The sequence below is a fragment of the Diabrotica undecimpunctata genome, chromosome 1 (assembly GCF_040954645.1).
Source record: "Diabrotica undecimpunctata isolate CICGRU chromosome 1, icDiaUnde3, whole genome shotgun sequence".
NCBI lineage: Eukaryota > Metazoa > Arthropoda > Insecta > Coleoptera > Chrysomelidae > Diabrotica > Diabrotica undecimpunctata.
In genome coordinates this window covers 49,432,609-49,504,697 of record NC_092803.1, presented here as the reverse complement: position 1 = coordinate 49,504,697, position 72,089 = coordinate 49,432,609, and the positions used below count along the sequence as shown (strand labels likewise).

The 72,089-nt window shown below is 32.9% G+C and overlaps 1 long non-coding RNA gene across 1 annotated transcript; it reads right to left on the bottom strand.

Annotated features, from left to right (window-relative positions):
- Positions 1-35,431: 35,431 nt before the first annotated feature.
- LOC140449002 (uncharacterized) lies at positions 35,432-64,022 on the bottom strand. The gene is made up of 3 exons (XR_011951749.1): positions 63,971-64,022; positions 56,348-56,556; positions 35,432-38,586 (listed from the first exon to the last, which is right to left on the bottom strand). It is a non-coding gene; the product is annotated as an uncharacterized lncRNA (long non-coding RNA).
- Between the last annotated feature and the right edge of the window lie 8,067 nt (positions 64,023-72,089).

Genomic DNA, 72,089 nt, shown 5'->3' with positions numbered 1-72,089 from the left:
CGAAACTATGTGAGGTTTTTGTTTTTTGAAAAATGAATTTCCCATAGCGAATACTTCGGAATTTAACATTTTCAGTTAACCTTTTCCTTTTTACGTTTTACTATTAATTTACGACAATTTTTCCGTTCATTCTTCTTTGATGTAGTTTCTTTATCATTAATTGTTCATATAATTAGACTAAATATAATACTAACTTTTAAAGTAATTATACCAATTGAGTTTCTTTATTGTTTAAAACTTTCCTTCATAAAACTTCCAGTAAACGTCCTCTAAAACTTCCAGCAATTATTCCTTCTAACCATTAACCTTTGACCCTATGTCTGCAAACAACTAACAATATTTTGCCACCCTCTCCCGTACATTCGTAGAACACGGGTTCATCGTCCCCAGGTATATCACCGCTATCGGTTCATAGGAAACCCTATCAAATATGATTGTAGTCGTTACAAGGGGCAAGGGAATAGAGAGTTATTTTTGCCACTCGAGCACGTGCGATATGATCTACTATGCAGCGCGTGCCGGGAGCGGGGGAGGAGGTGCAGCCCTCACGCGGCACGCTTTATGCTCGCCTGATCCAAAGCGTCGACGAAAACGGCGCAAATCGCGTGTTAGCACGTGCTCACACAAACAGCGTCCGCAACTGAACGAGGGGCTACCTGTTGAATCTGACGCCTCGGCGTCTATTAACACGTTGCCTGCCATTGAATTGATTAAAAATGTCGCTATCAACAAAATTCAGCTTCGGCTCGTTTCATAGATTACCGGAAAGTATTTAACTAATATAGTAGGAACCCAATAACTTAATATTACCCAATAACAATAGTTCACTCTACTGTACAGCATAAGCAGTACGAAAGTAAATTGCTCTAGTAATGAAAATATGAAACAAGTAATTTCTAAATTGAATTAAACAAAATCCAAAAAAGGAAAAGACAGTTAAGATTTGATTTCACGTACAGGGCGCTTGCGCATCCGCTTATACGTATTTAGGCCCAATAGGCCTCATCAGAACGGCTTTCGCAATCGCTCTGAACGTGAAATAAATCTTTTCTGTCTTAGGAAGCAACTCTAACATGGCTTCGTATAGACGCAATGTAGCAACATCTGATAATAAAATCGTAGACTAATTATCGAAACCAAATTCAAGAATTTCGCTTTAATATGTGCCTTCTAAGAATTGCAAGGCAAAACAGACGTTGATAAAGATGTTAAGAGAGACATGGGGAATCTAAAAATTGCATTCCACAACATATCTTCTCAACTAAGCAAAATTCTTAGCGAATTGGTTTCTAGTACTCGTACAGAGTATATCGAAATAAAAAGGAAAAGACAGTTAAGATTTGATTTCACGTACAGGGCGCTTGCGCATCCGCTTATACGTATTTCGGCCCAATAGGCCTCATCAGAACGGCTTTCAGAGTATTTTAATTGCAGTATTTCTAATATCCAGTAATCCTGCCGGTTACATTGAGACCTCCATTTATGTTCAAGCTCATATTTCTACTACTTTATGTGAATAGATCTTCATTCTCTTATTTTAACATTTGATTTTTTTTGGTGTTCTTCAAGACTTCGATTCTGAATTTTACATTCACGCATATCTTCTTTTTCTGTCATAAAATGGTCTATTCGATGACGCCTTTGTCTAATTTTGTGTGCGATAAGTTGACTTACTCCCTTTTTAGAAAGAATGTGTTAATAGTCATCATAGTATCGGGTGTGCCAAAAAAAGTGGGGCAATCGAATATTTCGCGAAATTCACGTCAAATCGAAAAACTGAAAAACACTTTTATAACATTTTTCAAGAGTCTATCGAATGATACCAAACTCAACCTCCCACTTCTACTTTAATTAATTATTATAAAGTTAGGTATTGTAAAGCTAGTTTTATTAGAAAAATATCTGAATATATCTAGTATAGCAAACGAACGAAAAAAAGAGAGGTGATAGATGAATCTTTTTTTTTCTTTAAGAGGAAAGTAACGTTATTAAACAAAATATTGATGTATTCACTGGATTAGGTAAATGTCCTCACAAATGTAAACTAAAACTCAAAGAGAATTGTGTTCCTGTGGCTAAGCCCCCACGAAGGGCCCCTTTAGCCTTTAAAAACAGATTAAAAAATCAACTGTTAGATTTAGAAAAACGTGGTATTATATCTAAATGTGAGGGTCCTACACAGTAGTTGAGCAATTGGGTTACAGTTGAAAAACCTGATAAAACATTAAGAATTTGTTTGGATCCTAGAGATTTAAACAAAGCACTTAAAAAGGAATATTGTTTAATACCTACTATTGAAGAGATATGCAGTAAGTTAAAAAACAAATGTTATTTTTCTGTTTTAGACTTCTGTTTTAGAAGAGGGATTCTATCAAGTTCAGCTTGATGAGATTTCCAGTAGAGTTTGTGCATTTGGAACTTCTTTTGGAATTTGGAAATTTGATAGACTTCCTCGGACTAAATATTGCTCCTGAATTTTTTCAAAGAATTAACTTAGAAAACTTTGGTGATATTGATGGATGTCTCATCTATTTTGATGATCTTTTAATATTTGCAGATAGTCTTAAAGAACATGATAGGATCCTTAATAAAGCATTAGAACGTTCTAGAAATATTGGAGTAAAATTTAATCCTAATAAGATACAGTATATAATGTCCGAAGTAAAATATTTGGGAAATACATTCAATAAAGATGATGTGATACGTGATTTTGATAAAGTTAAAGCTATTATAAATTTGAAACAACCCAATAATAAAAAAGAGTTGCAAAGAATACTGGACATGATCAATTACCATCGTAATTTTATAGCAAATTTATCGGATGTATCAACCCCATTAAAAAAGAATACAGTTTGGATGTATACTAGAAGTCACACACACTCATTTAATTTAATAAAAAAGTTAATTTGCTCACCACCAGTTCTTGCAAATGTTGATGAAATTATTCCAATAATAATTCAAACAGATTCAAGTCAAAATGGTGTTGGATGTGTATTATTACAAAATCTTAAACCTGTATCTTTTGCTTCTAGATCTTTAACCGATTGTGAAACCAGATTTAGCCAGATTGAATAGAAACTAAATGTAATCCTATTTTCTTGTACTAAATTTCATAATCATATTTATGGTAGAGAAGTTAAGGTTTTCACAGATCATAAACCATTGATTTCGATAATGAAGAAAGGCATAGCAGAAGTAGACTCTCCTAGACTACAGCATATGAAGGTGAAATTATTAAAATATTACTTAACTGTAGAATAAAGTCAGGCAAGGAAATGATGATAGCTGATTTGTTGTCTCGAAATTTTTTGAAGGAAAAGGTAGAGGATTATGCTTTTGTAACAGAAATAGTGCATACATTAAATATAACAGAAGAAATGAGAGAGGAATTTATAGCTGAAACTAAACAGGATAAGAAGCTTTAAATAATTAGAGATTTTTGTGAAAAAGGGTGGCCGTCATGTGCATCGAGGGTACCTTACATATTAAAAGATTATTTTAATATTACGCATGACGTTTACATAGTCATAGTTCCGGATTCTTTGCAGCATAGGATGTTAAAGTTGCTTCATGAAACACACTTTGGGGTTACAAAAACACAGCAGAGAGCGAGGCAGGTATTGTTCTGGCCAAATATGAATAAGGACATAGTGGATTTGCTTAGAAATTGTGTTGATTGTGAGAAATATCAGAGAAATAAAAAGAGCCGTTAATACTAAGAGAAATTACAGAACTGCCATTTAAAATGCTAGCGGCTGATATTTGTGAATTTGGAGGAGCATCTTATTGAATTGTAATGGATTATCTCACAAAGTGGATTGAAAATATTCCGTTGCAGTCCAAAACATCCCAGTCAATAATAAATTCGTTTAAGACTATGTTTGCCACTCATGGGATTCCTTTGGAAGTCGTATCTGATAATATGCCTTTTGGCTCGACGGAATGTAGAGATATCTCTAAGGAATGAAACTTTAAATTTGTGACACCTAGCCCTAGATATCCTAGAGCAGAGAGCTAAAAATATTTTGAGGAAGTGTGAAGATTTTCAGTTAGCCTTATTAGAATATAGGAATATACCACTATTAGGATCAGACAAATCCCCAGCACAACTCTTGAATAGTCGTAGACATAGAGACAAACTTCCAGTTTTACATGAAAAATATTTACCAGAACAGATAGACCTAAAAAATGAAAAGAATAAATTGGATAATAAAAGAAAATTGTACTATGATAGAAATAAAGCTACAAAAGAAGAGTTAAGTGTAGGGGATAATGTGCTTATAAGAGAAGATGGGCAATGGAAACCTGTTGTGGTTAGACAAAGTTTACAGGAGCCAGGATCGTATGTTGTTGAGAAAGAAAATGGGACACTTGTAAGAAGAAATAACTATCACTTGAGACCATCTAATCATATGCTCAAACATCGTATTAACCTAGCAGATGATTTTGATCACAATCAGAATGACAGACCTTCAGATCAACGGCCTGTGAGAGTGAAATACCGAATCAGTTTCCTACCAGAAGTAAAAGATTAATTAAACCCTCATCTAGATATAATGATTTTGAGATGTACTAGCTTTGCAATCAGTATTGTTTAGTTTTTATTTTAGAATATTTTTATTCTTAGTACATTGTTGTAATTTCTATGTTTTATTGGAAGAAAAAGATGGCATGAGACTGAATAGCTCATGAATGTAAAGTCCTTACAGGACTATGACATGGGACAGACGGTACAAGATCTCATGGCATGGCATAAATAGAGGTGAAGCACTTTAGATTAAGTTATGATTACACTGTATTACTGAAAGTAATAATAATAAAGATGTACAACAGTCCGTATTAAACATTATTACAGTTCTATTTAGGATTTCCAAGTTCTCCCCATCTTGCCACTAGTGGATGGGGCTACAGGGTCGTGTTTAATGCCATTCGTTAGATTTTTGATAAATATTAAAAATGTGTTTTTCAAGTTTTCGATCCGATGTAAATTTTGAGAAATATTCGATCGTCCCGCTTCTTCTGGCACACCCGGTTTATAGTTTATTGCTAGTGGACAAACTGGACAGTACAATAGCTCATCTTCATACGCAATTACTTTCGACATTATCATGAAACAAATGAGTTTTTGTCATGTAGTAGTAGTACTCTTTCTGACCTGTATATATATGTATGGTAATTTTTATTCAAATATTGAATAATGTTTCGACGCTTACAACCAGGACACCATAAAAGATATGGAATTTGTAAAATTGGGGGTGCTTTATTCAAATAGATAGGGTGATAAAGTTCAACCCCCTTCTAACATTCATGAGTAGTATATGAATGGGGGAGGCGATAGTGAAACCACGGTTTTTATTGATTTTTGTATATGACATTTATACCTACACACACATATATATATATATATATATATATATATATATATATATATATATATATATATATATATATATATATATATACGACGATTATATTTAGACGAAATATTAAGCAATATAATTGAAACTGTTTTCTACTTTTAAGGACAAAAAAGCAAGTTCATTAGTGGAACGTAATTCAAAATTATTCTGCACATTATATTTGAAGCATTATTTGGTTAAAACATCTCATTTTTGGTGGTAAAAAATATATTTAATGAATATATTAATTTGTCTGGACTAAAGGTGGTAACAGATGGTCTGGAAGTTATATTTTCTTTTCTTTTGAATTTGCTGACGTGTGGTTTGACCCTTGAAAGAGCTTTAACTAAACATCCAAATAAAGCCATCGGCCAAAATAAAAAAATCAACAAAAATTAAATAAATGAATAATAGTGTTCGCATACAGTTTTTCTTGTGTTTTTTGTTTTTTTTTCTCTTGTTTAGTTAGTTAAGTTTTAATGTTAAGTTATCGTAGAGTTTTCAAAGCATCATAAAAACCTACAAATTGTTTTTGTAATTTTAAACCCTGTTTATTTTTTACTTACATTCTACGACGATTCCTATTTGTAGAGAACTGAGGATGCTATAAAAAAATAATAAAAGCAAAACGTATTCTATTAAATCAATGAATAATTTCAATAATCAAAATATTAAATTTAATTAACGGTCGTACTTTTTGCAATATATATATATATATATATATATATATATATATATATATATATATATATATATATATATATATATATATATATATATATATATATATATATATATATATATTATTGTGATATTTAAAGTCTTGGTGCGCCAAGCAATAATTAGCTAATTAATTTTTTTGATTAATTAAAATTATTTAAATGATATGATTATGACTCTATCACAATTTTTAATTCTTTTATCTCAGGGTTAAATTCGTGCTTCAATATCTATGCTATTACATGTGAAAGGTAAGGTCCAGAGAATACCGGAATAATAAAAAACACATATGATCTAACACTATATATTGAAATAAAAATAATGAAATAGTTCACACTCAAATGTTTTCAATAAACAAACCTCATATAAGGATTCTCAAAATTTTGTTCTCCGTACGTGAACAATCAAAATTTATGGTACAAACAATATTAATTGAAATCTCAAAATCCCAAACTATTCTAACTCTCCTAATCAAAATATTTATATCCTTTCTAAATTACGTGTAAAAATTGTGTTATCAATAAAAGAAAAACTGCAGAAAACAAAAATATCTCTCTCTGATGATGAGTGGTCCAAATCCTTGTTCCTTGTAGACTGTATTATCTCCTCTCAACCGCTCCCTATGTAATCAGCAATCTTACACAGATTGTTGCAAGTATATCGTCCTTAATGATCTCCTTCAAAAACACAAATCATTCAAATTATGATAGCCTTTCTCCTCTCGATAAACTGAATCTCTCGTTGGCCCGAGTGAAAAATGACTCTTGGAATATCTTCTCTTTACGATAAACTGAATCTCTCGTTGGCCTGAACAGTGACTCTTGGAATATAAGTAGAGAAATATGACTTACAATATTTTGCTGCTTCAGCTTCTGTCAGATACACTAACTCCACAAAAACTCACTAACATTCAACACTACTGCTTGCTACATTTCAGGAACCGCCAGAGAACAATCACTGTTCCTCTTACAGACTTGGAAACCAACTGATTATATCTTTTCTCTCTCCTCAATCTCGCTAAACTTTTTCCTACATACTTATCCCACCTTTTTCAATCTCCGCCAATCAAAACTCGTCACAATTCCCCCATTTTTTCATTTCGATAACAAACAAATTTTTACCTATCATTATAAATTTCCTAAAACTTATTTACAAATAATATTTTTCTATAATTCTTAAAAACTAACAAAAACCTCTTTCTATAATCCCTTCTATTGTCTTTAATCACTGCATTAATGTATTTTGAAAAACCCCGTTCAATTCTTTGGCTTTCACTTAAACTTATGCGGGTCACTCAAGTATAACAAAGAAATGATTTATGTATAGCTTACATTTTGTTTAGTACAGGTAATTCAAGAAATTAATAACTCTCCTTCTTCGAAATGTTTGTTGGATATTATCCTACTTATCTGAATTATTTTAATGTTTTTGAACTTTGAAATATTTTTAAACAAACCAATATTTTTCTCGATTTTACATATCATAACAATATATATATATATATATATATATATATATATATATATATATATATATATATATATATATATATATATATATATATATATAAACCTCAAAGCTCCGTTTTCTAACGTTGTCTGCGAAGACTCCTTTATATATATATATATATATATATATATATATATATATATATATATATGTTATGATATGTAAAATCAAGAAAATATTGGTTTGTTTAAAATATTTCAAAGTTCAAAAACATTAAAATAATTCAGATAAGTAGGATAATATCCAACAAACATTTCGGAGAAGGAAAGTTATTAAATCTTTGAATTACCTGTACCAAACAAAATGTAAGCTTTACATCAATCATTTCTTTGTAATACTTCAGTTGACCCGCATAAGTTTAAGTGAAACAAAAGACAAATTGAAACGGGTTTTTACAAATACATTAGTGCAGTAATTAAAGACAATAGAAGATATTTTAGAAAGAGGTTTTTGTTAGTTTTAAGAATTATAGAAAATAATATTTGTAAATAAGTTTTAGGAAATTTTATAATTATAGGTAAAAATTTGTTTGTTATCGAAATGAAAAAATGGGGAATTGTGACGAGTTTTGATTGGCGGAGATTGAAAAAGGTGGGATAAGGAAAGTTTAGCTAGATTGAGGAGGGAGAAAATATAGGCAGTTGGTTTTCCAAGTCTGTAAGAGGAACAGGGATTGTTCTCTGGCGGTTCTTGAAATGTAGCAAGCAGTAGTGTGGAATGTTAGTGAGTTTTTGTGGAGTTAGTGTATCTGACAGGAGCTGAAGCAGCAAAATATTGTAAGTCATATTTCTCTACTTATATTCCAAGAGTCACTGTTCAGGCCAACGAGAGATTCAGTTTATCGTAAAGAGAAGATATTCCAAGAGTCATTTTTCACTCGGGCCAACGAGAGATTCAGTTTATCGAGAGGAGAAAAGGCTATCATAATTTGAATGATTTGTGCTTTTGAAGGAGATCATTAAGGACGATATACTTGCAACAATCTGTGTAAGATTGCTGATTACATAGGGAGCGGTTGAGAGGAGATAATACAGTCTATAAGGAACAAGGATTTGGACCACTCATCATCAGAGAGAGATATTTTGTTTTCTGCAGTTTTTTTTCTTTTAATGATAACACAATTTTACACTTAATTTAGAAAGGATATAAATATTTTGATTAGGAGAGTTAGAATAGTTCGGAATTTTGAGATTTCAATTAATATTGTTTGTACCATTAATTTTGATTGTTCACGTACGTAGAACAAAATTTTTGAGAATCATTATATGAGATTTGTTTATTGAAAACTTTTGAGTGTGAATTATTTCATTAATTTTATTTCAATATATAGTGTTAGATCATATGTGTTTTTTATTATTCCGGTATTCTCTGGACCTTACCTTTCACATGTAATAGCATAGATATTGAAGCACGAATTTAACCCTGAGATAAAAGAATTAAAAATTGTGATAGAGTCATAATCATATCATTTAAATAATTTTAATTAATCAAAAAAATTAATTAGCTAATTATTGCTTGGCGCACCTAGACTTTAAATATCACAATAACTGGCTTCCAAAACGTGGGGCTTGAAAATATCGCAGCTTTACATTTGAAGGAAGGGAAAGAGATCTGGAATAAGTACAGGTGATCCAGAGATAAAAACATATAACATTGAGGGAATGTGAATTTGAAAATATTTTGACAATTTTTCCAGGGAATATAAATTTGATTTATTGATTGATCGTAGTTAGTGGATATTTACTGCTATTGAATTATTTGATTTTATTTTCTTTACCAATCGTACATTTGATATTTATTTTGAATTATTTGAATTTTACTGATTGCATATTTGATATTTGTCGTGAAAATTTAATACATTTGGGGAGAAATATTGTCGTGTTCTGAAACATATAGAGTGTTGTAAAATTTCACATTTGGCGGGGACAAAAACAATAACAAAAAGTAACAACATGTCTGTCACAAGGAGACAAAGTAAAATGCAGGAAAGGAAGGAGGATAACAGAGAAGATGAAACAATTTTGGAAGAAGTATCGGATAATGAAGGAAATGTGACAATAGTTGAGGAGAGAAAAGAACTATCAGGAATAGATAAAATATTACAACTAATGCAACTCCAGTCACAAACAATGGCAGAAACAAAACAAACAATAGAGAAAAACCAAAATGAAACATCAAAGAAAATGGATGAAACATCACTAAAAATGGATAGAAATCAACAAGAAACAAAACAAACAATAGAACTAAATAACAGAAATATAGAGCAGCGTTTGGAAAACTATGAACAGGAAATTAAAGGATGTGTTGAGGGGATAAAGAAAGAACTGATACAACAAATAGAAGAGATTAATGAAATAAAAATTAATATGAAAGAACAAGAAATGAGAATTAAAGATAATTTGGAGGGATTAGAAATAAAATTTGAAAATGCGCTACAAGAAGACAGGAAGGAAGTAGAAAGAAGATTAAAGCAAAATGAAAAACAAATGGCAGAAATTGAACTAAGAGGGGTAGAGAGAAAAGAAGTTATCATCCATGGAACAAGCGAGGCGAAAATACAATTTGGCGGGGATATTCGGAAAACACACCCAGTACCGTTTGTCAAAAATTTGAAAACCAAATTACAACATATTAGATATTTTGACGATTGCAAAGAAACAATTAGAAACCATTTGAAAGAAGGAGCAGCGTTATGGTATGAAAGCAAGGAAGATGAGTTTGAAAATTGGACAGATTTTGAAAATAAATTTCTCAACTATTTCTGGGGGAAAAATAAACAGAGAGAAATCAACCAAGAGCTACAGAATGGAAAATATCACGAAAAAATGGGAATATCTGAAGAAAGATATGCTTTGCAGATATATAACAATTCAAAATATCTAGAATACAAATATTCTACTGAACAGCTGGTAGAAATGATCAGCAGACATTTTGAGGAAACGTTGGAAGATCACGTGATTTTGAGAAACTATCAAGATATTGATAGTTTGTGCCAATTCCTTCAATTAAAAGAAGCGAAAAGAAAAGAAATGAGAAATAGAAGACAACATGACCAATATAATGGACCGGAAAGAAGGTATTCATCAAATTATGACCAGAGAAACCGACATCCCAGATCAACAAACGAATATAGGCCGAGAAATTACAATAATTACAATAGACAACAAAATTACGATAACAGGAATGACACACAACAGAGAACATATGAAAATCACAACAGGAATAGAGGTGCACAAAATCCTCCGAATAGGAATACTAACGAACAAAGGGACGATAGAAATAACCAGAGCTTCCAACAACAAAATAGAAGGGAGATGAATCATGTAGCAATAGGAAACGACAGACAAATTTCTAATTCTAATCTAATATTTTTAGATGCATTTATAAAACATAAAGCGATTAAAATTGTGATTGATTCTGGATCGGAGATATCGCTAATCAATAAAAAACTAGTAAAAGAATTAAATTTGGACAGATTTGTGTATAAGATTCCTAGGGTTGATTTAGTGGGTGCAAACAATAAAAATTTGACGACAGTAAACGAAGGCTTGGGAGTACAGATAAGAGTGGGAAACAAATTCCATATTATGAAATGTGTGGTGATTGAAGATTTAAATCATGATATGATAGCGGGAATTGATGAATTAAGGAAAAAAGATATCACCATAAATTTTTCGGAAAATAAACTGGAAATCAGAGCAGACCCAGACAACACAGGAGAAGAAAAGCAAACAGATAGGAAAACAAATTCTGGAAGGATCAATGCACAGGAAAAACGCAAAGAAATCGATATGACTGTAGAGGATAAACCGAAAGTACAAGAACAAGATCTAACAGAAAAGAAAAAGAGAAGGAAGAAAAAGAAGAAGAGTTCGAAAAGAAAGCAGGAAAATAAGATGGAGACCAGAGAAAAACAGGAAATAGAAGGTACAGAAGGATTGTTGGCAACCGACGATAAAACAGAATGGAAGCAGGAAGAAAAAGAAGGTAGCATCAGAGAAGTGAAAGGAATAGAAACATGGTGCTCGGAATACCAAAGGGAAGTAGAGGATAAAAAGAAAACAGAAGAAAAAATGGCACTGATGGACGAGAATCCAGAATTTTGTGAAGAAGTATTATGGACAGTGAACACATGTGAACAAAAGGTGGATGAAAGAAAAATAAATTGTGGAAAAAACATGGAGAAGGAAATAGAGAAGATTTTAGGAAACCATGGAGATTTTGTTAATAAAGTAAATCAAGTGGTTAAAAATTATGAACTTTCTTTTAAGGGAAAATACTTGGAAAAATTTAAAACGAAAATATATCCAATCCCGTATAAAGACAGGCAATATACGGGGTATTTTAACATTCACGACATTTGTCAGTATCATAAGTAGATTTTAATAACATAGTGAAATAATTTGATCCTAGAAAACTTTTGTCATTTTAAAATTTAACAAAGAGTTTTCGGCAGATCAAATGGCGGGGATTTGTTATGATATGTAAAATCAAGAAAATATTGGTTTGTTTAAAATATTTCAAAGTTCAAAAACATTAAAATAATTCAGATAAGTAGGATAATATCCAACAAACATTTCGGAGAAGGAAAGTTATTAAATCTTTGAATTACCTGTACCAAACAAAATGTAAGCTTTACATCAATCATTTCTTTGTAATACTTCAGTTGACCCGCATAAGTTTAAGTGAAACAAAAGACAAATTGAAACGGGTTTTTACAAATACATAAGTGCAGTAATTAAAGACAATAGAAGATATTTTAGAAAGAGGTTTTTGTTAGTTTTAAGAATTATAGAAAATAATATTTGTAAATAAGTTTTAGGAAATTTTATAATTATAGGTAAAAATTTGTTTGTTATCGAAATGAAAAAATGGGGAATTGTGACGAGTTTTGATTGGCGGAGATTGAAAAAGGTGGGATAAGGAAAGTTTAGCTAGATTGAGGAGAGAGAAAATATAGGCAGTTGGTTTTCCAAGTCTGTAAGAGGAACAGGGATTGTTCTCTGGCGGTTCTTGAAATGTAGCAAGCAGTAGTGTGGAATGTTAGTGAGTTTTTGTGGAGTTAGTGTATCTGACAGGAGCTGAAGCAGCAAAATATTGTAAGTCATATTTCTCTACTTATATTCCAAGAGTCACTGTTCAGGCCAACGAGAGATTCAGTTTATCGTAAAGAGAAGATATTCCAAGAGTCATTTTTCACTCGGGCCAACGAGAGATTCAGTTTATCGAGAGGAGAAAAGGCTATCATAATTTGAATGATTTGTGCTTTTGAAGGAGATCATTAAGGACGATATACTTGCAACAATCTGTGTAAGATTGCTGATTACATAGGGAGCGGTTGAGAGGAGATAATACAGTCTATAAGGAACAAGGATTTGGACCACTCATCATCAGAGAGAGATATTTTGTTTTCTGCAGTTTTTTTTCTTTTAATGATAACACAATTTTACACTTAATTTAGAAAGGATATAAATATTTTGATTAGGAGAGTTAGAATAGTTCGGAATTTTGAGATTTCAATTAATATTGTTTGTACCATTAATTTTGATTGTTCACGTACGTAGAACAAAATTTTTGAGAATCATTATATGAGATTTGTTTATTGAAAACTTTTGAGTGTGAATTATTTCATTAATTTTATTTCAATATATAGTGTTAGATCATATGTGTTTTTTATTATTCCGGTATTCTCTGGACCTTACCTTTCACATGTAATAGCATAGATATTGAAGCACGAATTTAACCCTGAGATAAAAGAATTAAAAATTGTGATAGAGTCATAATCATATCATTTAAATAATTTTAATTAATCAAAAAAATTAATTAGCTAATTATTGCTTGGCGCACCTAGACTTTAAATATCACAATAATATATATATATATATATATATATATATATATATATATATATATATATATATATATATATATATATATATATATATATATATAATATATTTATTTATTTATGTATACATTTATGGCACCCCAAAATCATCTATTTCCTCCATACTTGGTTTTGGTTGTTTCCTAGGTCGTTGGTTATTTAGTTAATCTTTTTAATTAAAACTTTCATAATAGTTTTGCTGAATGTGAAGTTGTTTTAAAACAATCATCCTCATCAACTTTTGATGTTACACTGCAGCTATTAACAGATCAATCGCAAAAAACAAGAAACCGCCCAAACAATAATTCACTGATAAGCAAAGGGTTTCAAAGGATAATGAGATCTCCGATTTTTGCTGCTCTCCTGATTGAACTTTCCAACGTTTTCAGGACAAAGCGAAGTGGAGAACTTCTTTTTTATTACTGGAAAATCTCTTATTAATTAGAAAATCTCTTAGTAATTTCCAAAGATATTGTTACGATAAATATACTGGCCTAACTTTTATGACTAATTATTCTGTTTTATTGTAGAAATTTCGGTGGAAGTCTAGATTCAAATTATGGTGAATTCTCCAACTTGATGTTCTCGACTATTCCAGTATATCAGGATTTCGTATATAAATACAACATTTTTATATGGAGGGACAGTTAATACTCAAGACCCGCGCTCGCGAATTTGTACGTACGGATATAATAAATTATTGTCAGATAAGTTAATATAAATAAAGAAATAAATTAAATCCGTAAGTGTTATAAATATTGAACCTTTTAATAAATCCACAACAAATGGTGTCAGAGTGAGATCGAACATAAATTAGACTTATAATAATAATACAAGTGAATATAAAATAAATTGTGAAAATGACGACGATTTATGAGCTGACAGTGACTACTTTAAGAAGACATCTAGAAGACAGAGAATTAGCTTCTACCGGAAAAAAGGCTGAGTTAGTCCAACGACTAAAGAACGCTTTGCTAGAAGAAGGACTAGATCCAGAGACTTATATATTTGAAGACAAACATGATGCTGTCATCTCGTCGATTTCGAAATTAGAGAACAAAGTCTCTGGCGATATTTCGAAAGTTTCCGGCGACATCGCTTCTTTAGAAAGCAAAGTCACTTCTGAGATGTCTGCCCTGGACGATAGAATATCTTCGTTAAAAAACCAAGTTGCTGCCGATATGTTAGCCTTCGAAGAAAAGATTAAAGAGATGGAAAGGAAGATGGAAGAAACAGGGACAGCAGAGAGAGGTAACAATCCGATTACAGTGGAGATAAAAGAAGACGAGACGAAATTTAAGTTGGAGACACGGCCGAAATTTGAAGGAAGTGGAGGTTCTATTCATGTTAAAGTCCCAACTTTCGACGGAAAATCATCATGGAACAACTACATGAAACAGTTCGAATCAGCCGCAAGAGCAAATGGATGGTCTGAAAAAGAAAAGGCTGTAAACCTGACTATCGCCCTTCGAGGAGATGCCTTAGATGTGCTTCAGACCATAGCCGTAGAGGAGACCGATGATTTCGAACAACTGAAGAAGAGGTTAAATATGCGATATGGCCACGAACATTTGGAGCATGCATATCAGTCACAGCTTAAAAATCGTAGACAGAAGAAAGACGAGGCTCTTCAAGAATATGAGGTAGATATTGCCAGATTAGCACGATATGCTTATCCAACAGCTCCCGAAGACATGATGGAAAAATTGGCCGTTCAAACGTTTATTGACGGTCTTCGTGATCATGAAATGCAGAGAACACTGCGATTAGCTCGTCACAAGACGCTGGTTGATGTCTTATCCGCCGCCCTCGAATACGAGTCAGCTACGCAGGCCTCTGGAGGATACAGTAAAGTTAGGACTGTAAAAGAGGAAGGAGATGAAGATAAACTTGACCAGCTCGTTAATATGATGAAAATTATTACATGCAAGAAAACGAAGACCATAAAATCAAGAAACTCACCATCAGGAAAACCAGAACGAGTTGGCTTTAGGGGAGCAGCTTCGACCCGGAACTTTTCCAAAGACCCTCTTATACTAATAGCTTCTTTGAAATGTCGTGAAGATAGTGTATATGTAGATGGAGAAATAAATGGTAAAAAGCATACGTTGTTGGTGGTTACCGGAGCGACCAGAACCATTATACGCCCGACAGTTATAAACAGCCGAAAGAAACTGTTACCAACGAGGTTACGACTTCGGACCGCTACAGGTGAAAATGCCAACATTCATGGAGAAATCCAGGTACAATTGGGAATTGGGGCAGAAAAGTTTGTCCATACTGTTATAGTTGCTGACATCGAAGAGGATGTTATATTAGGAATGGACGTAATGAATATGCATGGATTCCAATTGGATTTTAAGAATAAGGTAATCAAAGTTGGCAACGAGGAGGTATTTCTCCATCCACATAATGACAACACTGTGCAAGCAGCCATTACAGAAGATACAGTCGTGCCTGCGAGAAGCGAAACGATCATAGTAGCGCGACTACAGGGAATTGTAGACGAAGGGAGACCTGTTATGATGGAGCCTTGGAACCACGACGATGAGGTTGGTCGTGGAATCATAATTGGAAAGGAATTGGTGACTTCGGCTAAAGAAATTCCTGTGAGACTTATCAATGTCAACGACTACCCAGTGACCATAAAGAAAGAGACAAAAGTAGGAACTTGTGTACCTGTGACATCCATAATCCGTCAGGCGACAACATCTGATAATTCCAACGACAAATTCGACCAAATGGTTGCAGTTGCAGGACAGTCTCTAAATCAGATGGAGAAAAGAAAATTAAGGGAATTTCTGCGGCAGTATCGTGATATTTTCGTACCGAAAGGAGGAAAGACGGGAAGAACTACCGTTGTTAAGCATAAAATTGATACTGGTAATGCTAAGCCAATTCGTCAAACAGCTCGACGATTACCACAGGCGAAGAGAGAGGAAGCTGAAACGATTGTTCAGGAAATGAAGAAAGACGGGGTGATAGAACCTTCTACGAGTCCATGGGTCTCTCCGGTGGTCCTGGTTAAGAAGAAAGACGGAACGACGAGGTTCTGTGTGGATTACCGTTTGCTGAACAACGTTACCAAGAAAGATAGTTATCCTCTGCCTCGGATCGATGACACATTGGACACATTGGCTGGAAGTAAATTGTTTTCTACTTTAGATTTGAAGTCTGGATACTGGCAGGTAGAAATGGACCCAGTCGATAAAGAAAAGACAGCCTTCACCACAGGATCTGGATTGTGGCAATTCAACGTTATGCCATTTGGACTTTGTAATGCTCCTGCGACATTTGAGAGGCTTATGGAAAATGTGTTGAGAGGGTTATCTTGGAAAACATGCCTGGTTTATTTAGATGACATAATCGTCTTGGGGGAGACATTCGAAGATCATTTGAGGAATTTAGAAAACGTTTTTAATCGACTTAAAGCTGCCCAATTGATGCTAAACCCCAAGAAGTGCCAGCTATTTCAAGGTAAAGTCAATTATCTGGGTCATATAGTCAGTAAAGAAGGAGTGGCCGTGGATAAAGGAAAAATCGATTCCATTAAGGAATGGCCAAAACCAACTGACAAACATCAAGTGAGAAGTTTTCTTGGACTATGTACTTACTACCGGAGGTTTATTAAGAAGTTTGCAGATATCGCTAAGCCATTAACGCGACTTACGGAGGAAGCAAGAGATTACCGCTGGGATACAGACTGCCAAAATGCCTTTGAGACCTTGAAAAAGCATTTAATAACAGCACCAATTTTAGGGTATCCACTGCCAGAAGGAGAGTTCATCTTAGATACAGATGCAAGTAATGTGGGAATTGGAGGAGTGCTGTCTCAGATTCAAGGAGGACAGGAACGAGTCCTCGGATATTTTAGTAAAGTTCTTTCAAAACCTGAGCGGAATTATTGCGTCACGAGGAGAGAACTTCTAGCAGTAGTTAAATCAGTAGAGCACTTCTATCAATACCTCTATGGCAGAAAGTTTCTAATCCGAACCGACCATGCCGCCCTTAAGTGGTTGATGCAGTTTAAGAATCCAGAGGGTCAGATAGCCAGGTGGATCGAACGACTCCAAGAATACGATTTTAAGATTGAGCACCGAGCCGGAGTTAGCCACAGAAACGCTGATTCTCTTTCCAGAAGGCCATGCCCAGCAGAGTGTCCCCACTGCAACAAAACGGAATCCAAGGAAGCAGCAGTGCTAAGAACGACGATTGTCAACGACGACTGGACGCCTACTAAGATAAGGGAAGAACAAGAGAGAGATCCAGTTATACAGAAAATCCGAAAATGGAAAGAGGAAAACCGTCGACCACCTTGGCAGGAAATATCAAACCTATGCTCAGTAGTTAAGACGTATTGGGCCCAGTGGGACTCATTTATCATCGAAGATGGCTTGCTTAAACGAGTCCTGGAAAATGATGACGGTTCAGAGAAGAGAAGACAGTTGGTGATCCCAAAGAGCAGAATAGCCGAAGTACTTCGTCAGTTACACGACAGTCCATCGGGAGGGCATTTTGGTGTAAGGAAAACCCTTCAGCGAATTCGGGAACGGTTTTATTGGATGAACAGTTCCGACGACGTAAAAGACTGGTGTAAGAAATGTACTATTTGTGCTACGAGTAACGGGCCTCACCGGAAAAGGAGAGCTCCTATGAGACAATATAATGTTGGAAGCCCGTTTGAAAGAATAGCTTTGGACATTGCAGGGCCATTTCCAGAAAGTGAAAATGGGGGCAAGTACATGTTGGTAGTAATGGATTACTTCACTAAGTGGGTCGAGATTTACGCACTTCCAGACCAGAAGGCCGCCACCGTTGCAGATAAGTTGATCCAAGAATATATCAGCCGATTTGGAGTGCCTTTGGAGATCCATAGTGATCAAGGCAGGAACTTCGAAAGTGATCTATTCCAAGGAATATGTGATAGACTAGGCATGAAGAAAACAAGAACTACCGCGTATCATCCGCAATCGGATGGTATGGTAGAACGAATGAATAGGACAGTTGGCAAGTATTTGACAAAGATGGTGTCCGATCATCAGCGAGACTGGGACCAATACCTTCCGTTCTTCACAATGGCCTACAGATCTGCTGTTAACGAATCAACAGGCCAGACACCAGCCAAAGTCCTATTCGGACGCGAAATGCGACTACCTTGTGATCTAGAATTTGGGTGTCGACCTGGAGAAGATGTAGCAGGTGAAGATTATGTGATCGAATTACGAAGAAGAATGGACGATGTACATGAGTTGGTCCGTTCCCACCTTCAGATCGCTAGCGACCGAATGAAGAAACGGTACGATACACAAGCCGAAAAGGGTTGCTTTAAGAAGAACGACAAAGTATGGCTGTATAATCCCAAGAAGCGAATAGGTTGTTCTCCCAAACTGCAGCAGTTTTGGGAAGGTCCATACCTCATCATGGAGAAGATCAACGATGTCATCTACCGAATAAGCAAGATTCCGAGGGGAAAGCCGATGATAGTACACCATAACCGGTTGGCATCTTTCGAAGGTGACCACGACGTAGATGAAGAAGTGGAAGTAAACCAAGTCCAAGATGTGTTTGACCTCACGTTTGAGGAATTCATGGGTGCCTATGGAGGTACCGGTAAAGCAAGACATGGTGTTACCACTGAAGAAAAGCAAGATCTACTCGCGCTCCCCGATGACTACTCGCTGGCCCTTACCATCCCGGCCAGTATCAAAGACGCACCAGGGTTGGCATCCGTCTTTCGAAGGAAGTTTGGTCGAGTTGCAGAACTTCAATGCCAGGTGCCAGCTCCCGGTAAAACCTTGAAACTCCAAGATGCATCACGTTACCTTTTCTACCTGGTAACAAAAGACACTGCCCGTGACCAACCTACCTACCGAGATGTGTGGGAAGCCTTACTTCAATTGAGAGAGCACGTACTAGAGTCCGACGTGCAAAAGTTAGCCATGCCAAAGTTGGAGTGCCGCCAATTAGATTGGAGGGTTATCCGAAATATGGTGGAGGAGATCTTTAAAGACACCGAAGTCCAGGTGTTAGTCTGTTGCAATCCGCATAGTTACTGGTGCGGAGAGAAAACCGTCCCTTGTCATTTTTATACAACTGGAAGTTGTAAAAGAGGGTCCAGTTGCCGATACCAGCATACAGTTCCGGTTCCAGTCCCGACAAGGTTCCAGGAGGAACCATCTTTTAAGAGGGGGGCAATGTTACGATAAATATACTGGCCTAACTTTTATGACTAATTATTCTGTTTTATTGTAGAAATTTCGGTGGAAGTCTAGATTCAAATTATGGTGAATTCTCCAACTTGATGTTCTCGACTATTCCAGTATATCAGGATTTCGTATATAAATACAACATTTTTATATGGAGGGACAGTTAATACTCAAGACCCGCGCTCGCGAATTTGTACGTACGGATATAATAAATTATTGTCAGATAAGTTAATATAAATAAAGAAATAAATTAAATCCGTAAGTGTTATAAATATTGAACCTTTTAATAAATCCACAACAATATGTAGATATATTTCAGAGTAAGACTTTTTTTATTAAATAATCAACTAGATGTAACTTACATTACAATCTAGTATTTCAAGACAAATTAGTAATTCTTTAACTTAACCTAATCCACTATAACAAATAAAACCAAATAAAATGAGTTACACTTATTAGCGATCCAGTGTTCTAGTATCTACAATTTAGTACATTACATTTTGACGTGTATACTCCCTCACTTTCTCTGCTTTTTTCTTCACTAACTGTATACCAAATCAAATGGTTCAGTTTTTAAGACGTCTACATGACATTTATATTATCCAGAAGCAGCAGAACCTCTTAAGTTCGCATGCTACTTTTGTCGTTGTTAATGGCCTCAGACTTGTTTCTTTATCACCTCATTGACGGTTTTTTATATCCAAGTATGGATGAAGTATGAAGGAACTTATGAAGTAAGTTTTAAGTGGTTTTAACTAGTTTAAGAACTATTGATACAGAAATAGCTTATTATACGTTGACAGAGTGGAACCTTTAACCAAGTATTTTTAATTTTATTATTGTTGAAAACGACATATGCAAATTTAAATTTGATTTTTCAATTTCAAATCTAATTCGTCATTTATTTGTCCACTTCTTCACTTCAATCACAACTTAAAATTTCTTACTACATCCAATGTTATTGTTATCAATAGTCATATAATCGTCATAGTATTCTTAACATTTTGTTTAAGTAACAGTGCAGGTTACTAGAAGAGGGATGTAGGGCAGAAAATTCTGAAATTTTATTCTGATAAGTATGATTTCATTTTTTTTTGAATATTGACTTTTAAACGTTTGTGGTCTAATCCTTTATGCGACCTTGTCCAAGGCTTGTACAATATCAAAAAAAATATTGCCGAGTAGACTTCTCCTTCAAATGGCCTTTCGATTACATTGGTGATCCGATGTACTTAATCAATAGTGAAGTGTTGATTTTGGAATCCAAATTGGTGGTTATGCATAAGTCATCTTTCTTCGAATATGATTTTAAACATGTTAAGCAGAAGCTTTTTTAAAGTATTTCGACATAATTGGTAATGCTGATATAAGTCGATAAAATGTTGTTTCACTGGCGGCTTAAAAGGTTTTGAGATTATTATTACTGTAACAAGATTCCATGGAACGCTTTTCGAAAAAAATGGAACATGATTTTTACGGTCTGCAATAGGAAATATGGCGCTCCATTAAAGGTCAAAGAACGGAGGTAAAGTACTTAATAAAACTAAAACACATAGAAAAGGATACGTGGATTGACTACCTAAAAAAGCCCCATGCAGAGGAAGAATAAAAAACGCTAGAACCGGAAACACCAGAAATTACTACACACGAAGAACTTAATATAAATGTACAGGAGGTTCGAAAAATACTTGAAAATCTAAAGAATAGAAAAGCAGCAGGTAAAGACGGGATACCAAACGAGTTACTAAAATATTGTTGAGCAGCAATGACAGAACAAATAATTAACAACATTAATTAAAAAAATTATAAAACACAATAAAATACCGGAAGAATGGAGAATAAGTGAACTAATTCTACTATTCAAAAAAGGAGATAAAAAACAGCCAGGAAACTGCAGAGGTATAAACTTGTTAAATACTACGTTAAAACTTACAACTAAAATTTTATAAGTGCTAATAAATCAGAGGATAAGTTTAGCAGGTGAACAACAGGTGATAAGTTTAGCAGGGTTCATATTCTTTATAAAGCAAATTACTGAAAAATCACTTAAAGAAAAAAAACCTAAAGAAAGTATTTGACAGAGTAAGAGTCAAAGATATAATCCATCTTTTTAGAATGGAGAAATCCCTCTAAATATTATAAAAACTATCGAAAACATCTACCAAAACAACAAAATGAAAGTTAGAATAGATGGACAACTTACAGAACCTATAGAAATAGGTAGAGGAATAAGACAAGGGAATGCATTGAGCCCCATGCTCTTCAATTTGATCATGGATGAAACGATCAAAACCGTTAACAAAGGAAGAGGATACAGATGGGAAACAAAGAAATCAAAATACTCTGTTACGCAGACGACGCAATATTGATAGCCCAAGATGAAGATAGTCTGCAAAGACTGGTCCACAGATTTAACATAAGAGCAAAAGAATTTAATATGACAATCCCATCTCAGAAAGCTAAAAAAATACCAGCATCAAAGAACTAACCAGATGTAAAATAGAAATTGATGGCATCAGTATTGAACAAGTAATGGAAATAAAATACCTGGGAATTACACTATCTAGCTATGAAGACCTGGACACAGAAGTGTGAGATCAATTACAAAAAACAAATAGATTGGCAGGATGCCTTAATAACACTATATGGCGAAACAGTCACATTAACACTGAGATGAAGTCAAGAATTTGATTTTAGCTAAAGCCAGTGTAAGACTAATAATGACATATGCCTCAAAAACAAGACCTGACACTGAGGAGACCCGTGTCGTCAAAATCGCAAGAGATAAGTCACCAATCGGCAAAAGAAGTATCGGACGACCGCGCAAAAGATGGAGTGACAACCTTTTATAATCCGCCAGTATTAATCCGCCACTGAACAAGCAGAATTGCTTATAAAGAGGAAGAAGAAGAAGAATCCATAGTTGTGGAATATATTTTAGTATGAAAGACGAATTCAACAGGTTTATCAACTTAATACAAATTTCTGGGGAGTTTTGTAAGTACCAGTCCAGTTATAAGATCAAAACAATAATCTTAGCTTATCGAATAATTACTGTTCTTTCAAATTAGGGTTTACTTCTATCGAATAAGGATTTGTTCTCACCCAGCTCTCATCTTTGTTTTTGATAGGTGTTTGCATAACTGATATTTTAACAATTTTAATATTTTTTTTGTCATTTGTAAGTCTTGTGGATTCAGCCCTAAGGTTTTTGATCTCTTTCTGTAGTTGAAAAGTAAGCTAGTTTACTTTTATCGTATAGTATTGTCTGCGGCCAGCTTCTCTCCGACTTCGATTTTTTAAAAACCAGTTCCAAGATTTCTTGTGAAGATTGTTCCCCCCAATCTTCTATAAATTTTAGGGGAATTTTTCCAGACTACTTGATTTTTGTCGTTTACGGTATTTCCACCTCAATTTTCAGGTGCCCTTTTGGTTTTAATGGCACTGCCAAGTCAGCATCCTTTATTAGAGTATAATTTTGAAACTTTCCCTGTCCGTGTCCTTGTTAACTAAGATAGGTTTGTAGGGTATCTAAACGACTTTTTAGAAAGAGTTAACACAACTGATGTGTCGTCCTAGTTAAGTTCAAGTTTTGTGAGTGAGCTGTGTGTGTGCGTGCTTCTATATGTGTGGATAATCGTATCAGACAGAAGTCTATTTGTCACAGATTGGCAGCTACAAGCTGTTGTACTAGATACATTTTAGTTTAGAGTAGCATCAAGAATATTGTTTAAATAGTAAAGTATTTAAAATTTTCATAATAATTTTACGCAATCAAGTTATTTTACGACAATCATTCATAATTACAATTTTTTGATTCGTGTCTTGCTACAGCTATCAACAGGTCAATCGCAGAAACAACAAATCGATAACTACCGGCAAATAAAGGGTGCAAAGGATAATGCAACCTCCGATTTTTGCTGCTCTCCTGGCTGCACTTTCCAACGTTGTCCTGACAAAGCGAAGTGGAGAACTCCTTTTTCTGGAAAATCCCTTACCCCAGTAACTCCCGAGGATATGTTGGTATATCCTGGAGTAAGACTACGGGTCTTTCCAAAGGGAAACTTTCCAACTTCTATAAACTCTGCCGGTAGCGTTATCCAGAAAGGGAGTATTTGCATTAGGAGAACATAAGTCATAGTTGGTAAAAACAACCCTTAGGAATGTTGGAAAGCGTCATGGAAATGGAAAATTAGACTGGAAATCGAGCGCATGCACCAAACATTTATTGGCATCAAAAATATGTATATTTTGGATTTTTTTCTGATTTTTGTACTACCTATTATAAATAAACCTTCCAGAACTTCCAATATTGGTGAATTCTTCCACCTTATTTAAATTTAATTAGTTTTATTTTAATGTGTACTTTATTTCAACGTAAACCAACCAAAACTGAAAATTTAAATAATCAGTTCATAATAAGTTTTTTCCCGCAATGATAGTCGCTACCATGTAGCGACGCACACAATCAGGATATCAGCAAATAATACCGCATTAACACAAAAGGATAGCAAAACTGTTGGGGTGATTATTGATGTCTCCCTCACCAAAGTTGGCGCATATGAACAAACGAACGGGGGTGGCTGATATTCTAGCCACGACCTTTTATTGATTTTTGGTGATTACGAATATTATATATATATATATATATATATATATATATATATATATATATATATATATATATATATATATATATATATTATGATCTGCTTGAGTTTAAATTAAGTTAAATTTTATTAAATTATATTGAATTTTTCAGGGTTCTTTACTGCAAAACAAAAATATTTTACCTTCAATTCGTGGCTTCTAGTATTTTCATGATGCTGGCTTTCTTTAGGATAGACAAGGAGAATAAATATTATATACATAATTTATGACCTTTTTTAAAAAAATACCATTTATTTTAATACCATATAGAAATATAAAAACAAAGCTCGTGGACAATTTATTATCTATTCCTTAGAACAAAAAAAAACTTAATTTTGTTATCTCCCTCTTAAACCAAGTTATTTAATTTATTGTAAAAATTGTTCCAATTAATTTTCTTAAAAAACAAACAAAATTTTATTATGTGCCAATTATCTGATTTGTGAATTTAATTCTTTTTAAACAATTACTCTATGATGTGGGTTTTAAAAAAACATATACATATGGTACAAATACAACGCTGATTTCACAAATAATTTGACTGACCTTTTTGATTTACTCTCTGCGATGTTTCCCGACGGATACTGATTTAGCCTCCGGATTGTGTTCCCGCAAAACTGTCCAATTCTCCAAACACGTGTGGCTCTGCTTCCTCCTTCCAAAACTGTTACACAAAACAGCACTCCCTCTCTCCAAAATTAAACCTTCGACTCGTTTCAAAATAATAATAATGGCACTCTTTCAGCCAAATGGTTTTCCTGCCTCGACTGGTTATCTCGTACAAGCTTTATATAAATTTTCTTTCTTCACCTACAGAGTTAGGAGTCTCTTAGGACACAAAGAGTTTGGGATTCTCGACCTGGTCTCGATTCGCCTTCAACTATTCTCTTATCACCAACTTCAACTCACAAATAACAACTTATACTTATTTTTCACACACTATTCTCAAACTGGACTTCTCGTTCTGGATGGTAAAACCATAATGATTGAAATCTGCTGGTTCAATTTTCAAATCGACTGTCCTATTCTCCAACCCTCGTTCTTACTAGTCTATCATATACATTCATTCTTTCTACATATATTTAAAATTTCCTATTTTTAATTTTTAAGAAATCAAGCGTATTTACCCACTTACGTTTTTCCTTAAATTAACCGTTCTTTTGTGTCTACAGGCAAATCCGTATTTGTAAAAGATAACGTCTAATTCATAGCATTACCTTCGAAGAAAAATAATATACAAACCATTATCTATCAAACATTAATTTGAGATTATTATCTGATACAAAACCATGTATAATTTTATTTGTAAGATTTTAAACAAATTTAATACTCTCTAAATAACCCCGAGATGTTTTTCCTATACAAATTGTTCTTAGAAACTATTCACTATTGAAGTTCACTGTTCTCCGAAAACAATTCTTAATTATAAATCATTATATTTACAAATTCTTAACCTATACAGGGTCTTGAATATTTATGATCTCATGGTATTTTGCATACAAAAATTTATTTTATTCTTGATCTATTTTAGAATCATAACAATATATTTATATATGTATATTGTTGTACTTTTGAATGTCCATAAGCAATAAAAAACCGATATACAAATTTTATTACTTAAATAAAAATTAAAATTATTGATATTTCATAAAGACACGGGCATATGAATTTTCAAACATCCTGTATAAGACAAAATATGTATTTTAAGTTGTTCGAAGAATTGTTCATTAGGCCTCAGAGACAAGACTTTCAAATATTATCGATAAGAAATTTAAATAAGTCGGTTATTGTGAAATGGTTTTACCCGGAATAAAAGTGTATTATAGAAAGTGTTGAACAATGGACCGGGATTTGCGGTGGTTTTCTCCCCGAAAGATTATATCGGTAAAAGTTTATTAACAAAAGACATTGAATTGAGAAACAGGTATCGTTTGTAGCTATTAGTAAGAAATATTTGTAAAGTAGATAGATTTAGTTAGAATAATTAAAGAAGATTTGTTTTCTGGAATTACCCGAATGACGTTTTATAGAGAGAGTTGGGTGGTAACGATATACTCACAAGAGGTGGATGATTTTTATTGGTCAAATTTTGAATGCAAGGAGGTTTGGTTTTGGCTATGAGATAGGAGAGAGAAAAAAAGGTCAGTTAGTCAGTTTTCGTCGTCCAAGAAGGAAGGAGCTTTGTGATTTGTGTTTTTTTGAAGTCCCGAAGACGTAATTTACCGGGTGTGTTTATTTGCGGTGGAAAAGCTGACCAGTGTGAGGAACGGGGTACAGAGAGATAGAAAACCAAAGGGCCTAAAAATATTAATAGCAGACGAAGCCGGAAATATTTGGAGATACAAGGACAGATAGGAGAAAGGTGTACGTCATCTGGACCACAATAGGAGCAGAAGCAGAGAAAGGATTTTTTTGTTGTGGCGTGGCCATAGAATTGCAACGGCAGAGAAGGAAAGGTCAGTCAAATTTCATTAGAGCCGGAGTGTGATTTTCATTTATTAATTAAGTAAATTGAATAAATAATAGAGACAGTTAATTTTGCGATCACTAAAAAAAAAAAAAGGAATTATAAAAAGAGCTTAGTTATAACACATATTAAAAATCAATGTAAAATAACATTTGGGTCCATGATAGAAAACAACTTCTCATATATTTAAAGTTAGTATATTGCAAATATTACAGGATTGATTGTTGTATAAAATTTCATTAAAATAAAGGACATCTCACATATAGTTCAGTTGAAATTCTATGTATTTTATTCAGGTCATATTACCTATCCCGATTAGGACGCCAATTGGAAAATATTTTGAATCCACGATCAAAGGTAAATCGTACAATTTAAATAGCCTGAGATTGTAATTAATTAATGCTGATTTATTGTGATTAATTGGAGATTAGTTCATTTAATAAATATAGACAGGATTTTTCCTAAGTAAGCAATATAATACAATTTAAATAGCATAACAAAATGGCCCCCAACGTGTAAAGCTTTGAAAAATATTTCTAGTTGGCAAATTTGAAAGGATAGGAGTAGACGAGCAGATATTTGAAAGTTTATATGCCGGGGATAAAGTGAAATATTATGTAAAAATTGAGGACATAAAGATTATATATTTTTTTTAAGATACAATTTACCATAATTGATTTATTCGTGATATTGACAATTTATAGGTTACCATAATTGATTTATTTGTGTGATATTTAAATTTGATAATTTTACCATACTTGAATGATTTGATTGATTTTGACATTTGATATTTTACCATTTGATTTATTTGTGGGATATTGAAATTTGATACTCGTACTCAAGAGTTATTACATTTGAACAGGAAAAGTCCCGTTTGTTGCAACAGACCAGTAGAATTTTATATTTGGCGGGGATAAATAATCTAACGAACATGTCGGCCACAAGGAGTCAAAGCAAAACGCAAGAAAGGAAAGAGGATAAGATAGAAGAGGAAACAATTATTGATGAAGGATCGGATAATGAAGGAAATGCTACAATAATGGAGGAAAGAAAAGAAACAGGGATGTTAGAAAAATTATTAGCTATGATGCAAATACAGACACAACAAATACAAGAATCGTCACAAAAAATGGATAAAAATCAACTGGAAACAAAACACATAATGGATGAATCACAACAAAGAACGGAACAAAAATTGGACAATTTGGAAGAAAACCAAAGAAAAATGGAACAAAAAATGGAAACGCGTATGGACAAATATGAAAACGAAATAAAAGTCTGTTTAGAAAGAAGTAGGGAAGAAACAGAGAGGAAAATAGAATTGCAGAGAGAAGAAATCGAAACTAAAATGAAGGATATTCAGAGTATGCAAAAAAGGGAATTAGAACAGATAGAAATAAAATTTGAAAATGCGCTACAAGAAGACCGGAAAGAAACGGAAAGGAGATTTAAACAAATTGCAGAGATGGAGATAAGAGGAGTAGAAAGAAAGGAAGTCATCGTACATAGCACAGAAGACGTAAAAGTACGATTTGGCGGGGATATAAGGAAAATACACCCAGTGCCTTTTATAAATAACCTAAAGGAAAAAGTCAAATACATAGGACCGTTTGCAACAGCAAAGGAAACCATCAGAAACCATCTCACAGAAGAGGCAAATCTTTGGTTTGTCAGCAAGGAAGAAGAATTGGACAATTGGCAAGATTTTGAGAGAAGATTCTTAAATTATTTCTGGGGAAAAATCCAGCAACTACAAGTAAATAAAGAGTTACAAAATGGAAAATACCATGAGAGGATGGGCGTATCAGAAAAGATGTACGCATTACAACTCTATAATAATGCAAAACATTTGCAATATAATTATTCATCAGAACAATTGGTAGAGTTGATATCGCGACATTTTGAAGATACCTTGGAAGACCACATAAATCTCCAAAATTACAAGGACATTGACAGCTTATGTCAATTTTTGCAAATGAGAGAATCACATAGGCATGAAAGAAGAGAAAGAAGACCGCAAGAAAATTATAGACAAAGAGAAAACCAAGAATATAGAGATAGAGGTCAAAATTTTAGAAGAGATTATACAAGACGAGAATTCATACCTAGACGGGGATATGAAAATAGACCGAACGGAAGAGAGAATTATGAACCCAGAACCCAGAGATGGAATGAAAACAGGGATCGGGAAAATCAGAGTAGAAATAACCGCCCATACCAAGGAAACAGATACAATAACCCACGGAATGAACAGGAATCTCGCGGTAATCGATACGGGAATGATAGACCAAAAGAGAACAGAAGAGAAATAAATAATATGCAAAGAGAAGAAAATGAATATGAGAGAGAAGATGACGGGAGAGAAAACACAGAAGAACAACAGGCGTGTTTTCAAGAAGGCGCTCACTAAAAACGAAGAAACAAACAGGAATTTTTTGTCACCCCAAGGAATTTATTAAACTGGCAGGAAACAATGAAAAGAGAAATGGAGTTAATTTAAAATTTGTGGATGGATTTATAAATGAGAAACCAATTAAAATTATGATAGACACAGGCTCTGAAATAACACTGGTCAACAGAAAATTAATCGAAGAAGTAAATTTAACAAGTCTAATTTATAAAATACCTAGGGTGAATTTAGTGGGCGCAAATAAACGGACATTGGCAACAATAAATGAAGGTATACGAGTAATGGTACGATTGAAAAAAAATATGTATGCACTTCAATGTGTAATAATGCCGAATATGTCACATGACATGATTGTAGGCGTTGACGAATTAACGGAAAAACATGTAGTGATCGACTTCAAAACCAATACGATGAAAATAACCAAGGAAAAAGAAGAAGAACAGGATAAGGAACAAGAGAAACAAATTACGGACGAATCAGAGAAAGAACAAACGGTGGAAATGAACCTGGCGACGAAGAAAGGAAAAGGAAGAAAGAGGGGAAAAGGTCTGAAAAAGATCAAAGAAAAAAAAACCTGGGATTCCTCAAAAGATGAGACGAGCTCAGGAGAAGAAGATGGAAAAATTTTGACAAGAAATAAAAGCAAAACTTGGGATTCCTCAAAAGAAGAGACGAGCCCAACAAAAAAAAACACAAAGGAAAATGAAGAGGACACAATGGAGACAGTGGTGTTTGAAGAAGACACGGAGTACACGGTGAATATGTGCGAAAAATTTGATGGGAGAAAAAAAAAATTGATATGTGGAGAAGGCAAAGAAAATGATTTGCGTATAATTTTAAGAGACTATGAAACGCTGATAAATGAGGAAAACCGAGTGGCAACAAAATACGAGCACTCATTTGAGGTGAAAAACTTGAGAAATTTTCGATCGAAGACTTATCCAATTCCTTATAAGTATCGGCAAGAAGTAAAGCAAGAAATCAAAAAAATGTTGGAAGATCAAATCATTGAGAGATGTGACTCACCCTATATTAACCCAATTGTGATAGTGAAGAAGAGCAGTGGAGAGTTAAGACTCTGTTTAGATGCCCGAAATATCAACCAACACACAGTATCACAATATGAATCACCGTTAAATATCGAGGCCATTTTTGGAAGGATCACGGGATCACATATTTTCTCAAAAATTGATCTAAAGCATAGTTTTTGGTTAATACCTTTGGCTGAAAAGTGTAGAAACTACACTGCCTTTTCAATTGATGGTATAGTATACCGATTTAAGGTAGTTCCGTTTGGATTACAAAGTGCCTGTGCAGCACTTGTACGAGCTTTGCATACCATTTTGAATCACCATGAAGAGTTCATCGTCCATTACATCGACGATTTATTAATTTTTTCACAAGATATGCAGAGTCATGTGGAACATATCAAAATAATTTTGAAAGAATTGGACACAGCGGGATTAAAACTAAACATTGAAAAATGTCAATTTTTTCAAAAGGAAGTGATTTATTTGGGTTTCAAACTTGACACCGAAACTGTAAGTCTAGCCGAGGACAGAGTAAAGCTCATCGACGAATACCCAAGACCAACAAATCTAAAAACATTGCGAGGGTTTCTCGGTACGATAAATTATTTCAAGAAATTAATTCCCGATTTAAGCCAAAAAGAAATTCCTTTAATAAAATTGTTAAAGAAAGGGACAAAATGGAATTGGAAAGAAGAACAGGAGGAAGCTTTCAAAATATTGAAACAAGAATTTGCTAAAGGAACAAAAATATATCACCCTATTTACAATTTGCCGTTTATACTCCGTACGGATGCGTCGATACAGAAATTTGCAGGAGTGTTGTCGCAAATACAAAACGGCCAAGAGGTTCCGATATGTTTTATATCTCGAGTGACTAAAACACATGAGAGAAAATACAGTGTCACCGAGTTGGAATTCGCCAGTGTACTATTTTGCGTAAACAAATTAAGGTTTTACTTATTGGGAGCTAAATTCACCATCGAAACGGATCATGCAGCATTGATACACATCATGAAGAATCGATTGGTAAATAACAGAATACACAGAGGCATTCTGCTCTTACAAGAGTATGATTTCCAATTTCGATACATCAAAGGGAAAGACAACATAATAGCTGACGCTTTAACACGGGACGAAGATACAGGAAAAAAGGAGACAATTACATTACATGTGGGATTGAATATACTGACACAAGACGAAGGGATATTTTCGTTAAATGAGATAAGGGCCGATAAGACCGTGGGAAGATCCAGAACAAAGAGAGTATCGACAGGTTATAGAAACCGTTCAGAGGAGATTAAGAAGAAGCAATGAGAAATACATCCAGAGACAGGGTCATAATAGGAAACGAAGACCAGTAACTTTCCAAAAGGGTGACAAAGTAATGGTAAGAGCATTAAGAGTGTCAAATCTTCAGACCGGTATTTGCGCAAAATTGATGCCTGTTTTCGAAGGGCCATACATAGTAAACAACGAAGATGGAGTAAACAGCTATGAGTTGAAACATATGGATTCTGAAAAGATCAGAGGTATTTATAATATCCATGATGTATATAAATATCACGAATGAAGATTTAAATTTGTATAAAGTAGATAGTAGGATAGGATAATACGTAGCATAAGTACAGATAGCATACAGGAAGTGCGTTTATTTTGCCTCGAGAAAATTTAGTTGCATAAATTGATAAATTTTATCGATTACAAAGGCGGGGATTTGTTGTACTTTTGAATGTCCATAAGCAATAAAAAACCGATATACAAATTTTATTACTTAAATAAAAATTAAAATTATTGATATTTCATAAAGACACGGGCATATGAATTTTCAAACATCCTGTATAAGACAAAATATGTATTTTAAGTTGTTCGAAGAATTGTTCATTAGGCCTCAGAGACAAGACTTTCAAATATTATCGATAAGAAATTTAAATAAGTCGGTTATTGTGAAATGGTTTTACCCGGAATAAAAGTGTATTATAGAAAGTGTTGAACAATGGACCGGGATTTGCGGTGGTTTTCTCCCCGAAAGATTATATCGGTAAAAGTTTATTAACAAAAGACATTGAATTGAGAAACAGGTATCGTTTGTAGCTATTAGTAAGAAATATTTGTAAAGTAGATAGATTTAGTTAGAATAATTAAAGAAGATTTGTTTTCTGGAATTACCCGAATGACGTTTTATAGAGAGAGTTGGGTGGTAACGATATACTCACAAGAGGTGGATGATTTTTATTGGTCAAATTTTGAATGCAAGGAGGTTTGGTTTTGGCTATGAGATAGGAGAGAGAAAAAAAGGTCAGTTAGTCAGTTTTCGTCGTCCAAGAAGGAAGGAGCTTTGTGATTTGTGTTTTTTTGAAGTCCCGAAGACGTAATTTACCGGGTGTGTTTATTTGCGGTGGAAAAGCTGACCAGTGTGAGGAACGGGGTACAGAGAGATAGAAAACCAAAGGGCCTAAAAATATTAATAGCAGACGAAGCCGGAAATATTTGGAGATACAAGGACAGATAGGAGAAAGGTGTACGTCATCTGGACCACAATAGGAGCAGAAGCAGAGAAAGGATTTTTTTGTTGTGGCGTGGCCATAGAATTGCAACGGCAGAGAAGGAAAGGTCAGTCAAATTTCATTAGAGCCGGAGTGTGATTTTCATTTATTAATTAAGTAAATTGAATAAATAATAGAGACAGTTAATTTTGCGATCACTAAAAAAAAAAAAAGGAATTATAAAAAGAGCTTAGTTATAACACATATTAAAAATCAATGTAAAATAACATTTGGGTCCATGATAGAAAACAACTTCTCATATATTTAAAGTTAGTATATTGCAAATATTACAGGATTGATTGTTGTATAAAATTTCATTAAAATAAAGGACATCTCACATATAGTTCAGTTGAAATTCTATGTATTTTATTCAGGTCATATTACCTATCCCGATTAGGACGCCAATTGGAAAATATTTTGAATCCACGATCAAAGGTAAATCGTACAATTTAAATAGCCTGAGATTGTAATTAATTAATGCTGATTTATTGTGATTAATTGGAGATTAGTTCATTTAATAAATATAGACAGGATTTTTCCTAAGTAAGCAATATAATACAATTTAAATAGCATAACAATATATATATATATATATATATATATATACATATATATATATATATATATATATATATATATATATATATATATATATATATATATATATATATATCGAGAAAAGGAGTACGACCGTCAATCCAATATAAATTAAGGATCACTCAGAAGAGTGGTGGGTTTTTTTTTCGGTCAAAAGGTGGAGAAAAAAGACAAAGTTGATGGCTACTTGGAAGCAAGTAGCTACACAAGCATGGAAAAGTTGTTACATGTGTTATATGTATATGTTATATGTATATATAGGAAATATTTCTTACATATATTATCTTACACTTATGCAACTTGCATTACTTTTGACTTAGTCTCGTGTTGCATATACACAGATTTGTATTAACTGTTTTTAATCAAATAGTTCAATACAGTTATATAATTGAAGGGATTCATATAATCCTTTTTTCATTTGCAGCTCCAAGTATATGAACCTTGGACTGTTGGAAATTATAATTGATCTTCACCTGTGGCTGATTAACCAGCCACAACGTTGACGATTTTTATATAAGTTTTTGGTTTGACTTCACTTGTTTGTTTGTTTTTTCTTAGCCGATCAATGAGGGAAATTTGGTATTATTAACCACCTTTCCTTTCATTTATTGGTTCTTTACAAGCAGGTTGTCACCCAAACTGATCTTATCATTTAAATAAACCGCTCTATTATTAGGGTTGGTATTTCACCTTGCTGTTCTGTCATAATTAATGACCTCAAGGTTCTACTGTCTTTTGCGTTGGTGGCGTGGTTGTCTTAATAAAACACCATTTTACCGGCAGCATTCAAGAAGCCAGGAGTGGTAATTTCATTATACATTAAATTATTCAATTTCAATATTAATTAATATAATAATGCTACCTAAAGTTAAAATCAAATCATAACTATTGCTGTATTGTTGGAAGTGCATCTAGGATTTTCTTAGTTTTTCATTCTCTTTTTCAATGTTTTTTACTTATACATTTTTTATATAAAAAACAAAACCACATGTTCTTTTTGCTGTGCTTAGTTTGAACAAATTGTTAACTTATTTAGTTCAATTTATTGTTTATACATCGTAATCGTATAATGTCCATTTACTTAAGTGTCTTTACAACTTTAATATCACTGACTGCTACATATCTTTTTAAGGTAACACATGTAACATCTTTTCCATGATTGTGTGTTTTTTTCATATTGTTCTTTTTAGATAAACTGATGATGCTTTCTGTTTAAGAAAGCGAAACGTCTTCAATAAATAGATGAAGTAGCCATCAACTTTGTCTTTTTTCTCCACCTTTTGACCGAAAAAAAACCCACCACTCTTCTGAGTGATCCTTAATTTATATATATATATATATATATATATATATATATATATATATATATATATATATATATATATATATATATATAAATACTAGCTGACCCGGCCTCGCTTTGTTGTGCCTTGGTTATTATACGATTAATATTATGTTCAATTTATCTAACAAAGTTAAGTATTGTATTGGCACGCTCTAGAAAATTTAAAAAATAATTACTATTTAAATAGGAATAAGCCACAATTAAAGGGTTAAAGTACGTTTATTGACGTTTCAATTTCCACTTCGGAAATCGTTCTCAAAATACACACACTAATGTACACAAACAATGTAAATAGCCGTCACTTTGAAGTTTGTTAAACGTCACTTTATGTTTAAATGAACTACTGTAGAGGTAGAGGTACTGTAGAAGTACATCGTATAAAACATTTTGTATAAGATTATAATGTAACTGTTTGTATGGAAAAATAAAGCCGTTGCTTCTACTATTTTCCTTATGATTTCATCATATTTTCTAAACCTTTAGAATATCCTAGGATAATATTTTAAAACCAAAATTAATCAAATCGATTTAATCGTTCTATGTAAGTCCTATGAAAATCTAATAGCACTGGAATTGAGGTTATCGGTCAAGGAGAAAAAAAAAATAAAAATACTATTTCAATATTTTAATAAAAAAATTTCTAAAACATACAAAACAAACAAAAAAGTAACATATAGATGTAAAGCAATGTCATTTACAATGATTTTAGTTATAAAGGCTATAAGTTAAAGAATACATTAAAAATTACAAATAAACTACGAAAAATGTTTACTAATATTCTAAGATAGGAACAGTATATTGAGGTTTCGTTTATATAAAAAATAGATCAAAATATTAACTATGAGAAACAGTATCTTGTTTGAATTTCTATGAATTTACAAGTAGAGTTAGTAAGTAATGTAAAAACATTGTTTCAGAATTATTCTTATTTGTTTAAAAAAAACTACTGATAAAAAATTCATTTTCCACATAAAATCCACTGATATGGTTGTGTATATATGTTAAAAATATGAAATATTACAAAGAAAAAACGAATCTCTTAAAAGAGCTCTCTGGTATATCTTTAAAAAGATATGAATGTAAAAAAAAGTACCATAAAAATGGCAACAACAAACTATTATCACTCTTTCTTGGAATGAAATTCTATTATGGAATATTAAAGAAGAAAAAAAAATAGCAATTAAAAACGTTAAATGTAGTTTAAATCCCAAAACCAAGAAATAGCTATGGGTTAATTATATATTATTATCGAAAAATAAATCTTTTACGTGTCACATTAGGCCAGTCTGGTTAAAAAGAAAAGTCGAAAAATTTTTCGCAGATATCTGAAGCTTTTAAGAAATAGCTGGGGGTTACTAGATGACGAATAGATGAAAAAGTACTCTTATTTTTACCTTGCGTTTTTTTTAAACAATAATTTATGGTCACAATTTGATTTTTTGTGTATAAAGTTTTTCTCTTATATTTTACATAAACAATATTATCATTTTTTTATATCAAGAATTTCCTTTTTTAAATTAAAATTGATAAATAATTTACGGAGATATTTACAAAAAGCAGTTTTTTTGCACTAATTTATAAATTTTATTAATTTTTTTATTAACAAAATAAAATGTTATTAATACATTTGACATCGAGGAATTACCGTCTTATAAATTTGTGCGAAATGTCCCTCCTATCGGCCAAATAGTTATAAGTTATTTAATTTATTTATCCCTGGGGCTAAATATTTAAACTATTGAACTCGCTCTATTAATGATGCTAGACACATGTAGCAAATTTCATAGGATTCTTTAAGACTTAAACTATCTCAAAAGTTAAATGCATATTGCGTTTTCATCGAAATTATTTACAAAATAAACGTTTGAAACAGGGGTATGTTTTTTACTTATAAGCAATTGCAATAACTTCTATATTTTTCAAGCTACAGACTTGTACGTACAACCATTGGATAGCTGGTAAAGAAACTAGCTGGAACAAAGTTAGGGACTATTTGTAAAAAAATCATATCCCGATTGTTTATAAACATTAAGAAGTAAAGTTTGTACAAATTTTGAATGAAAATCTAAACTTTATATTGAAACTTATAGCTATAATATCATATACTATATAAGATCTGGCTCGAAGGACCAATGGACAGATTCGATTGTAGTTGTTAGGATCGAATCGTTTTGTAATGCCCCTTTGTCCGCTTCTTTTCGATCGACGATGGTAAATACAATAAAATGTTGAAGTTGTGGAGTAAAAATTATGGTTTTATTGACAGCTACTACTAATTGCACTATAGATGTTAGTTAGGTAACTTTCTTTAATAGACTGCGCTCAAATGAGCTCAAATCCCCAATTTATAATTTCACAAATAATGTATACCTCAGCACAGAGGTTAATGCTTCTATTATACTAATAAAATTTGAACTATGAGCTTACTCTACAATTTAATCTAGGCCATTATTGCAACACTTAGGAAGTTCAAATATAAAATATGTTATTCGACAATTCATTAAGTGCAGGTTTGCAGGTGGATGAACTTTAATTATTAAAATATTACTCGATATAGTTTTAGAATGTCTCAATTATACACGGTGAAACTATAAAAGGTTAAGAAGTTAAGAATAATGTGAGATTACAAATTAAGGGATTAATTTCCGATTGAACATATGGGCCACTATATAAAAGAAACAGACGACCAATAGAAAATATCTAAACACATAAAATATAAAATAATATTAATAGATATAATAATAATCATAACACTAATTCACTCGGTTTTTGAATTATTATCTCACCCGAGCAGTGCTACCTATAACTTGATTTAGAATTTATGATTCAGCTAAACTATCTAATTCAAATCTAAGCTCATTAAGTGAAACTGATCAAGGAGGGGCTTTGTCTAAAGTTTTACTTAAATTTGGTTGTGATACCGCATGTCTTCGAGGCGCTGGATGAGGTTTGATGCAAGAACCTTGATGCCTTTGTTTAATTCTATATAAACCTTCCTTTATCTTCATACGTCACTTCAAAATTGTGTAAGTTATTGTAATCTACTGCAAGTAGATTCCTTTTTGTTTTGGAGTAACATTCTCGATTTTCTCGATTTATTATTTCTGAAAAAAGGCTTAAAAGTTCTGTAAAGCTCCCATCAACATAATAAATCTACAACTTTTGATATTATATGATATATTTATTTTTTACTCATCTTTGAGTCATAAGATATATACTCATAGGTATTTTCAAACTTAATCTGAGATTTTAGCCGATTTATCTCTTTCCAAAATATTCTATTGACAGAATATTGCAAAATGTTACAGCCAACTCCATAATTTTCAATTTTAATGGTCATCCAGTTTTTGTACGCATTGTAGCAAAAAGTAAGCAAAAATAATAAAAAAACAACCATTAATATTATAGTAATTGTCACAAATATGCCAATCTTGTTTATTAATTCAGTATTGCTTCTTTCTAAAGATAATATTCTTTGTTCCCAAGAAGACCGCATTTGTTGAATGCACATCATCTTATAATCCTTGGAGGTTGGAGGAACGGAAACTGTCCATTGGATGACCATTGTAGGCTCTTTGGTGTCAGTGCAATTGCCCACACTATATTTACAAGTGGCTCCTGAACGTAGTATCAGCGCATCGTTGATGAGGTCCGCTTCGGTATGATATTCATAGGAAGAGACGGTGCGGGTTAGGTTTTGGGTTTGGTTCACTGCAGATCTCACTAGAAGTGATAACACAGGGTTTGACTTGTTTAGTGTTATGGTATAAACTCTGTTGTAAATGTCGACGAACTGTCCTGTTTGGACCGCTTTGACGCAATCTGAAATAATAGTAGTAGTCAGTAATTTTAGGATTCTATCCTGAGATAGTATTATTTAGAGGAGTAACACCTCTAAAAAACTCAGGGTTTAGCTGACCCGGCTGATAGCACCCTGTGAGGATCCGTACCTGCGGTACAGGTGAAAACCGGTCAACGGTCTCAAGAGCAGAGGATGGCTGGAAAAGTTATAATGGTCGAGACTGAACCAACAGCGTCTGACCCAGAATGGGCGGCTGAAGGAAAGGTCCTCCAAACGGGGGTTGTGGCGTTAGGAATTAGCAACCTAAGACACAGAAAAACGTAAGGGTAAGAAGAAAGAAAATCGCACGATAAAACGCCAAATACAGAAATACATCCCCGTGTGGAAATTCACACCTCCGATAGAGGGAGCCCCATCGGTTACGGGGTGGGGGGGACAATGTTGTGAAGAGTTCGGAAGACCCAGTCTTATCACAAAAATCAAAACGATGAAAAGATAGAACATTCATGTGTGCAAGGTGGAATATACAAGAATGGAACAAAAAGGCGACGGAAGTGATCAAGGAGTTTAGAGAAAGCAACATCGACATACTAGTAACAAGAGAAACCAAAAAGAAAGGAAATGGAACGGAAACAATAGGAGACCATATCCATTGCTGAAACTGAATTAATAAGGAATCTAGAGCAAAGGGCAGGAGTGGGAATACTAATCAAAAATAAGTGGAAGAACAGGGTTAGAACATGGGAGCCAGTCAACGAGAGGATAATTAAAATGCATATAGGCATATACGGTAAAGAGACAGTGATAGTCGGAGTATATGCACCAACAGACGATTCCCCGAGAGTAGAAAAAGAAAATTTCACGGAACAACTTTAACACCAAATGGAGCTAATCAAGAAGAACGTGGAGATAATTATAACCGGATACCTTAACGGCAGAACCGGAAGGAAGAAAAACGATAAAGTAGTGGGGAGATTTGAATAGGATGAATAAAACGATAACGGAGAACGTCTGATTGAATTATTAGAACTTAACAACCTAAAAATCACCAACGGATTCTTCAGACATAAAAATATTTATAAATGTACATGGACACAAGAAACACGAAAGCTAAAATCGATAATAGACTATGGAATAGTCAAACAAGATACCACAATAAAGATAAAATATGTGAGAATCAGAAGAGGAGCAGAATGTGGAACTGAGGTAACATTATTGAAAAGAATAAGAATAACGTTACCTAAAGTAAAAATAAAATAAATTAATATCATACTGTTGGAAGTGTGATCTTACGATCTTGTTAGTTCTCGGCAAATACTTATTTTTTACATAAGTTTTTACATACTTTTTTAAATTACATGTACTATAACCACATAGTCCTTTGCTGTGCTATGAATCAAATTGTAAACTGTATTTAGTTTCAATTGATTGTTTATACAACCTAAGTTTTTAATGTCTGGTATCTTAAGCTTCTTTACATTTTATACCATTGACTACTACATGTCTTTTTAAGGTAACACATTAATATTGACTTTTCAATGGATGTTTGGTTTTTCATATTATGCTTTTTAGATGAACTGATGATGCTTTCTGATTTCTATTTCTTCAAATAAATAGATGAAGTAGCCAACTTTATATTATTTTACTTCATCGTATTAACGTAAAATAGAAAATAAACAAGTTATATACAAAGATAATTAAAAATTTTTGAACAAATTTTTTGTGTCTTATAACTTTTTTCTGATCAGTTTACAATAAAATGACATCAGTGCAATATTATAGACTACAAAGAGTTCTTCCACGAATATTTTTTACTAAAAATTTGTTTAATTTTATTAAATTTATCTAGGTTTTACTGCGCTCCCAATTTGAACGGGTTTTTGAATACCCCTAAGAATACGATAAAAACGAACCATTAAGGTGCAGTCTTTCTTATGTAATTGTCGCATGCGTTCGACGCAAGCGTCGAGCTGTACATCCAAATGTTAACTGTCAAATGTTAACTTTATACAAGCAGTCTGCCTTATGTGTCCGACGCAAGGAATCGCATGCGTCTGCTGCATCGACAGCATATGATAGCAGTGCTCTGCAACGAATGCACGAGTCCAATTATTCACAAAACATTAAAAAATAGAGCCTTTGTAGGTTATCGACAAGTGTTCTGTGGGAAAAAGGAGAGACCAGAGCTCTACAATTCAGCATATCTTCGGCTTAATTCGCAAAATGCGTAACTCCACAACCTAAATTTAAAAGTATAAGTGGTGAAACATCTTGTATTTATAAACATTTTTTATTAAAAAGGCTCTACTATAGGGATGAGTATGTTAAAATGTTTATAGAGACCGTGGGCTTGAAAATCAATAAATAGAGTCTATTTTTAATCCATTTTATTGACCTTTTTTGTATTTTTGCTTTTTTTCGAGCGGTTTTTTTTGCAGAAGAATTCCCGTCCAGTCGAATTGACAAAATATTTAAGGCACTAAATAATGCCAATGAAAGTGCCATCATGCAAGAAAATGTGGATAATAATCCAACATCGACCGTACCTATATTCCAGCAATTAAGCAATAATATTGAGGATGTAGATGCTATGATTGTACAAGACGCAGAAATAATATTTGTAGACCATAATGGTAGGTTTTATATAACAATCGACCTTACCCAATGTGCGGGCCTAAAAAATAGTCAATGAATCAAGGAGAAAAACGAAAATATTTTTTTTGTTTTTTACTTGTAAATAAAATCTAGAAGTAAATAACAATTAGGTGCAAGTATATTTTATTTTAATTTATACAAAAAGTAACTTGGGACTATTTTTTAGACTACCTCGTCAATAGTGCAAGTCAATAGTTCAGTGTTGTTGTTATGATATGAAATTTAAAATTGAAACTTGAAAGAAAAAAGTACTGAGGACATTGAAATCATATTATGGAGTAATGGTTGTGGGTACCAAAACCGTAACTCAACGTTATCGAATGGTTTATTAAACTTTGTATTAGATACTGGGTTAACGGTAACTCAAAAGTATTTACAAAAAGGTCACACCCAGATGGAGGTGCAGTGTCCACTTCGTCATTGAGATGCAAATTCGAAATAAAAAAATTAACATTCCAGCAGATTATGTATCCATCTGTAAAACTGCTTGCCATAAAAGTCCTTATAATGTAGAATATCTAACGCACAATTTTTTCAAAAATATGATCACCTCCAGTTCGTTTAATCGATAAGACCATGCAAAGCAGTTGTTGGTGAACTCACTAAAAACGATATTAAAGCTTTAAAATACTCCAAGGATGGTATTTTTTTTAAGCTTCGTCACACCGAAGATTGGCACACCTTACCGGTACGGCTAAATATAAGTAACGTTGTAACGAGTCCGTTACTTAAATAATCGTTTACCTTCTTTTTGTGACTGGAATCTTTTAATTTAGTTCTAAATTAAATTCATATTGAAATATTCTTAAACTAAATATTTAAATAACTCCCAGTGAATATTATTTTCTGAGGTTGGCATTAAACTGCGCCCTCAGCGGCGAAATTCTGAAAGTACATTTATTCTGCGACGTGTAAAATCTCAACTTGTCACTTGTTAACTGGATGTGAGTGAATAAACATCTCAGAGTAGAGCGGCTGGGAGTCCATTTTTTTTCCCGAATTTAGTTTAAGTTTATTTTTTATGTGAAGAGCTGTTATTTTAGAAGAAACCATTTGAGTTATTTTGTTGTTTTGTACGAGGATATTTTCAGTTGGATCACCCTAGCCGGTAAGATAACATTACAAATAAATTATAAGGAAAAATCCTTTACATCATCCGCCATTGTTAGTAAAATTCAGACCTATTTTCATTTCGTCTTTGATAGGTATTTCATATATTTGATACATGTTATATTTCACCTTATTTCATTAAGGAAAAGTTTTATACCTAAATAAATTATAAGTATTAGATTCTATATCTATCTCAAATTTTTATTTCCTTTCAAGAGTTAAAGTAAACAATTATGTATTTCAATTTCATACCATGTAAACCGGCTAATATTTCTTTTTTTTCTATTCTATTTAATATAAAGATCATGTTTTCCGTTAAAATTATCTATTTAATATATCCATACATTATAAAAACATTGTCACACCATTCGAAGGTCACTATTTACCGAAAACCATTAAGGTTTTTATTTCAATTTAAGGTCACTTGCTGACATTTTTTGTATCGCCTTCCAAGGTTGATAACCCTTGTGTTTTTCCTTAACTTTTGTATGTACAAAAACTTGGAGTAACACAACTGTTTTTTTAGCCTACTCAAGAATCCAGTTACAAGTCAGGGGAAGAATTATTTTTTAGTTGGGGTTATACTTAATAAAGATAAGGGGAAGGAGTTTCAAGTTGGTTTTTTTATGGGAAATTAAGAAGCAGTTTAAAGGGACGTATTTGTCCAATAGTACCTGATCCAGGGAATACAGGTTTGGTATCTTGTTACCACCTGAGTCCAGTTCTCCACTCTTCGAGGGAAACCGACAGGAAGAACTGACTTATTTTTTTTTTATTATCATTCAATTACTTTAAATAATTTTTTTATGTCCTCTTCAAGGTTTAACTTTTGGTTCAATTTTTAATAACAAAAACTATCCTTAATAATAAATATTTTCAATTTTTCCTAAAAAAAAAACATTTTATCATTGTAATTTAATTTAATTATTTATTGTTTACCAAGGGATGAGGTTATAACTCTCCCTTGAATTTCTCTTTGTTAGGTTATTGTGTGCACACATATCCCGGAGAATTTTTACTTAAAAACCTAAACAATTTTTGAACGAAAACTAACTATTAGTGAGTAGTATATAATTATATTTATTATTTATACATTATTTTTGGATCTAACTTTTGTCACAATTTGAAATTTTTAAGGGGTAAATTGTTTTATAATTATTCAGGGATTTTACTGTAAATATAGATAAGTTAATTGTATATAAGAGGTGATGGGTCATATATAAGTGTTTAAAATAGTCTGTACATAAAATTGGTATTTATTAAAGTTGGGTTAAAACAATTCAATATTTCAATTAATACCTATCTTTCATATTTCAGCAATACAAGATATCTCGGAAGAAAACATTTAACTTCCTGGCGCCCAACCATTCACTAGAGCAGCTTTTATTTTTTTCATCTGTTTATTTCTTGGTGGTTTTCTTGTCATTAATTCTTATATCTTACGGTCTCTGTAGGGCATGCAAATTGGCCGAATCCTTCTTTGAGTGTCAAGTGGTCATTCTCCTGCATAGTCGCTAGCCAACACTTAATTCTGTTATATTTTAAAATTCATATTTACTTCATAAAATTCATATTTATTTCTTTTACATAATTTATTTCTATCTAATCCCTTCCATCTTCCGTTATTCCCCATATTAGTTCGTTGGTGTATCAAGGTGCATTTTAGAGTTCACCCTATTGCTACACTGCACATTTTTGCCCCACATTCCTAATTTTGTTACATTGGCGAGCCCAACGTGGTGCCTTTTCTCAGTTCAGACCGTACATTCTGTAGTATATTTCTCTTTGCAAAATATTCTTTATTATTTCTAATTTGTTCCTGTTGCTCTCTGTTCATTTTTTTTTAACTTCCTTATTTATTTATCTTTTCTTATTAGATTTACATTTATAGGTATACTTGTATTGCTGCAGTTTACTTATATTCATATTTAAACCCTCACCTTCTTAATCATTGTGTACAGTTAACAATCTATTTTACTAATTATTGAACTATAAGAATTTAATAATTTAGATATTACTATTTTTATATATATATTAGCCAATATTGGTGGGTTTTTTATATTCAATTATTTGTTAATCATATACTTGTTGAAACCATTGTGTGTTGCTTCAAGGATTGTGTTATATTTACTTAACTTTACTTAACCATTTTAAAATTTTTGTGAATAACTTTAGATTATTCTTGGATTGATTTTGTGGTGTGTTGGTACATATATATTCATATTTTTTTTTTGAAAACTTTAGATTATTCTTCGATTGATTTTGTGGAGTGGTAATACATTATTTCCTTTGTCTATTCCTTTATTCATCTATTTTTTTTTCACAATGTCTGCATTCAAGGTAGAACATTTATTAGTCAAGGAATTAGATTATGAGTTGAGAATTAGGGACATCAATATTGATGAGTCTTCCAATGTGGATTTAAAACGCAAACTATTGCGTGGAGCTTTAAGGCAAGAAGAAGGAAACAGAAGCTTTCGACAAATTTCTGCCACAAGTATTCCTTTTCTAGAACAGCAAGAAGAGATTGATGAGACTGTGGATGATTTGGCTAAAAGGATATCCGATTTTAGAGGGACTGTCCAAGATAGCCTATACTCCAGGCTGATATCACGTCTAGCTCATGTCTCAGGCCGTGTTCATTTATTGTCGTGTTCAAATGAGGATCAGCAATCTTATAAACGCTCAATTTCAATCCGAATTCTTAGCCTAGAGGGTGAACTTGATTCACGAGTAAATCCAATTGCTACTTCAACTCCTATTTCTTCTGTCCAAGCAGCTAACTCATTTCTACACCCCAAACCTGTTCAGGTACATAAATGGGGCATTACATTTTCTGGTGAAGGTCATTATGACCAAGTAATTTCTTTTTTGGATAGGGTGGAATGTCTTCGAGTATCGAGAGGAGTAAGTGAAGATGATCTTTTTGCAGCTTCTGCTGAATTGTTTACAGGCGCAGCTTTTACGTGGTTTAGAAACAACCGCAATAATTTTTCTAATTGGTCTGATTTGGCTCAGAAACTTAAATCTGATTTTCTACCATATTCTTTTCAAGATGACCTTCTAGACCAAATCAAAAATCGTAAACAGAAGCCAAATGAGTCTGTTACGATGTTTATCAATAACATTTTGGGTATGTGTAGTCGCCTTGAGACTCCTCTAACAGATTCTGCAAAAATTAAGATTATTCTGAAATGTCTATTGCCATTTTATCATCAACAATTAGCTTTAGTAGACATCAACAGTATAGCAGACATCACCGAGAAATGTAAACGTTTGGAGGAAACTTTATCTTGGTCTTCTCAACCTCCCACCACTTCCAAACACTCTTCTGACTCTTTCGGTCACCAAAATCCTTTTAGGCACCGTTCTTGGCAATCTAAGGGCCCTGAGCGTAATATCTCAGTTGTAAGTTCTGTAGTGTGCTGGAATTGTCGTGAGTCTGGCCACACTTTTTATGATTGCGGCATCCCTCGTACCCGTATTTTCTGCCACGGTTGTGGTAGGGAAAATACCCTCAAACGAAATTGCTTTAAGTGTTCGGGAAACGAACGATCGGAGGCCCGTCCCCTGAGCGTTTCTCCGTCCACACCCCCATCAGGGAATCAAACCGTTACATCAAGCGAAGTCACTGGTCCAACCACGTCAAGCCACCCAAACCCATCTTCCAGTCGGAAAGGGAAAGGGGTTGTCCCCAAAAAACCAACACACACCACACCAAGTCACTCCAAGAAGTAACTTCTCAATATAATACATTTCATTCGCATAGATTATCTTCCCCAAATATCTTCCCAAATTTTAGTAATAAACATAATAGTAGCAGTGTAGTAGTTCCAGTATCTATACCAGAGTCTACCACAATTCAGGAGGATTCTTTTATTTCTGATTCTTCTTGTTTGCCTATTGCATCCTCTGATTGTGTAGGTAGAGATAATAAGTTGAGTTTAGTACCATTTAAAATTTTTGATCAATCAGATAATTGTTGTTTTGATTTGAATTCGTTATTAGTGAGAAAACATAATGATAATAGACCTTATCTTCCTATTAAGATTTTAGGACAATCTTGTTTAGCTCTTTTAGATAGTGGCTCGAACATTTCTGTGATAGGTTCACATTCATTAACTTTACTGAAAAATGCTGAGGTTTCCATTATGCCCATTTCCTCTCTGCAAGTGTCTACTGCAGATGGTACAGTTCAGTCTATTACAGGCAAATTTGAAACTGAAATCACAGTAGCAGGTTTATGTAAACAAATTACATTCTATATTATTCCTTCAGTTCAGAATTCTATAATTTTAGGTATGGACTTCTTAAATGCTTTTAATAGCACACTAAATTGTTCTAATTTTTCCTTTTCTATTTCTCAATTTAATCTGTCCTTACTTAGTGCTATTCAGGATTTTACTAGTTTATCTAGTTCAGAACAAAGTCAATTAGAGAATATGATCTCTAAATTTACAACCCTTTCGTCAAAAGACAAATTAGGTCGTACATCCTTAATATCTCACACTATCGAAGTGGGAGATACCACACCTTTTAGACAATATCAGTATCCTATTCCTCAGGCTTGGCAAGTTGACTTGGAAAAGGAAATTGATTCCATGTTAGAGTTAAAGATCATTGAACCTTCCACGTCTTCTTACTGTAGTCCTTTGTGGTTAACCAAGAAAAAAGATGGATCTTTTAGGGTTTGCTTCGATGGTCGAAAGTTGAATAATATTACTACAAATCGGGATGCTTATCCTATTCCCCGAATAGACGTCATTCTAAGTAAACTCCAGAATGCTAGGTATATTTCTTCTATCGATCTATCTAAAGCTTTTTTACAGATTCCTTTGAGTGAGGAAAGTAAAAAGTATACAGCTTTTGCAGTTAGTGGGAAAGGATTATTTCAGTTTGTCACTATGCCTTTTGGTCTTGTTTCAGCTCCTCAGACAATGTGTCGTCTGATGGACTTAGTCATTGGTCCTCAGTTAGAGCCCTATGTTTTTTATTATTTGGATGACATTTTGGTTGTCACTCCTGATTTTTCTCTTCATATGGAAATTTTGGATAAGTTGTTTTTACGTCTCAAAGAGGCTAATTTAACTATTAATTTAGATAAATGTCAGTTTTGTCGTCCTAGTCTTAAATTTTTAGGATATGTAGTCGACAGTAAAGGTTTAAGGACTGATCCTGATAAAGTTACTGCTATCAAGGATTTTCCTATACCTAAGACTACTACCCAAGTCCGTAGGATATTAGGCATGTGTGGATATTATCGTCGGTTTGTGCCGTCTTATTCTACTTTGTTATCTCCACTTACAGATCTCCTTAAAAATAGGAAAAAAGGCCAAACTATTACATGGACTTCAGAAGCCGATGATGCTTTCCGGCGTATAAAAGAAGCTCTTACTAGTGCACCTGTCATGACATCTCCGAATTTTAAAGAGCATTTCTATCTCATGACAGATTGTTCCAACACTGCTTCAGGTGGTGTACTGTTTCAAATGAAGGATGGTTCGGAACATCCAATAGCTTATACCAGCAAAAAGCTCAATAAAGCACAGAAAAATTATTCCACCACAGAGAGAGAACTTCTTGCAATTATCCATGGTCTTGATGCCTTTCGGTACTATCTTGAGGGTCGTAAGTTTACTATCATCACAGATCATAGTTCTTTATTATGGTTACATTCCATGAAAAATCCGTCACAACGTTTATCCCGTTGGATTTGTAGGCTTTCTGTCTTTGATTATAATATTGTTCATCGCAAAGCCAATGGTGTTGTGGTTGCAGATGCGTTGTCACGTACATTCGATATCAATCTTTTAGATCTGTCCACTTTATCTCCAGATAATTGGTATCGAAAGATGATTCATAATGTCACCCAAGAACCTACTAGATATCCTGATTTCAAGGTAGAGAATAATATCCTGTATAAACATGTAATCAGTCCAGTTGAATCTTTATCGAATATGTCTGATTGGAAAATAGTAGTCCCAACAGCAAATAGGGATAAAGTCTTGAGAACTTTTCATGATGATGTGACATCAGGTCACTTTGGTTTTTATAAAACATTTAGTAAAATAGCTGAGTTATATTACTGGCCTGGTCTGCGCAACTCAGTTAAGAAATACATCTCTAGATGTAGAGTTTGTGCAACATGCAAGCCGAGTAACCTACCTCAAGCTGGATTAATGGGTTCGTTTAGGAACATTAATTTTCCTTGGCAAATGATCTCTTTAGACCTTATTGGACCGTATCCACGTAGTTATTCAGGTAATACGTATTGTTTGGTTGTTGTAGATTACTTCACCAAATTTCCTTTAGTTTGCCCTCTTCGTAAGGCTACAACTCCAGCTATTTTGAAGTTCTTAGAGGAGCAAGTGTTCTTACTATTTGGTATTCCCCAAATAGTATCATGTGATAATGGTCCACAATTTATTGCTAAAGCCTTTAAAGATCTTTTAAGTAAATATAAGGTCCAAAAGATATTCTACAATGCAGCTTATCATCCGCAAGCTAACCACACTGAACGTGTAAATCGTAGCATTGTTACTGCTCTTCGATCTTACACTTACACTGATCATAGAGCTGGGGATCAGTACATTCATTCAGTTGCTCAAGCCATTCGAACTTCTGTTCATGAAACCACTCAGTGCTCTCCAGCTTATGTTAATTTTGGTAGGCATGTTCCATTGTCAGGTGATTATTTCGGTTTAATTTCTGAAAATTCAACAACTCTTCCTCAAATTTCTGAGAAACTTCACCGTATGGAAGATCTCCAAAACTTACCTCCAATATTCGCTGACATTAGGAAGAAGTTGAAAGCTTCTTACCGTAGAAATCAGCATCAGTATAATTTGAGGAAACGAGACTTGCGATTTTTTGTGGGCGATCGAGTTTTGAAATGGAATTTTGTAAAATCAAATAAAGGTGATGCCATTTCTGCTAAGTTTTGTCAGAAATATGTTCCCTGTACTGTCGTTAGGGTAATATCTCCTTTAGTATATGAATTAAAAGACAATTCGACAAATAGACGAATTGGTCAATTTCATATAAAGGATTTACTCCCTGATAATACAACAGATGAGGCAACATCTTCATCTTCAGAGGAAGATTAACTTAATCTCTATTAAGTTAACTTATTCCTATGAGTGTTATTGTTTTGGCTCGGTTTGGTTACGATTTGATATTTTCTTAGATTTTTGTTATTAATCACCAGATTTGATATATCTACAGCTTATACTTTGATTAGTATTTGTTTATAATAAGTTAAAATTATTAAGGCCATTAGAGTGTTTACGATTAGATGTTGCATTGGTATGGAACTAAATATTGTAATACTACTATACTGTGCTATATGTTTATGTGTTGTATAACCTATGTTCCCATTTTGCTTACTTGTTTTGCCAGGTTGGAAAGAATGTTGTAATTTTTTTTATGGATTTGATTCCGTTTATTGGTCATGATCAAGTTATATAGGAACATGTATCTGAATGTGCTATGTGGGATGGTTTTTTGTTATGTCATTAGGAATTTATATAGATAATCAGTATGCATAATTTTAGTACACTTCTATATTATATAGACTATTCTGCCTGTGTATATGTGACTGAATATGTGGGTTCGAAGTTTTAGTTCAATTGTTGGCCTCAGTTGTGCAATGAATTTCGGAATTCACCATTTTCATGACAAGTTGTACAGTTATCTAGGCAGTAGAACGTCTTAGGATTTGAACATTTAGCTTTAATCCTTAATATTTTCAGACTTTGGTCTAATATAAGAATTGTTGTTCCTTAGCTGATTTATTATTCTTACTTATAAAATAGTTTATTCAAGTCATGGATTGCTCCCTTTACAGCTAACATGTTTAGATTACAGTTATGGATAGTGATTCCATATTTTGGCAACAAATGACCATTTATAGTTATTTTCACTTCTTTCCTCAGGCACTTATCTATATTTTGGTATATTGAATTAGGAATTATCTTGTTCTCTTTTATTAATATCAGAACGAATTATAAATCTGCAGTTTCTTCAGAAATTGGTCTACTCGTTCTTGATGTTCTGTTTTGTTATTACTCCTACCTTAACCCTTACTGTTTTGCTATGGTTGTTAGAGTTACTGGCACATTAAACTCTTTTTAGTGCTCTTATGTTAGATATTCTTATAAATTTGTTGTAGCTACCTGCTATAGTTATCGAGTATCAGCATAAGTTAATTTTGTTGTTTTTTCTAGTTTTTATTTTTGGTCTTTATTTTGGATCCCAAATGTACTGATGGCAGATCATCAGGATGGAATCGATTTTATGGCTGTCCTTTTGTTTAAGCCGTTAGTCCCACATTTTGATCCAATAATTTATTTGATGAATTTTAAGGTTAGGCACATATTACCGGATGTGGGTATATGTGGACCTACCCTATTTGGTTTATTTGGTTATAGTGTGAATTGGGTCATTATTTGCCTGATTGATTATCTTTGGATATGCTACTTTATAAATCTGTTGTCCACTGTATGGTCAATTTTGGATTTACCATCCAATTCGACACTTATATTGTTGTCTATACATTTGGTATTTTTATTGTTACTTATATTGTTTTATATAAGTACGTTGGTATTTTTATTATTACTTATTATTGTGTATCGGTCCACCTATTTGCCTGATTGATTATTCCTTGGATATGCTCTTCTATAAATCTGTTGTCCATTGATGAGTCAATTTTGGAACCAGGGTCCGATTTCACATTATTTTGGATTATTTACATTGAGTATTTGTAGTACTAGTCTATACTATGCTATGTTAAAGCTTTACTCTACTTTAATTTTACTCTAGATAGTATGTGACTTTGTACTTAGTTACATGTGGGTCTCTTTAGATGAAACCATATTTTTATTTCTACATCACTCATAATCTGTGGTTAATGATAATCGTGTGAATCGATGTAGATTGTTTTGGAAGTATTTTAGTGAGTTAATATAGTTATAGCTGTACTTGGCAAATTGTTGCCATGGCTATAATTTTTTATATATAAGTTTATTTTTTTTCTCGATTCTTGATTGCTCCACATATGGTTAAAGTATTGGTTAACCTACATCTAACCAATCAGTCAAGTAAAAAAAAAAAAAAAAAAATTTTTTCACTAAAAATTTTTTTCTCCAAGTAAGAGGGGAATGTAACGAGTCCGTTACTTAAATAATCGTTTACCTTCTTTTTGTGACTGGAATCTTTTAATTTAGTTCTAAATTAAATTCATATTGAAATATTCTTAAACTAAATATTTAAATAACTCCCAGTGAATATTATTTTCTGAGGTTGGCATTAAACTGCGCCCTCAGCGGCGAAATTCTGAAAGTACATTTATTCTGCGACGTGTAAAATCTCAACTTGTCACTTGTTAACTGGATGTGAGTGAATAAACATCTCAGAGTAGAGCGGCTGGGAGTCCATTTTTTTTTTCCCGAATTTAGTTTAAGTTTATTTTTTATGTGAAGAGCTGTTATTTTAGAAGAAACCATTTGAGTTATTTTGTTGTTTTGTACGAGGATATTTTCAGTTGGATCACCCTAGCCGGTAAGATAACATTACAAATAAATTATAAGGAAAAATCCTTTACATCATCCGCCATTGTTAGTAAAATTCAGACCTATTTTCATTTCGTCTTTGATAGGTATTTCATATATTTGATACATGTTATATTTCACCTTATTTCATTAAGGAAAAGTTTTATACCTAAATAAATTATAAGTATTAGATTCTATATCTATCTCAAATTTTTATTTCCTTTCAAGAGTTAAAGTAAACAATTATGTATTTCAATTTCATACCATGTAAACCGGCTAATATTTCTTTTTTTTCTATTCTATTTAATATAAAGATCATGTTTTCCGTTAAAATTATCTATTTAATATATCCATACATTATAAAAACATTGTCACACCATTCGAAGGTCACTATTTACCGAAAACCATTAAGGTTTTTATTTCAATTTAAGGTCACTTGCTGACATTTTTTGTATCGCCTTCCAAGGTTGATAACCCTTGTGTTTTTCCTTAACTTTTGTATGTACAAAAACTTGGAGTAACACAACTGTTTTTTTAGCCTACTCAAGAATCCAGTTACAAGTCAGGGGAAGAATTATTTTTTAGTTGGGGTTATACTTAATAAAGATAAGGGGAAGGAGTTTCAAGTTGGTTTTTTTATGGGAAATTAAGAAGCAGTTTAAAGGGACGTATTTGTCCAATAGTACCTGATCCAGGGAATACAGGTTTGGTATCTTGTTACCACCTGAGTCCAGTTCTCCACTCTTCGAGGGAAACCGACAGGAAGAACTGACTTATTTTTTTTTATTATCATTCAATTACTTTAAATAATTTTTTTATGTCCTCTTCAAGGTTTAACTTTTGGTTCAATTTTTAATAACAAAAACTATCCTTAATAATAAATATTTTCAATTTTTCCTAAAAAAAAAACATTTTATCATTGTAATTTAATTTAATTATTTATTGTTTACCAAGGGATGAGGTTATAACTCTCCCTTGAATTTCTCTTTGTTAGGTTATTGTGTGCACACATATCCCGGAGAATTTTTACTTAAAAACCTAAACAATTTTTGAACGAAAACTAACTATTAGTGAGTAGTATATAATTATATTTATTATTTATACATTATTTTTGGATCTAACTTTTGTCACAATTTGAAATTTTTAAGGGGTAAATTGTTTTATAATTATTCAGGGATTTTACTGTAAATATAGATAAGTTAATTGTATATAAGAGGTGATGGGTCATATATAAGTGTTTAAAATAGTCTGTACATAAAATTGGTATTTATTAAAGTTGGGTTAAAACAATTCAATATTTCAATTAATACCTATCTTTCATATTTCAGCAATACAAGATATCTCGGAAGAAAACATTTAACTTCCTGGCGCCCAACCATTCACTAGAGCAGCTTTTATTTTTTTCATCTGTTTATTTCTTGGTGGTTTTCTTGTCATTAATTCTTATATCTTACGGTCTCTGTAGGGCATGCAAATTGGCCGAATCCTTCTTTGAGTGTCAAGTGGTCATTCTCCTGCATAGTCGCTAGCCAACACTTAATTCTGTTATATTTTAAAATTCATATTTACTTCATAAAATTCATATTTATTTCTTTTACATAATTTATTTCTATCTAATCCCTTCCATCTTCCGTTATTCCCCATATTAGTTCGTTGGTGTATCAAGGTGCATTTTAGAGTTCACCCTATTGCTACACTGCACATTTTTGCCCCACATTCCTAATTTTGTTACAACGTTATGCCTATTAGTTCTATCGCCCTTCCCCAACTACATACAAATATACTTAAAATTAAAAACGAAAAGTTTCAGCACCTCCAGCAATTAAAATTATCTATGGAATGTGATTATCACGATTTTTATGACAAGCTACCCCACAAAACTTAGAAAAAAAATTTTAATTTACTACTTTTACTTAATTTTCTACTCACTTTTTTATTAAAATAAACCTGTTTCTGTAAGAGTTATTATTAGTTTTATTGCTTTAAAAAAAGACGTATCTCCAAATTATGGACAAATTTTACTAAGAAAAATACCAAACTCCTTTATTTTGTTTTTAATGGCTTAATATAATTAAAATTCAAAGTGCATTCTTCCGCTCTACATTATTTTTGATAAAAACTTTATATTAGATTCATTTATTTTTTAATATTCGTCTTGTAATTAGAAGAAAACAGTTTTTAGCGTTTCCTGAAAAGTTTTACCGATAGAAGTTACCCAGTTTGTAAATTAAGCCGACGATATAATGATTATAGGGATGTGAATAAGAGGGGCAACTAGTATAAAATATTGTTGAAAATAAATGAACTATTGTAGATCTTCAACTCTTCTCACATAATTTTCATGAGTTTTATTCTTTATGAAGTTATCTAGCATCATTTTTAAAATTGTTGTTGTTGTTGTATAGTTGTTGTTTCATATAACACCTGCGAAAGGCATGGACCTCTCTGAAAACTTAACAACGACCCTGATCTGTCAATATACAGAACTAAATATGTTCCATTTGTGACGATAATTATACTCCTTATCGTCTAGAGTACGTCTATGTATTTAACAAAACATGTTTTTATACCGCCACTGGCCTTATAATAAAAGACCAAGCAGAAACCCATTCGAGACATTCTTAATGTGTTGAACGAAGAATACCTAACTACCTACTACCTACTAGAACAGGTGAGCTGAACATCAGCAGCAGTGAAGTGAACATTGATAAGTGTAGTAGTGTCTGAGGGCTCGGGAGACTGAGACCTCGAAAGCCCTGAAGAAGACATCAGAGATGATATCGAAAGCTCAGTGCAACTAAAATCAACGCGGTTCAATCCGGAAGACTAGTGAATTTAATATTAATTTTTATAATGTGTAGTATTAATCTTAGCTCTAGGTTTAATTGTACTAACCGTGGAAATCTTTCCGAATATATATATATATATTTTGTTGTACTTTTGAATGTCCATAAGCAATAAAAAACTGATATACAAATTTTATTACTTAAATAAAAATTAAAATTATTGATATTTCATAAAGACACGGGCATATAAATTTTCAAACATCCTGTATAAGACAAAATATGTATTTTAAGTTGTTCGAAGAATTGTTCATTAGGCCTCAGAGACAAGACTTTCAAATATTATCGATAAGAAATTTAAATAAGTCGGTTATTGTGGAATGGATTTACCCGGAATAAAAGTGTATATAGAAAGTTTGAAACAATAGACCGGGATTTGCGGTGGTTTTTCTATCCGAAAGAGTATATCGGTAAAAGTTTATTAACAAAAGACATTGAATTGAGAAACAGGTATCGTTTGTAGCTATTAGTAAGAAATATTTGTAAAGCAGATAGATTTAGTTAGAATAATTAAAGAAGGTTGTTTTCTGGAATTACCCGAATGACGTTTTATAGAGAGAGTTGTTTGGTAATGATATACGTCACAGAGGTGGATGATTTTTATTGGTCAAGTTTTGAATGCAAGGAGGTGGCGGTTTTTGGCTATGAGAGAGGAGAGAGAAAAAAAGTTGGTTAGTCAGTTTTCGTCGTCCAAGAAGGAAGGAGCTTTGTGATTTGTGTTTTTTTTGGAAGTCCCGAAGACGTAATTTACCGGGTGTGTTTATTTGCTGTGTAAAAGCTGACCAGTGTGAGGAACGGGGTACAGAGAGATAGAAAACCAAAGGGTATAAAAATATTAATAGCAGACGAAGCCGGAAACATTTGGAGTTATAAACAGGCGCGGAGATTGGCTCGAAGGGAGGCTGCATAGACTAACACGAGTTGTTGGGTTGCAGATACAGGACAGATAGGAGAAAGGTGTACGTCATCTGGACCACAATAGGAGCAGAAGCAGAGAAAGGATTTTTTTGTTGTGGCGTGGCCATAGAATTGCAACGGCAGAGAAGGAAAGGTCAGTCAATTTTCATTAGAGTCGGAGTGTGATTTTCATTTATTAATTAAATAAATTGAATAAATAATAGAGGCAGTTAATTTTGCGATCACTTAAAAAAAAAGAATTATAAAAAGAGCTTAGTTATAACACATATTAAAAATCAATGTAAAATAACATTTGGGTCCATGATAGAAAACAACTTCTCATATATTTAAAGTTAGTATATTGCAAATATTACAGGATTGATTGTTATATAAAATTTCATTAAAATAAAGGACATCTCACATATAGTTCAGTTGAAATTCTATGTATTTTATTCAGGTCATATTACCTATCCCGATTAGGAAGCCAATTGGAAAATATTTTGAATCCACGATCAAAGGTACAATTTAAATAGCCTGAGATTGTAATTAATTAATGCTGATTTATTGTGATTAATTGGAGATTAGATCATTTAATAAATATAGACAGGATTTTTCCTAAATAAGCAATATAATACAATTTAAATAGCATAACAATATATATATATATATATATATATATATATATATATATATATTATATCTAATTAAAACTATTTTATATTCGATACCTTTAATCTCGTCGCTACGTATTCTTTGCGTTTGTCCACTCTGGCTTATCCTAAGTTCTACAAATTCACAGTAATACACCTTAACTGGAACTTTTTCTAATACATTAGAGTTAAAAAGTAGCACGTCTAAAGGAGGACAGCTGGATGCAGCACAGCTCACTTGAATTGTCCAGTAAACCAGTAGTGATAGAGGTAAAATAGAATCCATGCTGTAAAAAAATATTTCGTGATAAAGGTACAATGTGAACAAATCAAATTAATGTTATTTTTTATAAGAATGGATATATAAACAAATCTGTATACAGTGTAAAATATAACACGTCTAACTTCTAAAACGCGCGACTAAAATCTCTCCATTTAACATGTTTCCAGAACCATCAAACTTCAATTAAAATAAATTTTTGGGCAACTAAACTCAGACTAAATATCTACCTATGTATCTCATTAGCTAATATCCATCTTTGAACTCCCATTTTTCCTCCTTCGTTCCGTATATTCAACTATTTGTATTCTTCTCGGTTCAGTTTGATATTTTTCTTGATATTGTAAAGTCTTTTATTTATTTATAATTATTTATATTTGGTTGTGAATTCTTTAATTTATAATGTCTTGTTGTTCTTATCTTAATTCGTTAAAAAGCACAATAATTTATATTAATTTATTTAACGAACTATACATAATTTATATAGGCGAGCGTGACATTTAAATCGCGGCCGCGGGTCTTCAGATATTAACTGTTCCTCCATATAAAAATGTTTTATTTAAATACATAAATCGCCGTTATCTCGAAAAGTCTAAAACCTTCTTGAGTAGACTGGACGGCGAAACGGTAAGGGCAAACTGGATTTCCCATCGACTCGCCTCGAACTTTCGAAATGTTGTTTTTTTGGAAGCTTCCGTTCAGGTCTCGCACAATCTACAACATAACAGAATTAGTCATAATATTTACAGTTATTTTAGGACAGGATATTTATCGTAACAATATGAACATCTAAGTTGTAGTCTTCTATTTTGTCGATTGTAAGTCCATGGTCTCCAATGCTTAATTATTTTGTTCCGTCTTTTTTTGTTTCTAGCATCTCCTAGCATGCCCAGCCAATTTCCATTTCAGTTTGATTATTTGAACAAGTTGACTTGTTCAATTAGAGTCATACAGGCGAACCTTGAGAGTACAGTAAGCAGATTCCGCAGAACTTACTGTTTCTATGGGAGGGTTCTGTGTCAGAGGACCTACATAATAAATAATCCATCTTAACTAAGGTACTATATTCGTCAAATGGGAGAAAATCCAGAGCGTGAAAGATCCATAACAAATCGCCCTCTTATGCAGTACAAAAAGTAATCGGAAACTGTACGAGGAATCGATTGTACCTTTATTAACAAGAAAAGTCAGCACGTTACTGATACAGCGTTAATTACTGAACAAATTAGTAACAAAATTTTTAACTAGCATATGTCTAAAGAGTTGTCGAGTTCGGAACACCAACATGTTGACTTTATTTTATATACAAGTAAACACCTATAATTAATTACAGGGACCTGAAATGCATAAATTGGAAAGAATATCAAACTTATTTGGAAGCAAAGATAGGAAATACTCTCAAATTAGAATTCAATATCCAATTATACAAAGATCTGGTTAGAAATATCAAAACGCGTTTGGATATTGAAGAGGCGAATGATCAAATCAGGAAAGCTGCCTAATCAGAACTAGACTTGGTGGAGCAGAAAATTGGAAAAACTCTTATAAATAAAATAAATAAATTATTACCGATGAGCCCACATAAAACACTATTGATGAGCAGACTCAAGATGGAAACATATAACAACCTAAACGCCCTAGCAAGGAAGACTGCTTTCTATTACTTTACTATTACTGCTTTCACTGGCTAGTAATTTATAAAATAATGACACGCCTATTAAAGTTACCCGGTAAATAACAGCAACAAAACAAGATAAAAGGAAAGCTGCTATCAAAATGTCATCCAGGTGCCACCAATCACGCACCTCGATGTGCATCGTCCTTCCTTCTGGAACGTATAATTAAATTTAATTGGTTGAGAAATGAAAAAGTTTCATATAAAAGTTAATTTATCTTTACATATGGGACATTTTCGGATCTCAAGTCAATGGTGTAGTTTTACCCGTGTAAGGTAGCTCCCTAGAGCACTTTGCTCGAAGGACTCTGCAAACTTTCTAAGACTCTGAAGCTGAGTTTTTTTCTTCTTAGAAAGAATGTGTTTTATTTCCACCTCTAATAAAATCATAATGGCATTGTCTCTTCAAGATAATGCCACAATAAGAGCGTACCGGCCAACTACGCAATATTACACCATATTGCTCAATAGTTGGACAAATTAATAAACATGGAAACATGCACCAAGTTGCTAACACATTTTCATACGTTTATTAATTACACCGGAGACGACATGGCGCCCAACCTTTTAACGAACTCTACCACGCCTCCGAGATGTCAGAGTTCTCATGCTCCGCGATCGAAAATCGCAAAAGTTCCAACACGACGCCTGCATCAAAACCACTCAAGAAAACAGCGGGGAGAAGCATCGGATGTTAGTACACCAAACTAACAATCCACCTTCTGCAGCCCTGAAACCGTCGATGTGCCATATATCCGACGAGCCAGCCTACTTGATGCTAAGTATCTGATGCGATGGATGTATCCGCAGTAGCCAGTCACTGCCTGCCTACCATTATGTGGTCCAGAGTCACCACGGAGGCTCAGGCAAACTCACCGGCGACATGCAGATGAAAAACGTATAGCTAGAGAGGACGAAGCCGCCGTAGAACGAGCACATCGCCGAGGATGGACCTGCAGATGCTGTCAACAACACCGACCACCGCCTGTGAGTGTTTTTGTGCAGTGCAAGTGCGTGCTACGCGAGTGTACGCGAGTGTAGTGTGTGTTAGAGAACTGTAAGTTAATTTGACAATATGGACATATACATTTTAACATATTTTATGCATTTTTTCTTTCCTATATGTGAATTGTAAAAACATTGTTTTTCTTAAGTTTTTTTAATAAAATCAGCTTTTTTTATCAGCCTCAGAGTCTCCAAAGCAGGGGGGATGTCATCCAGGTGCCACCAATCACGCACCTCGATGTGCATCGCCCTTCCTTCTGGAAAGTATAATTAAATTTAATTGGTTGAGAAATGAAAAAGTTTCATATAAAAGTTAATTTATCTTTAAATATGGGACATTTTCGGATCTCAGGTCAGTAGTGTCTAGTACATGGTTTTACCCGTGTAGGGTAGCTCCCTAGAGCACTTTGCTCGAAGGGCTCTGAAAACTTTCTAAGACTCTGAAGCTGAGTTTTTTTTCTTCTTAGAAAGACTGTGTTTTATTTCCACCACCAATAAAACCATAAAGGCATTGTCTCTTCAAGACAATGCCACAATCAGAGCGTACCGGCTAACTACGCAATATTACACCATATTGCGCAATAGTTAGAACAATTAATAAACATGGAAACTTGCACCAAGATGCAAACACATTTTCATACGTTTATTAATTACACCGGAGACGACAAAAACTGTTATTTGTACAACATATTGATACGGATTATTGGGGCTTATAATTTTAATAAATTACTAATTTGTTTATTTTTATAATTTGATTGTGTTTAAGATATCTATCAAGAGATTAGTTACAGTTACAAGTTTTTCAGCAATTAAATCATGTTTATATAATACTTATATAGTTTATTATTTTGGCATTATTTAACATTTGTAAAAACATCGATGTTTTCTTGTCGATGAATCATTACTATAGATGTTCAGGTTTGATGTTACCATCGATGCTTAACATCAATGTTTTTTACCGATGTTGCATACGTGGAATCTACCCCAACTGGGTGTTTGAAACCTTTATATTAAAAATAACCTAAAGAATCGATAGACAGGTGTTATATTCGAAGCAAAAAGTCTTTTTTTTTTAAATCAGTACTTTTAGGCTTATTCAATTTCAATTTTTCTTATGTCTTATCGATTCTTCATGAATAATTCAAAAACTTTTCATTTTATCGAAAGAACTGTAAATTAATAGAACGTAGCTTATAAAAAAATAAAAAAACTGCTTTTTTATTTTTGCTGCAACCCTAATACAAAAAGAGTTATAATCGATTGAAGGTGACAATTTCGTATTTAACGAAACATTTTAAGAAAATCGACATAGAATACAGGAATATGGTCGATTTTACTGGAAAAATTTGTAATATATTTTTTAAAGTACTTCTCCTTCTTCTTCTTAGCCTTCTGTCGTCCATGTTTGGACATAGGCCTCTCCCAAATCCTTCCATCGGTCTCTATCCTGAGCAACATATTTCCAATTTGTTCCGGCTATTCTTTTAATGTCATCAACTTATCTCATCTGTGGTCTTCCTCTTGGTCGTTTACTTTCATAAGGTCTCCAATGTTGTATTGTAGTATTCCAACGTTGGTCTTTTTGTCTAGCAGTGTGGCCCGCGAATCTCCATTTAAGTTTGGCAATTTTTTAAAGTACTTAAAAGCATTTATTACACCATATATTTGGACGAATCATGGGTTAATGTTGGCCAGTCTGTTTACTAACTGTCTAATTACGAATAGTGCGATACTACTATACAAAAGTCGCGATGCTTTCCTTAGAGGTTTAAGTACTGTATTAAAATCACCTACCAAACGAGGTTCATGATATTTATGTTTTATTGTATGCTGGTTTTTCAGGAGGTTTCCAAATTTACATAATAATGGTCACAGGAATGTCATTGTAATGGACAATGCATTGTATCACTCCCATAAAGAGAGCTTCCTTAACAATTCCAGGAATAGCTGCAATCAAGGAATGGCTAGTGGAAACAAACATATTTTTCGAGGAGTGCTATTTGAAATCCGAGCTATTAGACGCAGCGCGTGCTTTTAAAGAACGAGACGGTTTCGCAAGCGAAAAAAGCAAAATTGCTGCAATTACGTCACTCATGTCGTTGAGAAAACAGGGGAGAGTAGCGAAACCGAATCCGATATCTCAGATGTAGAGGACGGCATTTGTATAATTGCATATCTGTGAAACTTTGATTATTCTAACCAATGAAATTAATTTATCAGTCCAATCAGAGCACAAGATTCTCAGGTATTGGGCTGAGTGCACAGAAATCAAGTATCTTTGAGTATTTTTTTTTGTTGAAAAGCATTTCGATAGCTTATGAAAAGTTGTAATAGGAATGTGCAAATCGTTTCGCTCCGTCAAACCGAAAAACCGAAAAGTCAAACCGTTTGGATGTCACACTGTCCAAAATGTCAAAATGGCCACTTTTTAAACCTCAATAACTAAATATAATTGAACTTACATATAGGATATAATACACGAAATCTATTACGTATCGAAATTTTACGAACTACAGTTTTTCCATAATCGATCGATGCAGTTCTGGAGATCCCACACTGTATAGCTATCAAAAAATATAATTTAAAATGTATTTTGTTATATTAATAAAGTATACAATTTTAACCTTGGTTCCAATAATTGTGTCTAGCTCCATTTTCTGTAGTTCATACAACAAATTTTCATGCTGGACTTTATCAAAAGCCTTCTGGTAGTCGATGAAACAGGGATATACTTTTTTCTGGGGATCAAGACATTTTTGAATGAGTGTTTCGCCAAGTTTCCAAGGCCTTTCTTAATCCGAACTGAGAGCCTTTCCATAACAGTTGGCCTACCTATGGAATTTGCAGTTTAAGTCGATTACCATAAACAAATTATGATTTACTACAATATGTACAATACTACCAATGTATTTTGTAGTATTGTAAAGCTTTTTGCTATTTGTGGATTGTACAATGGGTCGAGGTAAAGTTATCGATGAGAAAATTTGTTCAATCATTATTAGATTTTTTAATTCTAGAAAATCTAATTCGGAAATCGCGAATATTATGCAATTGTCACGCTATAGTGTAAGAAATATAGTCAGAAGATACAAAACTACAGGTTCAGTCGTCACAAAACTTAGAAATGTACAAAAAAGTAAAATAACCGAAGCAGATCGAAGGTCATTAAGACGCATTATAGTGAAAAATTGACGAGCAAATTATATGGAGTTAAGCGTTTTATGGAGTGATGATATTGGAAGACACGTTTCTAGACCAACATGTCACCGAGACGCCCACAAATTAGGATTTGCTACTTACAAAGTAAGGTATATAGGAAAAAATTAGTACGAATTGTTTTTTACATTGAAATTGATTGAATTGAAAATGAAATTTCATTTTATTTTAGGCTAAGGAAAAGCCACTTTTAACATAAAAACAAAAGAAAAATAGACTAAGAGCATAAAGATTGGACTCAGTCGCAATGTAATTCAATACAACGGAGTGATGAGTCCAAATTTGAAGTGTATGTTGGAGACAGTAGGAGTCTCGTCATTCACAGGAAAATGAAGCTTTCCATCCCGACTGTCTGAAGAGAAAAGTCAAATTTCCTGCATCTGCCATGATCTGGGGCAGCATGTCGTCTAAAGGTGTGGGAAAGTTACATTTTATCGATGTGATTGTAAACACGGACAAATATTTGAATATTTTAGAAGAATCTCTTTTACTCATTATGGAACACCGTTTAACATCAGTGGAAGATTTTGTTTTCCAACAGGACGGCGCAGGTTGTCATACCTCAAAAAGAGTTTAAAATAGATTGAAGACCATGAAATACCACTTCTGAAATGGCTTTCTAACAGTCCCGACTTATCACCGGTAGAGACTTTGTGGCGCGAAATAAAAAAAGCTTTGAGAAAACATCCTACCAGGTCCGTAAACGAATTGAAAGAAAAATTGCAAGAAATATGGGATTCGTTTACATTAGAATTTTGTCAGAACTTGGTAAAAACTATGCCTCGAAGAGTTGTGGATGACATTAAAGATAAAGGAGATGTAACTCAGTGGTAAACTTTCACATTTTTTTTTTGTTAATATTGCATATTCTATGCTTTTTTTAAATTTATTATTATTCTGTTTAATCAATAGTTTTCATTGCGTTATAAAATATTTTCTATTATTAGGAAATTCAAAAATGTGGTTCGATGCATTAAAACTTCTAAAATTTAAGCTGTGCTTTTATTTTTGTTCTCTAAAATTTAATTTTCTTATCAATCTAACGTTGGGCCAACTGATATGGGAAGGGGTTCGTATTTCACATTTTTTATAAATTCGATTGTGTATGATCTTTAAGAATATTTTTAGTATGATCGTAAAACTCTATTTGCTATGTATAATTCTAACAATTTTGTGTATTTTATTGGCAAGAGGGATATAATACACAGGTAAACTATAATCAACCATGGTAATATAAGAGAAAAAGAGAAATATCAAACTATTTTAAGAAACATACTCGAACTAGAACAAAGATAATAGCACTTCGTGGGCACTAGTGGAAGAAACAAGGTAGGCTTACGTACAAAACATATATTATATAATAGAGATCGTGGAATAAGAGGAAGACGTTGATTCTGTCAAAATAAACTTCACAGCTGATAAAGAAAATATAATGCTGGAATACCAATATGTATTTAAGTATCATTTTATTATTTTTTTCTAGAATTGAAAATAATTATCAACATTAATATATTAGACACCTTACCTTTATTAACTGGGTCACGCACATACTATGGTCTTATACTTAAATATTATAGATTGAGAAATACCATATGTAAAAATATGAATCAGCGAGAGGAAATTGTGGACAGATAGTAAAAAATAAAAACGTATTCAGTATATGCGCAGGAATAATTTATTGGAAAAACACACGTTGTTCTGAAACTATTTTCTTGTAGCATGTTTTAGACTAAATAATATTTTATCTTTTTAGAAATGAACTGCGGTACAAGATAATGTTCAAAATATTATTAAATTACTGAAGGAACACACATTTTTGTTAAACACATTAGTATCGCTATTGTTCGTACAGTTTTTTTTATATCAATGAGATGTTATCGTATATAATCAGTTAAATCACCATTGCCAAAAGGCAACAAACTTGAATAGAACCAGAGGAAAATTTTGCCGGTAAATAATTTTCTACTATTTCACGAGACAATTAATGCACCATATCAACCAAACAAAATCTTTATTTATTTGTTAACAATATTAAATGTACAATTATTATAAGCTATAGTAGTTTGCCCATTCTTTGCCATCAAAGCATGATTTTGTGTATTATTGACCTGTAGCATTTGGGAACTCAAAGGTCTAGCTTCATTTATTGTTCTGAGATTTTTGATCAACTTCTGGTGGTGACTAGAATCCAGCTGCAGATATGGTTTCAGAGAGCTTGCTTTGATTGACCCGTTAATTTAATTATCTCCTGTTCAGAAATACCTTGCTTGAACAAGGCTGATACAGCTGAAGATCGATGAGAATGGTTTGTTATTTTTTTTGTGTCTATTCCAATTTTTTCATCTGACATTTTTGAAAGGAGATTGGTCAGTAGGAAACGAGGCATTGCCTCATTTAGTCAATAGTCTAGTGAAATACCCGTCAATATATTTTCGTTTTATTTTTCAGTTTTTCCATTTTTGCTTCCTGATTTTTTTTCCGATTATAGTGTAAGTTTTAAGCATTGTGATAACCACCATAGACCAGAATAGACCTCTTAGCTCGAGTGGAAGTGTGGTTAACCATCCGATAGGCGCGCCCACCAAAGTAACTAGAACGGACGCGCGTATCTAATACATACTTACGCGTCTTTGGTTATAATATTTTAAGCAATAATTGAAAATAACATTAATATATATTCATTTAAGTATACAAAGGGCTATTCTAAAAGATTTGTGCAGACAGAGAATCATTATAGAACTGAAAATCTCGATATTTCCGTTGTAAAAGCTTTTCAACAACTCAAACAAAGTTAAACTTCAAATTTAATAATTTTAACATCAATTAATTTTCGGTAGTTTAAAAATAAAAATTTATATTCATTTTTTAATTTTTCTTTAAATTAACATGACGTTATATATTCGGATATAATTTAACGTCTGGTTATTTTTTGAAAAAATATTTGTATTTACATTGACAGCATTGACACATTTACTTTGTCTGTACCCTCCACACTCCAATATGAGGTCCTGTAGATCTCCCATTTTACCACAGGAGCAATATGGGTTATCAGTGATACCTATGCTGTGTTTATATGCTGGAGTGAGTGCGTAATCTTATATACTAAAAGGCTAAGCCCTTTTCTTGTGCGAAATACTCCTCCTAAACGGTGATAGATAGGAGAATAATTTTTTCGAATAATTAAACAGATTGTTGAGTAGATTCCCCCTAAGGTTTAAAATTTAAAAAATTCGAACCGGTTTAAAAATGGGGCTATAGTAAAGTATAAGAATTCAATATTATACACAATGCAACAACGCGTCAATTCTCGAATGCTGGAATACACCAACAAGTGTTTCCACTTAAGGAATAACGATAATGACCACTCAAAATTCGGGATCCTCCTGTCTCCCCTCTTAAATATCAGCAAAACTTACATCAAAACTCGATGTCAAGTTGGTCCGCTAGTTTGATCTTATTCTGTTTATTGTTTTTATAAATAAATGTTTGTATAAATGTTGCCAACTTTATTTGCAATTATTGTTTTTACTAATATTATCTATGTTTGTAGAAATATGTTGTTTACCATACCGTCTATTTTTCCTAATTTGAAGTTACCTTGAGGAGTTTGGCGTTCTTTGGAAAAAAACACAAATTTTAGTCTTTGTAGTTGATATAAATAAGTCTAAAGAATGGTAATAATTTTTTATACAATCCAGTTTAAATTCAAGTTGACACCTATAAATGTCTAGGGTAGCACGGGAGGTATACAACACATCATCTGCAAACTGTAATATATTAGATTGAGGAGGTAGGTACTATCTGTTCTAGATCTATATCGTACAATGAAAAGAAAAGTGGAGTCAAATGGAAAAAAATATTACCCTGTGGTATATCTATATTCGTTAGCCTTGGTGGTAAAAGCTAAGTACAAGGAAAATAATTCCTTATAAAAAATATCTAAGTTTATGTTATTAAACTCAAATGACGCTTGATTTGTGAAATTGACCTGTACTGAAGAAACTAGTGAAGTGAGAGCATCTTGTGTAGACCTGGATTTTCGGAAGCCATATTGAGATTTGCGGAGGATATCTTCAGAGTCAAGTCTGTATTCAAGCAGATTTTTGAATAATCTCTCTAGAGCTTTTGGTATACAAGAACTTAAATATATAGATCTGTAAGACTTAACGTTGTTATCTGGCTTTCCTGGCTTTTTTTTTTATAAGAAATACAGTATAGTTATTCCATGTTTTGGGAATTAAATTCCTGTTTTGCTATATATTCTTAAAAATTTGTAATAATAATGATTTGTATTATGTAAGCAGAAAGTACATATAGCATAGAGTATGATATACAGTCCATTCCTGGAGATGAACTATTATTTTGTTTGAGTCCATGATTTAATTCTCACAATTATTCTCTGGATGTGGTAACTTTAGCTTCATTTATTTCACTTGAAACCCAAGGAGGTGAAATTTTGAAGTGAAAATCTTCTATCCAAACAGCTTTGGAGTTTATCGGATGTTTATCGGACTGCTTTGGGTTTTTGTCATCGAGCAAAAAGACAAAAGAGGGAATGTAACGGTAGTGGGGGCAAAAATATTGTTAGACAGGAAGTGCCATCTTGAGAGGCCAAATTAAACAAGGAAAGAGAGTCTTTCCTTGTTTAAGAAATCAAATTTAGTTGGGTTATGTTATTATTTTGTCCCAATTATCACATGAAATCTTATTTATATTGAAGTTTTTTTAACAATTGTTTCACATTTTAGACTGTTATCGTTAATATTTAATTAAAATTTTCTCGTCTAAGACACATTCTAAAAACTATTTTATAGCTACTGTTAATAAGTGTCGGAAAATTTAAACTTGGCGCATTCGCATTTCCGGATATGTCCGCCATCAGAGGCCACTTTTTTGGTCGCCTTTTCATAACGATTAGATTCCCTCTTTTGTCTTTTTGCTCGATGGTTTTTGTAGAGATATACTTTCTTCTAGACATCGCTGATTGGAGTGTGGGAGTTAATACTTTCGCAGTAGTTTATCCAACTTTGTTTTTTTCTACTTTTAAAAATTTTCTTTGTTAAGGCATCAAATTTTTTTGTATTCAGTTAGATTATAAATATTGGGATTTATTTTATGATGTCTACATGCTGTTTTGCGGTTATTTGCAGCTGATTTGCAGTTATTATCCCACCATGGCTTTGAAATCTTATCTGGAGGATATTTTTTATTGTTGGATACTTTTGAAAGGCAACAGTTGCGCATTAGTTTATTTCTCCTTAACTAAATCCTTATAAGTTTAGGGTTGTTTCTCTGAAGAAAAGTTGGATGAATACAAATTCCAATTGCTTTATGTAGATTCCATCTTCTGTGTGTATTATCAGAAGGTTGTATTTTGTATTGCTCGTTTGAAGTCTTCTAAGGCGATGGTCAAGGGTAGATGATCAGAAAAATGTAGATCTTGAATAGCAGACCAAGTTAATTTAGATACAATGTCTTGGGTACATATTGTTATATTGATTGCTGATGGACTGGAACTTAGTGTAAGAGTTGGATAACCATCATTTAAGTATACTAGATTACATTGTTCTATCGCCTCTAATAAAACTTTACCGTGAGTATCACTAGTTTCGCACCCCCATGCCATGTTGTGAGCGTTGAAGTCCTCTACAATGATGAATGGATAAGGAATGTGTTGAAAAAAAAATTGACCCATTCTTCAACCGTTACTATAATACTACTATAATACCTGGTTCTTTGTGTATACATGTTATATGTATAGGTTTATTGATACAAAAAAGTTTAATAACCTTGTATTTATAAGTAAATATATAATTATCTAAAAAATTTATTTCTTCTGTAATTATTTTACCTTATAATATGGCCACATATACATTTTTTTTAATAAGTAAATCTTCCAAATTTGGTTTATTAGAAACTGCTGAGCGGCAGTTAAATTGTAAAAAGTTAATAGAGCTAGTTATGTCTGAGAATATGACGTTTGAACAAGTAAGTCTTCTTGCGAGATCGATGCCGTACTTAAGTATTTACTAATTAAAACAAAAAGAGAAATCAAACGATTTCTACTTAGCGAAACCGAATTCAAATCTTAACCACTGTGTTTCCTAAAATTTGCGAAACAAACAGCTGGATAAATTACTCGGCAAGGGAATCTAAAATTGCATTCCACAAGCCGTTCATCCTGGTCAAAATTCGTAGTGAATTCAGTTTCTGGTATAGGTCGGTTATATTTATTTGAGAAAAATGCCATAAGCAGCACTATATGACTGGTGAAGAACAGGATAGTACCGACCTACATGAAACATAGTATGATAAATTTTATAAGAAATTAGTTCTATAAATTTGTATTGTTATAAACAAAGCTTAATTTTATGTCTTGATGAATTTGTGTAAGTTTAAATTACTTTGATCATATTTCTGCAATGCATTTTCTATAAAACGTTCAAACAATAATTGGTTTGTATACAAAAACTAATTAATAATTTAGCAAATGGTAGGTAGTGAAAGATAAATATATATATATATATATATATATATATATATATATATATATATATATATATATATATATATATTACATAATTTATAAAACCTTGAAGTAAAAATTAAAAGTTTATCTAGTCAACACTTACTTACATTATTATTTTCTATTAAGAACTTATTTTCAAATATATAGATATTGCAACGATAAGTGAAGTATTCATAATAATTATAAATAATAAGTCCATGTTTTTCTTGAAAAATTGAAGCAGTAGTTTGGTGTTAAACATATATTATGTCGATAATCCCTACACCTGATTATGTAATAAAATATTTCCGGTAAACTCGGTATTGAGAGAAAGTTGTCTTGGCATTACACTTCGTCACTTTCTTTCTCTGAATCACTGTTCTCCACATTGATAATAATTTTATTTAGAACAGGGATGTTTTTAAGATATTCTTTTTCGAAATTTTTTACGTGCTCTATTGCTTTCTTCCATTTATCCTCAGATATATTTTTAAATTCAGAATCTATTGGAGTCACGACAGTGTTATAACATTTTGGACTTTTTTTTGTCTCACATTATATTTCAGTTGAGACCATAACAACTCTATTGGATTTAAAACGCAGTAATATGGTAGTAGTCTTAAAGTTGTATGTCCATTTTTACTTGCTGCATCATGAATAATATATTCCTTTATAAATAATTTTGTAATAAGTACCTCTACTAATTGGTCTTTTTAGTGTACCAATCTTCAAAATATAAATCTTGTGATAATAAAAAATCTTGCAATTCATCCTTTCTAGAGTATTTATTCGGAAATTTTAAACCGCGATTCGAAAAGTTCACCCGTAATATCTTGATGATAATCCAAACAATTGTCTTTACATTAATTTTGCACTTTACATTGTCATTACTCCAACCTTTGCCAATTGTATCGTTAGTGTCAAACCACGTTTCATCTAAGTAATAAATTTTTCTTCCACTATTTCTGTACTCTTTTCCACGCCATTTTATTAAACGGGCACTTTCCATTATAGTATGTCGTTTATTGATTGTTTTATATTTAAAACCATTTGATAGTATCTAAAATTTGATTAAGTGTGGGTATAATATTACCTGCAAATATATCATAAATAGTTTCTCAAATGGGACCTAAAAGATGTTGCTCAATAGATCGATGCAGTCCAAAATCGCTCCTTTTTTGTCTATTTGTAATGCCCTCCTTTATAATTCGGTATACAGTAGTAAATGAAACTTTTGTTAAAGCCGCAGTTTTTAAAACACTCTCGTGCCGTTCCAATTCTTCACTTAATCCATTAAACACATTTAACACAATTTCTTTAGCGTCTTTCGATAAATGTTTCTTTTTCTGGCTTTTTAATACTTCCTCTACTTGGTCCAGCAACATTTTCAGGATTATTTGGTGGTAGAATTTCCTCATTTTCTTCAACAATTTCTACTTCATTATTCTTAACAATTTCTAATGCACTATTCTCCCATGGACGCCACATTTTTATTTAGGTACTTAATATTTTTCTGATAGCGAAATCGTCACTAATAAATGCGTGCTCTCTTTACAAAGTTTAAACTAAAAATTATATGTATAACAATACCAAAAGTCACATCAGTCTTGTTATCGGTCGTTCAGAATTTCGTGGAAATTTAAAAACCTTGGTCAGCACAGCAAAAATCGAGTAAGAGGAGTCATTAACTCATAAACTTTTATTGATAGGTATAAAAAGGGGCTTACATCGTCAAATTTTAGCAGTAGCGTAAATAAAAGCATTATTGTGATTAAAGATAAAAACATTATTTTGATTAAATAGACCTAACAGGTATAATTATTTAAATATAATATATTTATAATTGTATCTAATAAAATTATATTTTACAGTAATTATTATTTATGCCTTTTTCTGAATACTATCCTGTAAAAAGGCAAAATATTAAAGATGAACTATTAAAACAGATGTCATTTGATCTAAGCACATGAATATATTTTGTTCGGTATCCTTTTTACACCAATTGGGCTATCTCTTTAAATTTCTCAATTATCTGTAACCGGGCTATACTTCAAACGAAGTAAATAACAAAACAGAATGACGGTATTAGATTTTTGTTTTGATACAGTGCAGCGACAACCGCTGATACGTATTTCGACCTCCTTAGGTCTCGTCAGAACGGTATAGTCACTGCTCTGAACCAAAACAAAAATCTCTCCCGTCCTAGGCAATAGTTATTAAAATAACTATATACGGACGTAACTACGCCATCTAAAAACAAAAAGAGAAATCAAACGATTTCTACTTAGCGAAACCGAATTCAAATCTTAAAAACTGTGTTTCCTAAAATTTGCGAAACAAACAGCTGGATAAATTTATTTAAACACCAAAGTCCAAATAAAAATCATACAAATCAGATCGACTACATACTTGTGCGGAAAAGATGGAAAACCTCAGTATTAAATGTAAAAGCTATGCCTGGAACATACTGTGGATAAGATCATAAACTGCTAAAAATGAACTGTGGGCTCAAACTACATACAACTAAAAAAATACATCAGCCAAAACAGCTAAGGGTTAATAATACAGAAGAATACTAGATGAAGAATACTAGATGGATTTAATAAACAACAAAAAACCGCAAAAGAACAAATATTACATAGATCAGACATAAAAACAACCATATAAATAACGTGTGTGAAAAACAGGAGCAACATGCAAACCGCCATGAAAGCCATAAACTATTTAAAAAATTTAAATATTTGGCCCGAGAGTTCAAGCCACAACTTAAAACCATTTAAGTCCATAATGGAGAAGTAAAAATCATCATAGAAAACACTGCAGATACATGTAAACATTACTGCTCAGAACTGTGCAAAGACACTTCAAAAGATGGATCTGTCTCAGAATACAAGAAACATGCAATCACAGGGGCAGAACCAATATTCATACGAGCAGAAGTAGAAAAAGCAGTCAACCATCTAAGAAACAAAAAATCCCCAGGGATTGATGGCATACCAGCGGAGACACTAAAAACAATGGGTGAGATTGGCATAGATGTAATACTGGATATGTGCGACATGATATGGATCACAGGTGAATGGCTTCATGAGTGGTGCGAATCAACCTTTAGCCCAATCCATAAAAAGGATCACTA